Source organism: Ambystoma mexicanum, chromosome 7q, assembly GCF_040938575.1.
Source record: "Ambystoma mexicanum isolate Mex_15411 chromosome 7q, UKY_AmexF1_1, whole genome shotgun sequence".
NCBI lineage: Eukaryota > Metazoa > Chordata > Amphibia > Caudata > Ambystomatidae > Ambystoma > Ambystoma mexicanum.
The window spans coordinates 639,615,002-639,687,090 of NC_090941.1; positions in this window are offsets into that span (position 1 = coordinate 639,615,002).

Genomic DNA, 72,089 nt, shown 5'->3' on the forward strand with positions numbered 1-72,089 from the left:
CCAGTGAACAATACGGACAGCATCCTCAGGACACCCCCATTTTGTGTATTTTCGAACATTTCACGACACCGCGAGTGTTCTTAGAACACTTTCAACTTGCCAGCGAACAATACGGACAGCGTCCTCAGGACACCCCCATTTTGTTTATTGACGAACATCCCAGAACACATGATATATTCTTAGAACAGTTTCAACTTACCTGCGAACAAAACGGACAGGCATACCATTCTCAGGACACCCCCATTTTATTTATTTATGAACATTTCAGGTCACCGCGTTCTCCGGACACCCCCATTTTATTTATTTAACAACATTTCAGGACATGGCGTGTGTTCTTAGAACACTTTCAACTTACCAGCGAAAAATACAGACAGCGTCCTCAGGATACCCCCATCTAGTTTATTTAAGGACATTTCAGGACACCGCAAGTGTTTTTAGAACATTTTCAGCTTGCTTGTGAACAATACGGACACATATTGCGTCCTCAGAACACCCCCATTTAGTTTATTTAGAATATTTCAGAACAGCCGTGTTGTCCGCAGACAAATCGAACACAAGAGGGTCTACCACATAAATAAATACAACATTTAACCCATCTCATACTCTCCCACCCTCCCCAAACACTCTTACACACCAACACACTCTACTAAATACAATTTTTCAACCAAGTTTCACCGCGCTGTCCGCAGACGTCCGCGAATCCAAGATGGCGTGCGCTACCGAAAATCTGACGCGCTCCATGCTCTGCGCTGTCCAATCAGCGAACACGTTGCATGTCCGCGGATATGACGCAGGCCGGTTGGCCAATCAGGACACTGTCCGCGGAGCGAACAGGGAAGTGTGTCCGCAGACCGGACACAGATATCACTATTTTTTTGTGACCTACTTTTTGGTCATTTTTAATAAAACTACTGGACCGATTTTCACCAAATTTGCAAAAGCACGCTTTCGGGACCAAGCCGCTATTTCTGGTCCAAATTTGGTGAAAATCCGTCCAGCGGTTTGGGCTGTAGGCGTGAGCAAAGTTTTTTCCCCATTCAGTCTATGGGGAAAAAAAAGTTTTGGGACCCCCCCTTATAACTATATATATATATATATATATATATATATATATAAACACAAAAAGACTGAAAACAGTCAAAGAACGACGGCACTCATCCATTACTGCTGAAATCAAAATCCACTCCTAGATTCTCGTACATAGTCCTTTATTTACATTTCGGTGGACAAGGAGGAACAGAGAAAATCACAACAATGCGTTTTTCCCTGGCGGGTTTCATCAGATTGTGTAGACCTGCATATGTCCGGTGTATTTCCATCTAAAAGGTGCTGAGTGCATTTTCCATTTCCATCTACTAGTGCAGCCCACTGATGTTACCATTGTGCTGTTAGTTTCCGCCATGTTGCAGCGTGTCTAGGATAGCAATACTCATTAAGCTCTCATACAAATTTGGCAGCTGTTTATCAGCATCGCCTTTTATGCCGTATCTGCCGCAGGCATACACCTAAATAGAGACCTGTATATATATTTTTGCCCTTTGGTGTGATCCCGCTTTTAGATGGATATTGATATTGTGTTGGTCCATATAATTTCAAATCTGGTCACTTTGTATATTGTACCATCTGAAAGACTTAACAAGATTACATATGATCGTACTAGGTATTAACATGTATATTCAATTACATGCATGTGCAAATGCATCCCTCTTAGGCATAAAGGAGAAATGAAATACATAAGCTATTGTCCTCGTCTTACAACTGCCGCCACTGGTAAATTTCATCCCATAGTCCGCCGCCATATTATTCACCCCAAAGTGCCTGACAACCTTGATTGAGCTGTCACGGCATATATGGTCATTATCTGTGATGTATGCATGCAGAGATAAAGTGCAAGGTCCAGGTAATGAGCCTCTGATTTTAAACTGTCATGATGACCATGTGTAGTCTTTATAAAATACACATTCTAAAATTAAGTGCACAGTGCAGCTAATGACCCTCATTTCTTGGGGTATCATAATAAGATGAACAGTGCTTCACTCAAAGTACAAACTATCAGAAGTCATCTATGCTAACAATTCCTGATAAAGTGCTTAACATTTGATACCATGCATTGAGACACATAATGCTATATCTCCGATATTGAAGTCATTATTTATAGCTTGCAAGTTAGTGAGTGCAAAGTGCATTTTCTTGATGCTCAGATTTAAGAGTATCATGGTACAATGCTTCGATGAGCAGAGGAATTCCTAATAACGTGCTTAATGCTTACCTCATATGCCAAATGTCGCAGGCAATTAGAGCTAGAAGCTGACAATAAAGTACTCAACATGCCGTACTTTACCATGAGGGGCATATTGCTCTATGTAATGACGTCATCATAAAGTGCATAGTGCTCTTAATGTGCTCCATGTCAAAATACATGGTGCTCTTGATTAGCTCTATATTGTGACTAATTCCTACTCTAGCACTTTATGAGTACACATGGTGGTGATATACTGTTCTGGTAAGTACCCAGTTATATATATACATATTTTACAGGGTTGAGGTTAACAAGGTCAACAACCTGGTAATTATGGATAAGTTGCTTTACCGATAGGAAAAGCAGCTTTTGGGCAGCTTATAACTTTGGTACCATTTGGCAAATCAACAGAAACCATTCCCAAAAAGTAAAGACATGACTACATTTTTTGGAAGGTTTCATGTTCAGGGGGGCACAGTTAGGGGAGGTCCCAACCTTTTTGAATCATGATTGACTTGCACTGAAAAGAAATTCTGTTGCTTCTACAGCCCAAACCTGTGGGAGGAGTGGTGTTCACTACACGAAGCATGCCATTGCAAATTTGGTGTTAATCCACACAGCAGGTTTGCACAAATGGTCTAAAAGTAAGTAAAAATTATGAGTAATGTCTAGGTACAGTCTGTGGACCCACTTCCCGATTCAGTGTCCAGGGAGACTTTTCATGCAATCGAAGGTGCCTGTTGTGTTCCTGGACATCTTGGAAAGTTACTAATTGGTCAAATGAGAAACGTGAGGAGCGTCAAAAATGTTGAAATCAACGCCATGCTTGTTTCACGGAAACGTTGTAGGCATTTCAGTTCTACTTTACATACAACCTCGGGGTAGGTTGAAAGGTGGTCCTTATTGGATTTAATAGGTCTATAAAAGGGCTAAATGAAGATGCAGTTTTCAAAGTGATGACTACACACACACCTGTCAGATTGCATACATTGTGCTGGTCAAATTAGGGGAAGGAGAGCATTACAAGAGTCCACAGGCATTTGGGGGAAAAGGGACATTTTTGTAGGAGAGCCCATGCTTTGTACCTACTTTTATTTGGCACTGTTGATGCATTGGATGTAGCGTTGTGAACATTGTGTGTGCAGTCTATGGGCATTGTTATCGCCAGCCCCACTGTAAAATGGGACATGGTCACAGGATAGGCCCCATGCCCACTTTTTCCTGGCACCGGTGGTATACTGCTTGCAGCCTTGTAAAAGTGTATGCGCAATGTTTTGTAGATAATAGGTTGATCGTTTTGGAAAGAGAGCTGTGGGTCTTATCATTGTTAGTATCAGGGAAAGGTGGGCACAGTTACTGGCTGCAGGATTAGCATGTCTTAGTGTTAGATAGTGAATACCATTTTAATTGCACAGATTGTTTACAACAATGTGCATTAGATGTATGTTGGCAATAGTAGATATGTGCACTGCTGATCTAATTTACAGTTTGCAAGGTAAATACTGTATTCTGATAAAAAGCAGAGTTAATTTATTTAAAAGGTTTATAGTTGCAAATGCCTTTCACAAATACTTCTTAGATGTTGATGACTGTAACTGCTCGGACATTAACTCTGTGAAGGTGTTGAGAGAAAGCGTTTTTATAGAGAGGATCTGACTCGTGGCATCATTGCTTTTCCCGAGGTGAAAGATGCATCTGAAGTGTGAAAATGAGCTAAGAAGGCTTGACCAAGTGTTTGTTCATTTGATTGATGAATGCTCATGTGTATATTTTAATTCAGCCAATTGTGGTGACATGGATCTAGCTTGCTTGAAAGAGCAGCCTATTTATACCTCATGTGATGTCCATGAACAACATGGGTTCTTGCAGACATTGAGCTTTAGAGACCCTGCAATGGGAGAGGCTGAGAACAACATGGTTGTTCACGGATATTTAAAACGTGTGTGGTCTAGTGGTTTTGGTAGGAATGTGGTGAAACCTCTGCAGTATGAGCCAAATAAGTGTTCTGTTTGTGGAGGGAGGGCTGAACTAGAAAAGAAAATAACTGCCACATTTCATTCTCTGCATTGGTGAAGACTTCTACAAGAAGTCTGTATGGTTAATTGGAGACTAGCTGGATCATTGGTTGGATGTATATGTGAAGGGGCTTTGTGTTTCTCATGACCTTGGTTTCTGAGATTTTAAGGTATTGTTTTACTAATGCATATTTGTTAAGTGGGCTTTTTGGTTAAGTTGTCCTAATACTAATCTGTGAGATTCCATTATGTAGCAGCGGAAAATCTAAATGAACCATAGAAATTGGACAGTCATGGTAATCTATGCAAGCATAAATCACTCCCCAACATGCACTGCTTATAGCCAAAAACATGACATCAGATATGGCATCATCAATGTGTGTGGCGCAGTGTGTTGGGTGTCACTGAGAGCTGCAGAGTTCTCCAAGGAATCCTTCACCAGTCTTTTCTTCATTTCCACTACTACTGCAGGTGTGTTGGCTTGACAACTACAAAAACCCAGACACACGCGGTGAGCATGCGGTGTGTGATGCAGTGTGTTGGATGTTACTGAGAGCTGCGGAGTTCTCCAAGGAATCCTTCCTGAGTGTTTTCTTCATTTCGACTATTACTGGAGGCAGATCGATTTGGCTGCTACAAAAACCCAGACACACGCAGTGATCTTGCGGTGTGCGGTGCAGTGGGTTTGGTGCATTTGGTGTGTGGGGGCACCATTCTACTACCCCTCCTCATCAGCAGTGGCCTCCCGGGGGCTCCCTCTACTAAGGACAAGGGTGAAGCCTGCTTCGCATTTGGTGAGTGGAAACTGCTGCAAAGTGAGAGAGTTACTTTTTGATTGGATGCAGAGGTTTTCGTATATCTCAGATACCAAAGGAGATGTCAGCTCTGACTGGAGGTCTGTGCAGAGGAGGCCAGACAAGCGCGTTGATATCACGCTGAAAACTGGGGGAGGAATCAGAGGTCCCTGTGGCGATTTGCCACTTTAAGGGAGCAGTTGAACCACGTGAGGTTCATAATACTAAAACCACTTATTTGTCACAGAACCCCAGGACTTCCAGTAAGGGTAGTCTTAATCTTCTTTCTCTACGCTTACCATTCCCTCCCTCCAAAACATTGCTCAATTTCAGGAGGGAAAGGATGACTGGAGGTTGTATTAGTTCTGCACCTCCCATCCTGTCATTGTGGAAAGTTGTCCACTTCCATGCCTCCACCCCCACCTTTTTCCCTCCATGCCCTTTGAGTCCCTGTGGGCTGGCTTGGGCACTCCGGCTGCCCAGGGCACAGTTAACTCTGGGGTTTTGATGCAACAAGGGGTAGCAGCAAATGCAGTGAAACCTGCTGTTTTCATTTTTGGAAAAGAAAACAAAACTCTTGAATGTCTACCAACGACTTCCAGATTGGAAGGTGAACGTATCCCACAACCCAACGCAGTTCCCACGCCTGTTTCCTCTACTCTCTCAGCTCCTACAACTTTGGACAGTGTTACTATGGATGATTCTTTCCAGGCCCTGCTCTCATCTTGCAAGAGCCTCTTAAGAGACCTAACAGATATGGAAATACTGACTGTCCAGGATATCAAAGACCTAGTCGGCAGAAGGTAGAGATGAAATGTCAGATGCTAGTGTTTTAAACGTGGTTGTTAATTCTGCTCATGTGGTAACGCCAGGAGTATGACACAGTTGTTGCCATGACGGTTCCAAAAATCCAGAGCAGGTGGGTAGGGGGATACCAGCCTCTGGGGTGCCTTTGAGTCCTCCCGTGCTAAGGCATAAGTCTTTAGGGAACCACAAAAGGACAGGTCATGATATGGGTTCCCGATTTCCCCACAAGCAGGCCACTGCCTCTGGGCCGGCCAAGCCATGGGGCTACAGTTGAGGTAACTGGAAACCCACTGTGCTGATAGTCAGTATCAAGTTGAACTAATTTGAAGACTTGAGCTCATTTCTACCATCTGCTTTAAGCTTTGGTGAGGCGTTGCCTGTCAGACCTATCTGGATGCCTAGTTACCCAAACGATTCTGTGTCTAACTTCCAGGCTGTATTCAATGATAACCTCTTTTACACCTTGCAGGAAAACATGAATTTTGCTCTGAAAGCCCTGATTGATGGCAATGGTGGGCTGTGTTTTGGGGCAGCAGCTGGCGGCCCTAAATCGCCTAAATGAAAGATTCACCTACATTGAGGGTTATATTAACTGGGTTGGAAATGGGCATTGTAACCGTCATTGCTCAGGAGTTGTTGAGGGTGCGGGTTCCGCTTTAGCAAGGATAGTCCAGTCGGGGATTTTTCCTGTGAATGTGTCTAATAACAGCAATCATTTTGATAACCGCACTGAAGTCTCTGGGGCCATAATTGTTGAGGACTCAACTGCCGCTTGCAATTTGCCTTTGTTTTTGGAGGAACATAGCAGGTCCCTTGCCGAACATGGTCCCGCCTCCCTATCAAATCTCCCATAAATTCTAGTGTGTTGCAGATGGCAGAGGATTGTTGAAGGGGTGAAAGAGGCAGAAGTCGATATGGATGTGATTGTAATGGAGGGAGCTGCTGGGGATAATGTAAAAGATGAGTTCCCCATCTTTCAGCAGAAGATACGGAAGAAAAGCTAAAAGCTAAGAAGGGGAGGCGGCGGTTGAAAGTAAAAAACCTAAAAGCAAAATGATGGTAAAAAACGAAAGAATACCGTATCGGGAGGTCTTGGTGCTTAATCGTGCAAACGTTTTTAATATGGTCAGATATTACCCAGGTGGAGTTTTGGAATGATCAACGCCTGGATAAAGTCATCCTATATTTGCACTCACGCATGGTTTTAAATCAGGTTTTGTCTCTGTCTGATCATATCATAGTGTGGGGCTAGGATATAAGCACATTCAATTCAAAACATTTCCTTCTCGTTCACCCGGCAGAGTTATCGAAAGATAAAGGTACCTCTTTTCTGGCTACTCACCCTGGATTCCAAATTAAACGCTTTCTGAATAACCAGGGGAGGAGGGAGGTATCTTATCTCGGAAAAGCAACAAACAAGACTGGAGCTGGTTGGTGGAATATTTGGACTTTGGGATAACATCTTGGGGTTAGCAGCCTCCAACCCCCTTTGGCAGAGAGTTTACAGTTATATATTGGAACACTAGGGGTTTTGCACACCAAGAATGTAGTGGGGACCCTACTGGGGCAGACGTGTTCTCCTTACAGGGAACGTGGCTCCAGGAGCTGCCGGTATTACATAGTTACACGCTCCTACTGAACCCTGCCTATAAGGGGAGAAAAGGCCACCCAGCATCTGGCTTGCTTTGTGGAGATAGGACGGATATTTCTGTGACTTTGACGTTATTCTCACAACCTAACACTTTCAATCAGGCGGTCGACCTGGAGTGGGAACTTTTGGTCTTCTCAGACCTCACTCATACCCTCCTAATGAACATCTATTGGAACCCAGCCAAAAAATACACAAGAAGAACTTTTTGAGGCCATTGATGAGGTGTTGTTTGGTTGGCAGTCACTCCGGAAAAGCAGTACAATTATTGTATATGGTGAGCTGAATGCCTCGTGCATCCATCTATAGAATTCCGGTCAGGTGTGTGGGATGAATTCTGCTATAGAGAAGAGAGGGGTGGCGTTTTTGTCTCTGATGGAGGCATGGAAGCTTTGTATTATAAATAGGAATGTTGCTGGAGACGAGATACCACAACATACCTGGGAAAGAGATTCCCTGCGAAATATCTTAGATTATTTTTTGTCTCACAGGAAATATTTTCATCTATGTCTTCTTTTAACATAAAACCCACATCTCTCAGTGATCACTTGCCTCTTTACTTGAACTGGAGGGTCTCGGAAAGAAGTACGGAGAAAACCTGTTTTGTGCTGGATTTGAAAGTAAACTCCAGTGGAAACCGCTTAGTAAGGTTTGCCATAATATAAGGTCTTTCAATGAAACTTTGATGTGCCTTGTGGTCAATAGGGATTTATATGTCTTGTTAAAGGAGGTTTCTTAGGTGAGTTTGCTGAACATGATTTTTAATCAAATGCAACCTCATGGGAAGCCCCTGGCTGTGCCTAGACATGTTTATGATCCGGAGATACATGGAAGGAAAAAAGAACTATGCAGGGCACTGTGTTACATCCCCATGAGTGACTTAGCTGAGCGAAAACGACTTAGAAGTACATATGGTAATTGGCTTTGAAACCATAGATACATTCAGTTGCTAAGGGATTTGCAAAGGATGCTTAGCATTATCTCTGTTAAGGATACCCGCTCTTGTCGGAGAATTGTTAACCCTGTTTCACAAACTAAATCTCAGATTAATCCCATCACAGAATCTTAATGGGCTGCACATTATTGCAAGATATACGGGGGCTCGAATTAAGACTTCTCTTTTAAAGAATCTATTGGCGAAGAGCATTGGGGTTTGAACATTGATGAAGATGACCTGATAAGCCTCATCAATCATAAATCATAAATCGTGTGATGGTTTTGAAGGGGAACCCAGGTTTTTGGCCCAAGTTGCTATTAAACATTTTTGAGAAGATCCTAGAGACTAAAACGGCCCACGAAATGATCCAACTAATTACTGCCTGGTAGCCCTGTTGGACGTGCCGTCAAAGGTCTTTGCATGACTTTTGCCAAGGGACCTGCTGGCATGGGCTAATGGGGTGGGGATGCTCGACCTGCATCCAACGGGCCTCCCAAAGGGCACTGGAACCAGCGCAAATGGATTTGTTTTGAACTTGTTAAAACAGGATGCCAAGATAAAGTCAAAGCCTGTTTATTATAATTTTTATTGATTTTTCAGTGGCATTTGATAGCGTGGACAGGGATCTATTGTGGCGGAAGCTTTTAAGCTGGGGTTGACCCATACCTTGTTTAAGTATGATTATTATCTTTTATTCTAACACATCAGTTCGAGTTAGATTAAACACTTTGGGTTGTCTTTCAAGTACAATCCTGAGTTAGCGCAGCCTTAAAAAAGGCTGCGTGTCAGCACCACTTCTTTTCAATGTTTTTATTTCTGACCTCTCTGATGCTTTTAAAGATACTCGCTGCTTCCCCCCTAATTTTGCAGGGAACGAAGTTAATTATCTTTTGTACACAGATGATCTTGTTTTGCTAGATGTCATGCAGATTGGCCTGCAGCGTCAACTTGTTGACCTGTCGAAATACACGAATCGCAATAACTCACGATTAATACTGGAAAAACTAAGACATTTCTATTTCGATCAAGAAAAAAGTGCCTTTATGTTCATTTTAGGTGGTTTTTAGAGATATCCACCTTGCACCAAGTTTTCGATTTTGTTTACTTGGGCTTTTATTTAACTGAGGTACATAATTGTAAAAAATTATTTCTCCTGCAGAGTGTCAAGATTACCAATCTGGCTGCCAAAACCCCTGTAACAAAAAATGTGGTTATTTTTCCATGGTCCCCGTCGTGGAGTTTTACAACAAAAAGGTTTTACTGGTAATAGCATACAGGGCTGACATTTTGTTCTCGCACTCTCTTAAGAACTGGGCAAAACTCGTAGGGTGGTTTTGGCGCAGGGTATTGAGATTGCTACCAGGAGTGCCGGCAGCCGTCTTGCAGTATAAGCTGGGACCTTTGTCCATCGCAGTGCATGTGGTGTTGAAACAAATCTGATTGTTTGGAAAACGACCAAAGTAGAAACCCACCTTGTGGTGGGAGTTCAGGCAGCTGCTGGAGGGGAAATCTTGTCTCTCATTGAATAAATGGGCTGTTGAATGTACAAATATAATGTTGAAGTACGAGCTAACCCTCGCATTATTGTTCGCTAGACCACATCTTGTGAAAATAAAAGTGTGGGAACAGGATTAGATTTTTACTATTGAAGCGGTACATGCTTTTAAGACACACTCGGGAGTGCTTATTGATGTTAGATCGTATGAGGTTTTATCTTTGCATATGTTTATTTTATTTTGCATTTATTTATTGGGGGCTAGATTAATTTTGGGATAAAGCTATGCCATACTAAAGATGCGAATAGTGGTAGTCTAGGAATTGAAGTTATTGCCTCTCAAATGTACTGTTACAAGTAATGTCTGCTTTCTAGCCTTCCCCTCGTTCGCACAGCAGATGAAAGCAACATTTGCTGAAAGTGTTTCCCCTCTGGTCTGAAATCTAAACAGCTAGTCCGAATTCATCTTGGGCATCCTTTATGACCCTAGCGAGAAAGTAACGCCTCACCCCGTCATGTGGAGGGGATGATTTCCTAAGTAGGGTTTGAGAGGGAACTGCTAGGCAGGGGATTGGCTGACTTGAGGGGGGCAATCACAAAAAAGACTATTTGATCTACAGGAGACAAGGGTGGCGGAAGTGAAGAGGAGTTAGGAGGCAATATACCCAGAGAAAAATGATCGTGCCATCTTGAATGGTTCTTAGCCCCACTTATGTTGCATGCCACATGATGTCCTGCAAGACTTAGAACTCTGGGTATGACAGTAACTGAGAGAGAACACTATTTTACAGTGATTATGTCTGGTTAATAGCAGAAAGGCTTGATAATCCCCAAATCCCCTATGAGGATTCTGATATATACTGAGTGGCGTTCTGTCACTTTCTTGATTCTGATTGGAACTGTTGATCAGTTCAAAGGGCCGTTCCACATGACTGGATCTCAGCTTCTAAAAAGGGATTAAAAGACGCCTTCCCCAACAACGTTTAGGCTACGAGAGGTTTCCTGCTAGGAGAATCAGAAGCCTGGATGCTGCTAAGTGCTTGTACCCGAGATAGTGATCTTTTGTGGCAATCATTCTGCACTTTGTTTTGTATCCTTTCTTAGCATCTGAAGAGCAAAGGGGTGGTGGAATTTATACTGGAGTCTATAGCATTTTTAAAGTCCATCTGCATTACCTTTGGCATTTGATGTTGCTCAGCACTGCAACATTGAGTCCAAGAAGAATGTGAGCCTGTATTGAACTTGGGCCTGCAGGCAGCATTCAGACCCCTTACTGCACGGGTTCTCACTTGAAGCACCTGAATACCTTCTTAGCTGAAATGGCCTACTGCATCAAGATGGATGGACTGAATCCTCCACTTCTGATAGAAAGGAGAAGCACCAAGAAGCCTATTTGACACCATTGATCCTGCTTAATTGACTAATGTAGTGAACTCGTAGAATAGGGGCCCCTTTGCAAGGCGTTGCTAGATACCCTCACCAGTGGACTTCACCTTGGGCCCTAAAACATGGCTAGGTCCCCTTTTCGTACCTTATCCAAAGACATTTGAAAAGTAACTTTTTTCTATTTAATTAGTTCTTTTAGTGTATTTCCACTGCTTTATTCATATGTGCCTGTTATGTTTCCATCGTTAAAACCCACAGTGCAGAGTCCAAATCTCTCTAGGCAGCATTATATTTACACTTATCTTATAAGGGTGCATTTTTAGTTTTTTTATTAGTTATCTGTGTTTTTATTAAGTGCATATTTTAGCAGAACCTTGCATGAACCTTTATTTTATTTTGATACTTACCATACTGTTGTTGTTCAGATACTTCCGCTGCTGACTGACATCTTTTAAGAGTACTGCCTGCCCTCACCCCATGTTACAGATTGCAGCTTTGGCTTCCCCCCACCCCTTTGTGTGCCCTATGGCCAGTATTGCATTTCATCATCAAAGTCAGCATCTCTGGAGGGTCCCCATTGACAGGTCATGGAAAATCCCTATCCAGTTGCTGCTGAAAATATACTTCCCTTGTCCTCTTCAGTTTCTAGGGCGTTGACTCCCTGTCATGGAAGTAATGGACCCTCACCATAACTGATCTCAGATTGTCCTACCTCTCACCTCTGTGTGTGCTACATCAAGGACCACCTCCCCTCATCACACAAGAAAATATGGTTCAACCACTTCTGCACCATGCTGTTGACCTCCATAAAGTGTTTCTTCTTCTCTTTCCGGGAAGTCGAAAAGGTTGAATTTACACCTTCTATCTCTGTTCTCAAAGTTATCAAGTTTATCTATAAGTTCTTCCTCCCTTTGCTAAAATCCCATCATCGAGTTGCCCCTCTAGGATTTTAAAGATGCATCTTCTTTGCAGGCTGCTTCCAGGTACACAACCCGTTATTTTCTTCCATCCAAAAGGTTTGTAATTTCAGCCATCTTACAAAAAATGTCGGATAGCAGTACCTCTATTTTGGCCAGAACCCCTTGGTAGTCACCTTTCATAGGTATTTTATCCTTTTCCTTTAGTTTTGTTTAACCTGCAGCTCATGACATTTTTCTAGGGCTTTAACTTCCAGAGGGACTTCTATAGTAATCGTCCAGATTTTCTTTCTCGCTCATGAACCAGGTCTTCAGCACCACAGCCATTCTCTAGTCCCTCAAGGAACCAGCCCGGTGAGTGGAAGGAGGGGGTCTTCGAACACCCTCCCCCCAATTCCTACACTTTCTGGGTAGGCCCAGTGCAGCTGCTCTGGGTTCAGGGCCCCAGCCCCGGAGCACTCGTACAGGAACACCCTTAGGAACTGTGATCCCCCTTAAGACAGCATGAAACCAGAGTTGAACGAGGCTCCATTTGTAAGTTACAGAGTCCATTTCGTAATGGCAAGACAGTTGTGAAATTAAAACACAGGCCCACAGTTCTCCCAGTCAGATGCACACAGTGAGCAAGCTACTCCCCCCACCTCCTCCCCTCTGCCGTCTCTGCAGTTGTTCGGTTCTCATGAGAGACTAGCCACGAGAATGCAACAAACTTTACACTGTATCTTCTGCCTTCCGTCTTACTTCATCGACCCTGACACGGCCCAGCACAGGGGCCAGCCCAGAAGTCATCCGTCTCTATAAACCTGCCCCACACCTAACAGACCCTGGCCATAAAGAATACCGTCCCTATATTCCTTAAAACAGGATCAAACAGTTTGAAGCAACCCCCAAGTATGTTTGATTGTTCGCGCCGTAGGAAGGTGAGAGCCAAAGTGCCTTTTTTCATGCAATCAGAAAATGCTGCTCATGGGCAGTTTCTATCTCATGCAAAATAATGTAAGGATTCTAGTAGAACAATAAGCATGGTAGCGCACTGTATAATATATGTGTAGCTGGAAGTCTTAACATTAGAATTCAACTATAAAAGTGTAATGTATATTAACGTATGGTATGATATTATTAATAGAAATGGATTGCAATAATGAAATGCACAACTAACATAACACTGTACACGCCAGCACAAAGCTACCTCATTTCTAGTTTAAATGCAGACATATGAATGATGTTGTGTAAAATGTATACAGCAACCAATCACTCTGACCAGAATGCTCATATTACAACCATATGTGTTAAGGCCACATATGTGTTAATTTGAACCATTAACTGTTTAACATAGCATGGACAATAACCTCAGCATATGCCTATTTTTCATAATGTGTCATGTGCCGATGAGAATATTTAGCTAGATAGAAAACATAAGCATACTTTAAACAAATGTAACCAGAATGTAATGTAATAGGCCACGTGTAAAAAGCCTGTATGTAAAACCTGTTTCTGAAGGCCCTGTCTCTTTGTGCAATGCAGAACTACACTTCGAAGGTGTTTCGATTCTCCTCCACCCTTCACAGTATCAAAGTAGATTAGCAGAGATTTAATGATGTTTAAACAACCGGCCACGAACCCCCCACAAGAAGAGTTACGCCCATACTGGTATGTGCCTTTTGTGACCTATTCTTTAATGTGTAATTCCAACCTTAGATTTAGAGCCCTCTTTGTTGTTTATCAGATGGATATTCCAGACCACGCAGTGACCTCAAAGGTCTCACCTCGTTAGCCAATACATCTTGCATTGTACAACATACGGATAAGCCTGCCTACCAATAAATCAAGTGCTGCATTTAATAGTTGTATTCTGACCTATGCCCAATAATAAATTAACCTGTACTTGAAACACGCTTTCCCAAGTCTCTAAGCCCACAGGCCTTTGGGCTCGCTGGACAAGCAGATTATGGTAGTGAATGAATGGGAATGTGTGGCCACAAGGGCAAATGTCAAATGGTTATTTAATATGTAACAGCGCAACAAGTTGCCGATTCCGCATGCCAATTCGATGAGCCCAACTAATCGATTGACCTGAGAAGCACCATCACAGCACCACGTGTTCCTGAGCCAACCACAGCCTCTGACCCTATGGCACCTATAGGTGCTCACCCCTAGTGACCAATCCCAATTGATCATGTGCACCTTAGGCCTTCCCTCTGTTCGATGACGATATTTTTGTATAAAAGCAATTTTAACATGTTTTCTGCAGAGCGCTCTCGGCGTGAGCAGTGTAGATTCTGCTCGTTCTACTTAGATAAAGCCTTTTCTTAACACCAGCACTTGGTCTTGGTCTCATTCCCTCCAGGGATGTGTCTTGATTGAATCTATTGAGTGAATGAACTTTATTTTTGGGGGCCTCTCACTTTCATTGGTGACCCCGACGCGATAGCGTTCTTCCCGTCCTTCTGGCACGAGACGTCCCCCTGTTTATGACGCAGAGCGTTTTCCCTCAAGACCTACCCGCCAAAGGCAACCGGTACACCTAGACGTGCACGCGCAATAGGGCGAAAGGGTACAGGATCCCCCTTTAGAAAACCCACCGTACCACTCGCCGAAGCTGAGCATTGTCTTTGAGCGAGGAGCGGCGTACTGACCGGTTGGGTCCAGAGGGTCTCGGATCAAGACGGACATGTGAGTATCAAGCGAAGGAGATATTAAAAGGAGGGTGGGAGTCAGATTAGAAGGGTTTGAGACATATGGCATAATTTGGGTTGAACAGATGCAGAGACTTGTAGCATAGGGGGCAACCTGGGGGGTCTGGGTCTTTTCTAGATTCCATTCTACTCTCATCTATCACATTAGGACGATAACAGAGAACAAGGTGAAAAGAGGTTAAAGGGATCCTATCTCCGTTGGGGGGTGGAAGGCGGCGCCACATAATGCTATCTCGACTAGTACAGGATAAGTGGATATGGGAAAACTGAAGTAAAAGACAATAACGTAGGGGTCTCAGAGGAAGACACGGAGTAGTATTTAGAAACGCTTTTTCCAACTTTATCTTATCTATCTCTTTCTCTCTCCCTCTTGGGTGGATTGAAGTAAAGTGTAGGGGGATAATTGTTCAAGGGAAGTGCAATTAAGCAGGGGTAGAAGGCGCACTAGGGAAGGTGAAGTACAGTTTATGTTGTCTATGTTTTCCGTTGTATGTGAAATTCGTTAAGTGTTGGTCTCTTTATGTAAGCATTGTCTGTTGTTAATGAACATTAATGAAATTGGTCTGACGTTGTGGAAAAGGAAGTGGTGTTCAAATTGATGTGATTTAGAATTGATGCAAAACGAGTAAACAGTCCGTATCTTTGAAAAAGGTTGCATAACATACTGAGTCAGTCATATAAGAATTGTAAGAGTTTAGGGAAGGAGTGTCAGTTGAGTAACACGTGCAGTCGGGTACAATGGGCGCAGAGATGCCCCTAGCCCATATTTGTAAGACGCTGCCAGGATACGCAGAGAACATCAGTAAGTACCATGACCAGTGGGTCATGTAACTGAAGGGAGAAGGATTGCCCCAAGTTTGGCCACAAGGGGGGTCTTTCGATAAAGTGGTGTTAGATATGGTTGCCACCTGTCTGTTCATTAAATACAAAGATAAACAGTTACAAAACAGGAAGGAAATATTGGACCTGTGGCGGCTGTTCGAGGAAGTGCCCCCAGAGAAAAGTGGCGAGTGTAGCACATCTCCCCTGACAACAACTGGCAGTGAAGGGCCAATTACACAGAATGAGAATAAGGTAGAGGTCACACGTGTATACCCTTTATTGGCAAAACCAGTGCCCGCAGAAGGATATAGTGACCCTGTATACATAGCACAGCCCACATTGCCCTTCATACCTAAGCCTTCTGCCACAGCACCACCCCCGTATGAGAGTCAAGGAATAGCAGGACAGGTGAGTACCCCTACAATCGATATTGAGAAACTTACAGAAGATCTAGATTCACGATTAACAATGGCTCAAACTGAGCTGTCCCGCCTTAGGGCCATGGGGGAACAGGGAGGGTCACGTACCCCCCAAGTAGAATGAGACGCAACGTCACGGCCGAGTGAAGAGGCAGCGGAGGATGGATGGAAAAAGGGAGAGATACTATTCTGTATAAATGATACCCCTATGCGAATCATAGAAATAAATACAGCTGACAGTGAACCCGAGTTAGAAGAGGGAGGGGTGGCATATGACAGAGAGGAACAATATTGGTGTGACATAGGGGAGCAGTATGAAGAAGAAAGGAGGTTGGGAACTGCTGCAGGTGGGGCTGCATTTGGGGAGGGACTGTCCCCCATGGAAGAATGTAGAGGGAGGTTAAGGAACAGAACAGGTCGCATGGCGGTAATAGGGAAGAAAGGGAAGAAAGTGAGTACTAACAAAGGGGGGAAAAATCTACAGCTGCCACTAATACACAGGGGGGCAGGAAGACCCAACTACATACCATGGGACCAAATGGACAAGGCAAACTTGCTCAAACAGTTACCCCCACTGTCCGGAGGTGCCAGTAAGTGGATATATGCGTTTGAGAAACACACAGCAGGAGTGCCTTTGGGAGTGAGGGATGTTAAAACCCTGCTGGTATCTGCAGTGGGAGACCAGGCAAATAGGGTCTGGGCGAAGGCACGGTTTCCCGGAATAACACTAGATTGTGACCGCCATGATGGGGCCTCCTTCAACACCGTACGAGCACGAGTGTGGGATGCCCTAAGAGAAACATTTCCAGACACCCCAGATTTACAGTCAGTTATGATGTGTACCATGGGAGATGAGGAAGATGTGATGTCTTTCATTCTCTGGGTGCAGGACATGTGGAGAGCGGAAACGGGCATGGGCTGGGCCCAATCAACTTCGCTGTTTTACTTATTATAAAAAGAGGGCTCCCAAAGGAAGTACAGAACGCCCTTGATAAAATAGCTGGGATAGAAGCCCAGGGATGGCCTGAAATTCAAAGCATAATAGTGCACCACTGTAAGAGGATCAAAGAGAAAGAAAAGGATATAGCTCTGTGGCGGTTGGCAAATGAGGCTAAATTAGTACAAAGTAAACTATTGAAGGTTAGTACAGCAACAGCAACCAACACGGCAGGAAGGGAGCGGGAGGAAGACGACAGGCAAATGGAAATACCGGCGCAAATGGCGGCAAACTGGACAGGTAACACCCAGGACTCATGGCTCAGGAAAAACCAGTATGAGGGACCACAATGGCCACTGAGAGGTGGGCGGGGCAACAGAGGAGGATTCAGGGGGCCGAGAGGTGGGGGTGCTGGGTATGGAGGGCCCCGAGGAGGAGGGCAAGGACAGTGTTGGAATTGCGGGAGGTGGGGGCATTTCATGAGAGAATGTCGGAACAGGCCCACAAATGTGTACCCAACAGAACAACAGAATGGACACCCCCACCCCGGGAGCCCTTATGGGTTGCCAATGGGCGGGAATAGGAGAGAGAGCCAGCCCGACCCTAGGTACATGAAAGAGTGCCAGATGCCCCCACAAAACACATCTCCACACCCCCAGTTTCATGAACGTACTGCCCCCACTCGCAGTAACCCTTGCGCTACCACTGCAAATAGAGCACCTACACCGTGTAGAGAGAGAGCAATGGTAACAGGACATGTTTTTGATGCTGATGAACTCCCATGGCATTCAGCATAGGACAGCCCACAGGGAACACCTGCGTGTCCAGTACTGTCGACGACTCTTAACGCAGCAGAGGAACCACTGGTAGGGGTGGCGATAGGAAACAAACAATTCATTTTGATGGTGGATTCGGGAGCAGAAAAATCATGCCTCAAAGAAGGCAGGTTACCGCTTTCTAATCAGACTTTGTAAACACAAGGATTCTCAGGGGCGGTGGTCAAGGTTCCATACACTGAGGAGTTAGACGTAACGGTGGGGGGAAAAACTATGTGGGACCCCTGCTGTATTACGAAGAGTCGCCCATTAATTTGCTGGGAAGGGATCTTCTCAGCAAATGCAACATGACCATATCCTTCGCTGACAGAGGAATAGTGTGCTCTACACCAGCAGTGGTCGAAGTGGGCGGGAGCGGTTGGGAGCGGTGCTCCTATAGTTCTTTTAATTAGGTTTTACCGTTCCTACACTTTTATGTTAAAAAGAAACCGTTTCGGAACCATTTTGTTTTAAAATAAAAGTGTAGGAAGTTGAAACTTGTACTGTAAGTGCACTGCAGTGGACGTTCCCTTAAACAGTAGGCACATGTGTTTTGGGATTTGTATTGTGCATAGGAGGGGCTGTGGCGATGGGGTTTGTGGGGAGCAGTGCAGACCAGTTGGGAATATTGTTCCACTACCTTTCCGTAAACTTCGACCACTGTACACCAGGCATATGTGCAATCCGCGCCATGTTAGCCATACACACTCAAACAAACTTCTCGCAAACACGTGGCCTACCTGTAAATCCCGACATGTTCATACAAGGGCTGGGAATACTGGCGAGAGTGGTGCCAGAATTGAAAAACGAAAATGGAGGGTGCCTTCAGAATTAATTTTCCGCCCCATCGCAGACCCAGAAATAGTGCCAGGCTCAATAGTGTCCTTAGATATACATGCAGTACAGATGTCGTCACAAAGAATAGCAATAATTGCAATGGAAATGTAGGGATGCCAGTGGAGAACAGTGCTGTGCATTGACGCCAATACGGCCCTGCGGGATTTAACAGACGAGGAACTTTTTAGTGACACAGAAGATGATGGGGAAATAGTGATGGAAATTGCAATCCCCTATGACATAATGATTCAAAGAAGAGAGGTGACATTACCTCTCATAGCAGTCATTAAAGCGCTACCAGCATACCTTGAGGAAGACCTGTCCCAAGTACTGCAGCAGTTGTGGACCACAGGCCCACATGATGTAGGGTTGCTGCATGAAGTGACACCTGTAAAGATAAAGCTCAATCCCGGAGGTATTCTACCCCGGGTGAAATAATACCCCATATCCAGGGAAGCTGAAGAAGGTATAAAAGACACAATATGTGCATTGATGAGATGAAACAGGGAATAATAGTGCCATCCAACTCGCCCTGTAACACGTGCATTTACCCGATCAAGAAAGCGAGGTGAGGGGCGTGGAGGATGATCCAGGACCTCCGCCCCCTCAATGACGTAGTACAGAAATAGTTCCCTCTTGTTCTAAATCCTGCCTCAATATTATGCAGCATCCCAACAGAAGCTACCCATTTTACAGTAGTGGATCTGAAAAATGCCTTCTTTTCAATACCTCTCGACCCAGGTTCTTGGTACCTAACAGCGTTCATGCTAGGGGGGAAAAGATATGAGCACTGCAGATTGCCCCAAGGGTACTGTGAAAGTCCCAGTATTTTTACAGGATATTGCATGAAGACCTTGGAAACATACACACAACGAGTCCAATAATTCAGCATGTGGACGATTTTTTGGTCTGCGGAAAAGATGAAAAAGAGTGCAGAGAGGATTCCATTACCCTGTTAACACATCTAGCACAGAAAGGGTACAAGGTAGACAGACAAAAACTGCAATACTGCTTGACAGAAGTGCTGTACTTAGCCGACAGAGCAGCAGCAATAAAAGCAGTAAGAGAGCCTAACACAGTAAAAGAGATGCAGAAGTTCCTTGGCATGTGTAATTATTGCCGAGCTTGGATACTAGATTATGCAGCATACACAAAACCCCTGCTACAAGCACTCAAGGAAGCACAGTGAGAAAACACCAAATTACAATGGACACAAGAAATGCACACAGCTTTTGACACACTCAAAGAACTGATAACCACTGCTCCAGTTCTCGCAACTCCTAATTATGAGCAGGAATTTTATTTGTTCTCACATTGCAATGGCACACTCATGACAGCTGTAATGACACAAAAGACATCCCTGGGTCACAAGCCCCTTGCATTTTACAGTGGAATACTAGATGCCGTAATGCAAGGACATTTCGCTTGCGAACAGGCTCTTGCAGCCGCCGCGTTCGCAATCAAAAAGAGTTCTACAATCGTGATGGGATGTTCTGTTCTGTTATATGTGGAACACTCTCTTTTTGCCATCCTAGAAAGAGGGAAAAGCACATTAACTACCCAAAGGGCCACAGCATATGAGTTGATCATATCTAGCGCAAACATTCAAATCATGCGGTGCAAAAGCGTAAACCTAGCCACATTTATCACAGAAGCATGCACAGTAGAAGACATGCAACAGCATGACTGTGTAACATACACACGCGATGATGGTGACACACCCATAGCACACGAAAATGCACTGCCAATTGGAGAAATTTATTTCGTAGATGGGTCTGCCTCCAGAGAATATGAAACAGGAGAAAAACACATAGGAGCAGCAGTAGTTCGGGAGGAGGATGGGGAATTTAAAGTGATTGTACATAAAAGATTACCATCCCACTTCTCTGCCCAAGCAGCAGAACGAGTGGCGCTCATAGAAGCGTTGCACACAGCAAAAGGGTGTGCAGTCACCATCTACACCGACTCTGCCTACATGGCAACAACAGTACATGGAGGATTAGCAAGATGGGGGAGGAGAGGATTCCGGAGGGCAGACGGGTCCCCAGTCCAACATGCAACGTTACTAGGGGAATTAATTGATGCGTTAAAAGAACCTACACTTGTAGCAGTCGTGAAATGTCAGGCCCACACACGAGGTGATGATGTCATCTAATTGGGAAATGCAGCAGCGGACGCTTCCGCCAAGGAAGCCTCCTATTTATCAAAACCCTCAACAGGTGAGTACATATTACAAAAAGTAGTAGACGAGGTACAGCCAGAAGGATTCAACTCATTGCCAGTCTCTCAAATCATTGAGCTTCAGCAAGATGCACCCAGTGAGGAAAAGGAGACATGGGTAAAAAGAGGGTGTAGTCAGTCATCCACTGATCTATTATGGAGACAAAATAGCACTGGTAAGGTAGTGATGCTAGCAAAATTACTAGAGGTAGCATTCCAGCAACTGCATTTCTCAGCCCACAATGCAAAGCAGCATATTATCGCAGACATAGCTTTGGAACACCCTTCCATCATCGCTAAAATCTTCTGCTAATCCTCTGGCTTTCAGGAAAGCTTTGAAAACCACTCTGTTCTAGCTTTCTGCTTATATTTTTTTCCTTAGGTCGCAGCTTCCACACCAGCGTCATGATGCCTCTGGGCGACCGTGCGCTTTACAAATGTATATAACAAAACATAACATAACATACAGGAAGATTGGTTTGCTCCGGGACTACAGGAAAATGTCACAGAGCTAATAATAGAATGTATCACATGCCAAACATATAACTCTGGCATGACGTTATGAACACTCAGAGGAACATTGCCAAAGCCTGAAGGCCTATTTAGAGAACTGCATATAGATTATGCAGACATGGGAGAGAGGTGTAATGGGGCCAGATATTTGATTGTTGTGGTATGCCCCTTTTCCTGGAGGGTGGAAGCAGGCCCCTGCGCCCATCCAGATGCACGGTGTGTCGCCAAGTTCTTGGTCAGGGAAGTGTTTCCCCGCTGGGGCATTTGTGATGTCATACATTCCGACAATGGGACGCACTTTGTAAATGACATGTTCAAGAACATTACTGCGATGCTAGGTATAACTCATAAACTCTGTGGCCCTCATTACGACCCTGGCGGAGATCGTGGTGCAAAATGCACCATGGAGCACAGCGGAAAGCTGCCGATACCGCCATGGGGGTTGGCGGATTTACCGCCCCATGCCGACCCTGGCGGGGCGGTAAATCCCCATTCCCCATTTTACCCTTCCCCATTCCCATTTTTGCCCCATAGGGTATAATGGGAGTGGGGAAGGCGTTAATTACGCCACCGTAAAATACGGTGGCGTAATTAACAACAAGGTCCCGTAGCACCATGGATTTCTCCGCCTGGAAAAACCAGGCGGAAAACGGCTCTATGGCGCTACGGGAACTCGTAGTAGGGCGGACGGGTCCGCCGCGAATACCGCTGGCGTAAATCCACTCCGCCAGGGTCCTAATGAGGGCCTGTATGATTTATCATCTGCAATCGAACGGTGTTGTTGAAAAAATGAACGGATTGCTCAAGAGCAGATTGTCAAAATTGTGTCATACACTCAAGAATAACTGGGTACATTGTCTACCCTTGGCACTTTTGGAGATGAGGGATCAGCCCAGCAAGGACCACCACCTGTCTCCCCTTGAGATTGTGACAGGTAGGATGCACACAGCCCACTCACTCCTGCACAGACAATCAAATGCACACCAGAGTGCCACAGTCCTAGGAGAAGAATTCTATGAGTATTTTAGAAACTTGACAAGGGCAGCACGAGCCATAGCCAAACAAATAGCGCCACCATTTACACAAAAAAACGCCACTGATACAACCACTCCAGCCAGAGATAGCCCAGACTGCCAGTTGATGACAGGTGACATGGTATACATGAGGAGTTTTGTGCAAAGGTGGAACGGACAAAGGTTCCATGGTCCATACAAGGTAATATACTGCACGCCAACAGCAGTAAAAGTGCAGGGCCTAAGGTATTGGGTGCACTTGACAGATGTTCGCAAAGGCTCATGGGAGTACAGACTGCGCAGACTATGAAGATAACAGAAATTAACAAAGTGCACAAACACAGAAAGTGAAACAGCAGGAGTACAAGGATAAATTGCAGGCGCAGAACAGGGATAAAACAAAGAGTAAACAGGAGTGTTTAAAAGGATGCATAATATGTATAATGGTAATAAGTGGGACAGGATAACATGAAAACAACTATCGAAATGTAAAATAGATGGGCATAAATAAGGATAGATGTACCTCCATGCTCTCTCTCTCTCTCTCTCTCTCTCTCTTATCTTTTCTTTTTTGCTTATATATATACATATGACTCATGATTTTTCATTGCTGATTCTGAACTGACAGTAAATTGCCTCCCTTAGTTCCTCTTCCCCAGATTCGAGGTGTGGGGAGGGGGAAGGAAGGGATGCAAAAATATTTATTCATGTTGGGAAACGAAAAGCAAGTGCAAGAAAAATTGAAAAACTGAAATTACTTACAAATAAACGGTGTAAATAATGGTAGCTTAATATGCATGATTAACAAATGCTTATATCTCGTTTATTAGGAGCTACAATGGGCATGGAAGAGGCCCCAGCGGCAACAAATAGTAGTGTAGATAGGAACAGACGAAGGAAGATGATATGTTTATCCTAGTTATTCATATGAGTGTGTGCTGTTTATGTGTGCAGTGGTATTCTTTTCGACATTATTTGGCCTGTTATTATATTGGACAATTATCTATATTTCAATTGATGTGAGCCAGGGGAGCGTGGGCATAAAAACAATAAAGAAAGGAACACATTTAATTTGGAACAGTGTTAAAATAATATGGACCCACAGGGGTGATGGGGATGAACACAACGGTACTGCAAATGTTCCACTTCAGCAGGCCACTCAAAAGCCCCCATATGTAAATGTATCCGACCTCAGTGTTTATACAATGAATGACAGAACACCTTCAGAACTCACGTGGGTACAAAATCAACCATACCCAACCACAACGCCAGTCTCAGAACTACATCATTAGAGAACATGACCACCAAAGAAGAGAACAGTGACAGCAAACACATGTGTCACACTCACCTGTGTCTCTGCAGGAGCGATGGATGAGCCTCCCTTGACCCCGAGTTCTCACTTCCCCTGTTTTCACCCAGAGGGATTCCTGTCAAATACAAGATATACACTCAGACCTGAATTCACCTGATTCCCCTGGACCCTTCCCTTCACTATACAGTGTGCTGTGATGTCCCCTAAGGGCATACCTTGATATTTAGTAAGGTGTGCACTCCATCCTGCATTCGCAGGGGCGCAATTCGCTCATATGAATGATGCCAATGTCTGTTGGCTAAGTTCAGATGCCACACGCTGTTATATGCCTTCACAGCGAGGCCGAGTGTTCAAGGCGCCAGTTTCTTCACTGGCTAGAAAGTCTTTTCCACAAGTGAATGTTACACGGAGAATGTTTAGTGTCCTGAATTGTCCATATTGTCTTGTTTGCCTAGGTATTTTGTGGGTGAGTAACGCTGCATGTAGAAGTCAGCTGCTGGTAGGTAAGCACAGAGTCTTAAATTCGAGCGCGCCTGGTAATGTCTCTCCCTTTTCCCTTGCAGGAGTGGATTATGTGATATTAGCGCCTCGAGTCCGGGTTCAGCGCTACCGGAGACTTGGTGGTCTGGTAAGTTTGCATGGAGGCTTTGGTAAGTATGTACTGCATTATGAGAGGGAGCGCAGTTCAATAGTCTCCGCGTTATTGGGGCGAGCGCAATGACTAATGTCTCTTCTTTCTTTTGCAGGGGTTTGTGCGCTCGTACAACTGACCTGGATTCCAGCGTCACGGGAAGATTTGGTGAGCATCCGCAGCGTTATTGAAGTGCGCGTGCTAACGCTGTTCTTCTTTGCTCTTACAGGTGCCGGTGTTGAAGTCCCCTCGTGACCGGAGATAGCTGCGGCGTGGAAAAGCACGGAGTACCTGTAAGCAGAAGCAGAATGATCCGGAGCAGGTAAGCAGAAGCGGGAGGATCCGGAGCAGGTAAGCTGAAGAAGGATGATCCGGAGCGGGTAAGCTGAAGCAGGATGATCTGGAGCAGGTAAGATGAAGCAGGATGATCCGGAGCAGGTAAGCAGAAGCTGGCTGATCCAGAGCACGGCAAGTGTGTTGCTGATGCAGCTCACAGTAAGCAACACGAAGCACTGAAAGGATCTTGGGTGTGGCTTATATAGCCAGCCACACCAACACACTAGAGAGCTCATGAAATGTCATGCACTTCCTGTTTAGTAACAGGAAGTGGTAACCAGTAAGTTACTACAAACACTAGGAAGGAATTAAAGGAGGGATCTGCTATGGGTTCTTTGTGTGCCTATGCCAGGCCTGCCAAGCCTCCACCCAGCTTGCCCCAACTACATGCCTGATACCCATGACAACATGGCTATCAGTTACCATAGCTTATATACAAAGTGGGAGGGAAAAGAGGTTGGCAAAAAGGCCAAGGGGAATGAGGGAGGTGGACTCAGGAGGAAAAAGAGGGAAACACAACAAGAAAAATGGGAAGAGCATTATAAATTCGGTCTAGACACAGTCAATGATCCTCAGCACCCACACCAAACAAACAAATGGTATGCTGACATGAGCAACACGGCAAAGCAAACAACTAATGAAAGTTGCTTTGTGTGCTCACTTATACCCCATGCCTCAGGCACCCCAAGGTATTGCTGCCAAAAGAATCAAAAACACTTTTCAAGCACACACAGTTTCATTCGAACTATTGCAGAATGAGCGGACGTGTTACTCCCGGTCTCAAGGGGTAATGTGTGTAAAGGAGCCTTTCTTGGTGATAAGAGGGGCGTTGCACTTGGACAATAAGTGCAGAATGAAGAAATATTGTGCAAAGCAGAAGCACTGCGAGGGTTGTCTGAAGAAAAACTTTCATGGGTACAGAGAACATGCGCTCCCATATGGAATTAACACATAATGAAGCTCACTTGGGTCTCCGCCATCGAGAAACCCTTCAAACTGCAAAAAGACATTCCTTATGAACTCTGCTGCCGTGGGGAGGGTAAAAATAACATGGGAGAAAACAAAAACTGCAGCAAAACTCTCTTAATACCTGACATGAAGAAGGGCACAGCAGCAATGATGGACACATACTGGGTTTGCGGCAACATGGCATACCTGCACCTCCCGCAATCATGGAGGGGCACATGCTCACTGGCAACGCTGCATTCCGCGCTAATGGTGATTCCAGAAAGCCCTATCTAAGATGGAAGCACGCAAGCGGCGGCGCCAAACGGACTGTCCCCAACGTCGCCTGAAGACATTCCTGTGTATACGATAGACGAAGAAGGGTTGCAGAGTACCACGTGGAGGAAGAAACGATCATCAAATTATATTTCAGACAAATCATCAGAACTCCTGCCAAAAATTCCTGATCGATTCCGATTGTTCAGCTCCGTTGAGACATTTTAAGCGTCCCTCGTTCCCAGTATCCAGGCGAGAGCTAAATCACAAAGGCTCCAAATTACAAGGTGGGAGCTCATCCAACTGGCCAATGACACTGAAGAAGGGTTCAATGTCATCAAAGTGGAACTCAGAGCCCTGCGACTAATGACCATGCAGAACAGGTATGTGCTAGACCTGTTAACAGCAATCGATGGAGGTGTTTTTGCCGAAAAATCGGGAGCACATGTTGCACTTTCGTACCCTCTGCGGATTTGGAGAACGGCTCACTCTCACATCTGATAGCAGTGGTGCACAACCTCGAGGAACGTATGAAGGACGAAGGAGGAGCCGAGCCCAGCACCTGGTTTGACAATCTTTTTTCCTGGGTACCATTGTGGCTTGGAATGACAATGAAACTCCTCATACCATTCATCGTCATTTTGCTCATTTTTTGTGTGTGCCAATTAGGACTTAGATGCTGCGCCAGTGCAGTTCCTAATGGTGCACTGATGATGGTGACAATGGGTAGTGCAAATGGAATGGCGCAAATCAAACACGATGCAGAGGTGCAAACAGGAGATAGTTTGGAGCCCAAATACAGAATGACTGTTATATACAATACAGGGCATAGAGTGGATAATTTGTATCACACAACCATAAAGGAGTCCAGAGTGTTACAATGGTACAGGGAAGTATGGGTGGACCTGGAGGGTGAGGAAGGGTGTATTTATATGACCTGCACCCCAGATGAGTATGCTCGGAGGGGGGAATGAGTGGAAGGAGGGCATCTTTGAACACCCTCCCCCCAATTCCTACACTTCCTGGGTAGGCCCAGTGCAGCTGATCTTGGTTCAGGGCCCCGGCCCCGGAGCACTCGTGCAGGAACACCCTTAGGAACTGTGATCCCGCTTAAGACAGCATGAAACCAGAGTTGAACGAGACTCCATTTTGTAAGTTACCGAGTCCATTTTGTAATGGCAAGACAGTTGTGAAATTAAAACGCGGGCCCGCAGTTCTCCCAGTTAGACGCACACAGTGAGCAAGCTACTCCCCCCACCTCATCCCCTCTGCCGTCTCTGCATTTGTTCGGTTCTCATGAGAGACTAGCCTCGAGAATGCAACAAACTTTACACTGTATCTTCTGCCTTCCGTCTTACTTCATCGACCCTGACACGGCCCAGCACAGGGGCCAGCGCAAAAGTCATCCGTCTCTATAAACCTGCCCCACACCTAACAGACCCTGGCCATAAAGAATACCGTCCCTATATTCCTTAAAACAGGATCAAACAGTTTGAAGCAACCCCCAAGTATGTTTGATTGTTCGCGCCGTAGTAAGGCGGGAGCCAAAGTGCCTTTTTTCATGCAATCAGAAAATGCTGCTCATGGGCAGTTTCTATCTCATGTAAAATAATGTAAGGATTGTAGTAGAACAATAAGCATGGTAGCGCACTGTATAGTATATGTGTAGCTCGAAGTCTTAACGTTAGAATTCAATTATAAAAGTGTAATGTATATAAACGTATGGTATGATATTATTAATAGAAATGGATTGCAATAATGAAATGCACAACTAATATAACACTGTACACGCAAGCACAAGGCTACCTCGTTTTTAGTTTAAATGCAGACACATTAATGATATTGTGTAAAATGTATACAGCAACCAATCATTCTGACCAGAATGCTCATATTACATCAATATGTGTTTTGGCCGCATGCGCAGAATTTGAACGATGAACTGTTTAACATAGTATGGACAAGAACCTCAGCATATACCTATTTTTTCATAATGTGTCATGTAACCATGAGAATATTTATCTAGATAGAAAACATAAGCATACTTTAAACAAATGTAACCAGAATGTAATGTAATAGGCCACGTGTAAAAAGCCTTTTGTAAAACCTGTTTCTGAAGGCCCTGTCTCTTTGTGCAATGTGGAACTACACTTCTAAGGTGTTTCAATTCTCTTCCACCCTTAATAGTATCAAAGTAGATTAGCAGAGATTTAATGATGTTAAACAACCGGCCACGAACCCCCCACAAGGAGACTTACGCCCATAATGGTATGTGCATTTTGTGACCTATTCTTTAATGTGTAATTCCAACCTTAAATTTAGAGCCCTCTTTGTTGTTTATCAGATGGATATTCCAGACCACGCAGTTACCTCAAAGGTCTCACCTCTTTAGCCAATAAATCTTGCATTGTATCAACACACGGTTAAGCCTAACTACCAATAAATCAAGTGCTGCTTTTAATAGTTGTATTCTGACCAATGCCCAATAATACATTAACCTGTACTTGAAACACATTTTCGTAAGTGTCTAAGCCCACAGGCCTCTGGGCTCGCTGGACAAGCAGATTATGGTAGTGAATGATTGGGAATGTGTGGCCACAAGTGCAAATGTCAAATTTATTTAATCTGTAACAGTGCAACAAGTTGCTGGTTCCACATGCCAATTCGATGAGCCCAGCTGACCGATTGACCTGAGAAGCACCATCACAGCACCACGTGTTCCTGAGCCAACCACAGCCCTCCGACCCTATGGCACCTATAGGTGCTCACCCTTAGTGACCAATCCCAATCGATCATGTGCCCCTTAGGCCTTCCCTCTGTTCGATGATGATATTTTTGTTTAAAAGCAATTTGTAACATGTTTTCTGCAGAGCGCTCTCGGCGTGAGCAGAGTAGATTCTGCTCGCCCTACTTAGATAAAGCCTTGTCTTAACACCAGCACTTGGTGTTAGTCTCATTCCCTCCAGGGATGTGACTTGATTGAATCTATTGAGTGAATTAACTGTATTTTTGGGGGCCTCTCACTTTCACCGGCACACAAATGCAAGCTGCTACAACAGCTGCCACAGCCCCTGCTCACTCCCATGTCCCACTGAGATCTCTTAATAAGGAGGACCCAATCGCACAGGCAAGGGGGGAGTTTTTCCAATGACTGTTGTCTCACCAGTCACAGACTGTGGTCCAGAGCCTTAGAACAAATGATGGCACCCACACATGATTCCTGGAGATCACTGTATGCCCTTCAAATATCCAACAAGCCCCTCATATAGGAAAGAGCTCTCAAACAACAGGGCATCTTCAGCTTAGATCTCCTCTTTCTTATAGTACTCCCCTCCTGTACCACTGTAAGCCCCCCAACAGAGAGCCTCCTAGGCAATGGTAAACCTGGGTAAAGGATGAGGCAGCTGACAAACACCAGGGCCATATAGGTCTGCACCAATCATTTACAGTTTCTGCTCCTGAGAGGTCAAGGTTCATGGGGAGTTCCATCAACAGGCTGCCTCCTTTGGTGTCAAAAACCCTCCTCTTTACTGCAGCCGATGAACCACACTTCTCCGGACAGATCTCACGTGGATGTCTGAACAGACTTCCCCTTGCAGTCACCCTTCACAGCCAGACCGCACACAGCACTACATCTTCTAGATTTCACCAACCTACTGGTTGCATAGCAAGATGTGGCAGTGGGTGGGGGACAGGGCCGCAGTATACCCCAGCACTGCAGATAAAAGTATTCATCGCTCATGAGGCCACGCCAGTTCATGGCTCGGGAAGGGGGAGTGGGTTGTTGTCAGGGACTCATCTTTGGAAGTCCTCCTCCTCATGGCAATATCAGTTCATGCTCCATGTGGCCTGGAGAAGGGTGTCTCCTCTAGCCCAATGGTCATAAGGCCTCACTGGGTGCATCAGATTCCGGAAGGACTGGACTGCTGATGCACTCAGGGTCCTACCTTATGAATGGCGATTCTGGGAGTCTCCATCTGCCATGGCCTGATTTGACTGGTGATTCAGCTCTCAGGGACTCAGAATGCAGCCATCTTGCCAGAGCCCGCTGGTGACCTCTATCTATCTATCTATCTATCTATCTATCTATCTATCTATCTATCTATCTATCTAGATTTGTCTATAGTGCCACTAACCCAAAGGCCTCAGGGCGCTCACATACGACTCACATAAATAGACAGTTGAAAATAGGCTTAAGAAATGAAACCCTAAGGCCAAGCCACATACTGGGAGAGAAAAGTTATGAGGGAGGCTTGTTAGGGAGTAGATGAGAGAAATAAAATCAATCAGCAGTGTCCAGCATCAAACAAAAAGGTATTCAGGTGCTTCTTAAAGAGAGCCGTTGAATCACTGTCTACTAGGTGCTTGGGGAGGGCATTCCATGAAGAAGGAGCCCAGGAGTTAAAACTGGCACCAACAATTTTCTTAAGAGTAGTGTGTGGTTCTATCAGACAAATAGTATCATTGGAGCACAAGGTACATCCAATAGGTTTCTTTGTGATACTGGTAATCAGGTAAGATGGAGCTTCATCAATGGAGCTTCATCATGAAGACACTTGAACACTGTGACTAAGCCCTTGTGCTGTAGTCTGTGTTGAATGGGCAGCCAGTGTAGGCTCCTTCTGGCTTCCGTAATGTGTGCTTTACGTTTAAGACCACACACGGCACGTACAATCCATTCTTGATTACTTGCAATTTCTTTATGTTAGTCTGTGAAGTACCTATTAAGAGACTATTGCAGTAATCTAGTTTGCAGTTTATGATGGCAACTGCTATAATGGCAAGATTTACATCAGACAAAAAAGGGCGGATGTGCCAGAGTAACTATCTATAGTAACAGCAGGATGATTTGAGGCAAATGAGCTGATGATTAAATGATAGATGGGGGTAAAAAAAATATGCAAGGTCTTGACTGTTTTGGAAACGGGAATAGCGTGTTGAGCAATAGTAAATTTGTCATAACAAGCGTCAAGCTTTTCCAGTTTTTGTGGGGTGCCCAGAATAAGAAGCTCAGTTTTAGCATTGTTAAGAGCTAGTGAATTCAGGGACATCCATTTTTGGATCTCTGTAAAATTCTGGTTAATGTGCTCAGAGTCATTGATGTACACACCAGAAAGTCTACAGACAATCTGTGTGTCATTGGCATAATTTGCAAAGTAGACACCCATTGTAGACAGAAGCTCACAGAGAAGTCTTGAGTAGACATTAAATAGCAATGGTGAAAGGCATGACCCCTGAGGCACACCACATGTAAGAACGGAACTGTTGGAGTAAGCGTTATCCTTCATAACGTTCATACTTCTTGGTCCTAGGAATTACCTAAACCAGGCTGAGGCCGAGTGGGAACATCTGCCCACCATAGATAGTCTATGCGCCAAGAGTTGGTGATCAACAAGATCCAAAGCAGCTGACAAATTGAATAAAAGAAGTAATGCTGTGTTTCCTCTATCAATAACAACAGCAATGTGCGATTTCAAGTCGAGCAAAGTCGGCTCGGTCCCATAATTCGGACGGAAGCCGGATTGCTGAGCAGCTAAGATCTCATGATTTTCCACAAATGCCTCTACTGCATATAAGCTATTTTGTCCAAAATGTTTAGCATAAAAGGGACATTTGTTATGGGTCGGTAGTTTCTAGCTTCTGCCGGGTCCAGGGTGTCTTTTTTCAGCAGAGGCGTGACCCACACATCCTTGATATTTTCCGGTACATTAGACTTTTGGAAGGAGCTATTTATAAATCTAGTTACCCAGAGGGCTAATATGGAAATAAACTCTTTAAACAGAGATGCAGGGAATATATCACCACAAGGTGGGCTTGAGTTTAAGAACCGCATCCGTAACATCATCTATTAAAACAGTTTTGAAGGTGAAAAGTGAGAACAGAGACAGATGTCTCAGCCTCACTAGTGATAGGAATAGCAGGGGCAGATACTAGGTTTACTTGGGCGCTTATATTCTCCTGATGTTTGCATGCTTTATCAACAAAGCTGTCATGTATGTGTTGGCACCAGATGTTATCTGCAGAAGCGCAGGAAGTGTTAGTACATCCTTTAAGTTCCTTGAGAATTGAAAAGAGCTCCTTATGCCGTGATTTGGCTTATAAGATCCAGAGATTTAGATGAGTTTCTTTGGCCTCCAAAATTAGAGCTTTGGGGGCTGCTGTTGAGCAGCCTGAAAAATGGCTGCTTAGCTTCTCAGCTCTGTGCCAGAGGCAAACACTATCCGATAAAGACTACGGATTCCCTGCTGGTCCTGACTTCAGATTTCCCCATCAGGATTCTGAAACACTGGAGCACCGGCGACCTGACTTTCATACTACTGGGGGCCCTGCGTGCTGAGTGCTGACCCTGTCTTTGCTGGGCCGCGGCATAGTCTTGCACCGGGCTCCTCCCGCGCCGAATATTGAGGATCCCACCTCGCCAGCCGAGTAAACTGTGCCCTCCTGACTGACACCATCTCTGGGAGGACCCGCGTCCTCGCGCTGCTGGGACTAGCACCCTAAAACACCCTTGCCTCCCGGACCCTCCCCCCCACAGAGTGGAGCGGAACCACTGGATGACCCAGGGTGGCCGAATGCGGAGTGCTCAGTGACCCACATCCCTGCACTGTGCCCGATGTGCTAACTCCATGACTCCACCTGCCCCTCAGGCTTCCCGCTGCTGCACGCACCCTGGTGGGGAGAGAGGATGGGCGCATGCGGCCGCGGGTCCGGGTGCTGTGTGGCTGGGATCTGCCGAACATTGATCCTTTTGTGCAGTGCTCTGTACACCGACTGCTGGAAGGACATCCCTGAGCCAGTGCTGATCGTCTGGCCCCTGGCTTCTGCCCGACGGCAGTCCCCATGTCTTGTACCACTGTGACATGAGTCCTGCGGCCACTCCGGACCCCCGCCCACCACCTTGTCGCCCGCAGCACACCTCCACCAGATCATCAACCAGTCCGGCCCGCTCATCCGGACTTCTGCTGTCTCTGCTCCCAGGCCTCCAGGCCGGGGTGGACATTGTTCTGGGGCCGTGCTAAGCTGCAGCAGACACAAGCCTGCATTTGGTGGTCACCCGCATGATCAAGCTTCACACAATGTGCTGCGGGTGCTCCTGAATTACAACAACGCAGCACTCCAGCGATTGCCTTTCTGTGCTATTACATCCACAAGCCACATTCCCAGGCACGGTCGGCCCAGGCCCACGACACCACTAAGTGGCATGAGGTGAGTCAGCCCACGTGTCCCCTTCTCCCTCATGCCCTGCTCCACTTAGCCCTGTCTTCTCCACTGCATCGCTCAAACCATCTCTCCCCACCCGGATCTGAACCTTACTCCACCCGTTTGGAGCTGCGGTCATTATTACGCTTCTACTGTTGGCTGGCTGGCTGGCTGGGTACATTTGGGCCCTCGCAGTGAGGGGGCGGCCCCTACAGGTGAAGCCTGGTTGGCTCCCCTTGCAACCTGCAGTGTCCCCTCATTTGCTTTTTTTGGGTTCCCCCTCGACCGGACCTACCTGCACTGCCTCCCCCCCCATGGGGGCCACTTCCCATTTCACTGGTGGGTACCCGCGAGACACCCGTGGAAGGTCGTTCCACTTCTGCTGGCTAGCGCCATGACATATACTGTGCCTAGTCGCTTTCTAAACCTGTGCCTTGCATATTGTACTCATGTGCATCGTCGGTGGGCGTGCCAGATACGCAATTACTCTGCTACTGCTGCCACAGCAGTGTCCCCAGACCGCAGAGTCCGGACTTCTTCTTTGGTGGGCTACACCTGATACCATCTGTCTGGTCCTGCACTCCTCCACCACTCTGCGCCTCCACAGATTTCCGTTGGAAGGGGAGGGTTAAAAGGCCTGGCATCCGAGCCATGATGAAGGGAGCCAACGGGGGTAGGAAAACTGGTGCCATGGACAAATTCACCATGTCAACCCAGAGGGCTTAACACGGCACCTCGTCACTCACTCAAGGGGATCCGTCCATGCCATCGTCTGCCCCGCCTCCAGACCTTACCAACATGATGGAGGCCATGGCCAAACATTTTGCGCCCATCCATGAAAAACTAGATGACATTAATGCAAATGTGGCGTCACTCCGAACACAACTGGCTCATGAGGGGGCCCGCAACACAGAGGCCGAGACCAGGATAGGAGCTAATGCAGACGGTTTACATGCCCTTCAAGACACAGTGGTGAACCTAACCAGGGACATGAAGTTTGTTAAACACAAGTGCGACGACCTCGAGTCCCGCTCACGATGGAACAATGTCCGCGTTATTGGTGTCCCCGAGGACGTCCTCAAAGGGGCGATGGAGGTGGCCACCAAGAACCTACATAAAGATCTTTTGGGGAACCCTAACCTCTCTCCCTTTTTTGCGGTGGAGCACGCCCACCGGGCCATGGCTCCCCGCCCTAAGCCGGCGACTTCCCCAGACCCATTTTAGGGAAAATTTTGAGTTTCTGGGACAGGGATCAGCTTCTTAGACTGGCTCATGAAAAAGGGGAACTAAGGCTGGGGTCCCAGATCATCAGGATCTTTCTGCATTTTTCCACTGGTGTGCAACAAGAGCAGCACCAATTCAGCGGGGTCAAGAAGATGCTCAGGGAGAGAAATATTCCTTATGCCATGCTATTCCCAGCTTATCAAAAGTTCACTTTTCGAGACAAACCGGACAAAGCTGTGAAATGTATTGAGGCACAAATCCCCATGCCCAGCCCCGCTGCTAACCTGATGGCGGACATCTGACATAAAAGAGGATGTCTGGTTCACACGTTGAAATTTCAGCTGATTATTTCATCCCGATGAGCCGATGGAGGCATAGTAAAGTAACCGCCACCTTTTCATATTACAGCTTGGGGTGGCCACCCCATCATATTGGTTTCTGTGGTTGCGGCAATGGCGTTAACCCTTGCAGTCGCAATGTTTGAGTTCAGGGTTAAGCGGCGCCCAGCTTCCGTTTGGACCGCTACTGTTTGGAGCAGGGATGGTTGGGTGGGAGGTGGCACTGTCCATCTGAAAAAACCAAACCCCTAACCATCGTGTTGCCCCCCCCTTTTTGGGCAAGCACACTCTCTGGTCTTCAGACAATCTTTGACAATCTCCTAGGGGTTATGGATCACTATACCCCCCCTTGACTGCATTCGTATCAGGCCCTATGTGCATTGTGGTTACATACACAAATAACAAATAACATTAAGACACAAAGAAAACACAAAGAATCAATTCAATTTATAACAATGGGATACATTTGTTTATATACACACAGCTAAGCATAATGCATAACAATGCAAGCAGTTCTAATGCTATGTCTAATTTGCACCTTTTATACTTCTGGTGCAAAGCTACCATGCAGTAACTATAAGCCTGTGCTGCGAGTGTGTGGTTCTAATGCAATCTAATCCAAGCTTCAATCATCCATCATCCATCACCCTCATGGGTAAATCCACACCTTCAATCCACACCATCCACACTCTAGACAATCCCTGTCTAGTTTCCCCTTCACCCAAACCTCTGTGTGTGTGTGTGTCTGTGTGTATCTGTCTGTCTGTTCCATCAGTTTAGCCAAGGCCAAAACCATACTTCCCATTCTGTTGTCAATCCGTCAGTGGCAGGCCTCAAGACTGCCAACTGCCAAGTGCTCAATCTCATCAGAGCCTCATCACCATCTCCAGTCAACAGCCAGCAACCTCAGCAAACCCTCTGTGGCTCTCTCCATCTCTCTGGCAACTCTCCTTCAGGAATCAACAACTGGAACTCCCCACAACTCTCTGGCTCTCCCGAACTCCCTCGAACTAGCTCCAGCAAACAACTTCCGATCTCCTTAGCTCTCCTCAGCTCCTCCCCAACAACTCTCTCGTGCAGACTAACAACTCTTCAGTCTCCCCCTCCAGCCCATTCTAGCCTCCTTGGTTATAGTCTTCCATGACGCACCATATTTCTATAATTACTTGCATTCTAAGAATGTCTCTCTCTGTGTCAGCATATATGCCTGCCTGTCTGTGTGCGTGTGTGTTCCTTGCACGGCATGCCCTGTTACTGCGTGTCAAAGTGACATTGGAACATCATATCTTTCTTTCATGGCCATTCTGTGTGCGAAACACCATCTATTCCCTCTATTCACTGTTCATACCCATTCTCTCCACTGTAGGCTTCCCTCTGTATTACAAAATGCACTCTTAGGCCCCGTCCCTCTCATGCAAAAAGCACTCCTCCATCTCTCCATCGTCACTCCCTTGGCACAGCCCCCATCCTTGAGTTGTCTCTGCGAAGCACACCAGCCAAGCTGATAAGCTTCCTAGGCCGTCTCTACTAGGACAAGGGTCCATGTTATCTGTACTCTCTGCCAATGTTTACAAAACAATTCTCCGCACTGAGCCCAGTGTCTTTCTCCATCAGCAAATGGATTCAAATGCCAGCCTAATGCTTTTTAGCGTTTGCGATTTCACTCACAATACAAGCACTACATGCATACAGTATCATTCTAAAAGCATATTGCAAATGCATACAAAGGTGACAGTCTAATATTAGATATTGTCTACTTCAACAATGTACTATGGATAGCTAAACAGAATGCAATAATGGAATGATTACATAGCAAAGATTCTAATGATTCTAACAGTGAGTCTAATAATGGGTAATGGTTCTCTACAGATAGTTCCTATTCTTCTAATGGGTGTTATGATTTCTAATAATGATAACAATTCCAGGCTTCTCATTTTATCCAATTCCACAGCACTGCCAGGTTGGGGTTAGCAGTGGGGGTGGGGGAGGAGGGTTTCTGTTTTGTCACCACAAGTGAAGGGCCGAATAGCCATGTAGGTGCTCCTGACTTGCCTCCTGGAAGCTTTTGGGGGAAAACTCTAAATTTGTTGGCGATTGGGTGCTCTGAAAGAGAGGCCTCAATATTCACAGCTTAGAAGGTTGGTATGGCTTATCTGGCACATGTTGAAAGGACACACAGAATATGGCACAGCAAGTGAGATTTCAAAGTTGGAATGTCAGGGGGCTTGGGAATGTGGTCAAGACTCGTAAAATTATTTCGTATGATGTTGACACAAAGCTAACATGCAGCTCCTTCAGGAAACGCATGCCAAGGAAGCAATCTGCCGGATCATGGCCCATGGCTGGGGCCCTAACAGATACTTCAGGACTTTTTCTTCCCAATCTCGGGGAGTTGCAACCTTGGGGCACAAAAAGCTAAGGTTTGTGGCAACATTAATTTGATTCTGGACTGTACACTCGATAGAACTAGCACAGCCCCCCATCCACAGTCTAGGGCAGCCCGCAGGCTACTCTCTCTTATGCTTTCACTTGACCTTTGTGATCCATGGCATATTATGCACCCAGACACCCGGGATTATACATTCTACTCGCCTGTGCACCGTATGTCCTCCCATATCGATATGTTCTTGATTTCCAGCTCAATAGTGGGGAGAGTTACGGATTTGGATATTAGACCCCACACTCTCTCTGACCACTCCCCGATATTCCTGACACTGCCGAAGGAGGGTAGACAGGGCGCCTGTGCCTGGAGGTTTAAATCAGCTGCACTTGCCAATATTGTTTTCCATGCAGATATCAAGGCAGAGATAGATACCATTTTTGTCAACAACATTTCAGGGGACACCTCACACGGGACTAGATGGCAGCTCTTTAAAGTGTTCATTAGAGGTATGGCGATATCCAGGGAAGTCAGGGTCCTCAAGTGCATAAGCGGGGACTTGGAGAAATCTGAAAATGCCCTCAAGAAATTGGAAACAGAGTACGCCTGTTCCCCCAAACCTACTACTCTGTTACAAATCAGGTCGAAACTACAAGCATTCGAAACACATGCAGCGCGTGAGGTTCAATACTTCTCTCGTCCTGTGGCCACTAGGAAATATGGGGAAGGGGACAGACCTTGTAGGACTCTGACCAGATTAGTACAGGTGGAAAGGGGGCGACTCCAGGTTGAATCCATTCTAGATGGAAAGGGGGAGCGCGTGTGGGCAGACACTGAGGTGGTGGATGTGTTCTGGGTCTTTTACCAGGACCTATACACGGCAGGGCCTCCCCAGGAGCTGCTGGCACTACATGCGCTCGTTGAGGGCGTACCAATGTCATGACTCAACCCTCAAAACAGGGAGGCACTCAAATCTCCCATCTCCCTGCAGGAAATAATGGGAGTTCTCTCCGACCTGCCCAAAGAAAAGGCTCCTAGCCCAGATGGGCTAACTGAAGAATTTTATCATGAAATGCAGTGCTGTTGGGCCCCATCCTCCTCGATGTGTGGGAGGAATCCTTGCGGTTTGGGCTGCTTCCCACTTCACTTTGTGAAGCAGTAATTACAATACTCCTTAACAAAGACAAGCCCAGCGACCTCTGTGGCTCCTACAGACCCCTGTCCCTAATGAACTGTGACACTAACATTTTTGCCAAAATTCTTGCCAATCGCCTACTTCCCCTAATGCCACATTTGGTCCATCCCGATGAAGCAGGGTTCATTCCCGGGAGATGTACCTCTCTCAACATCAGACGACTTTTCAATGTTATGGTGTGTTTGTACCCTCCGTCACAAGCGATGGCAGCCACCATCTATGCGCAAAAGGCCTTTTACATGGGAGTACTTGTGGGTGGTCCTGGAGAAGATGGGCATTGACCCAAATATGATATGATATATTCAACTCCTATACACACAGCCAGTTGCCACAGTGATGGTTAACTCCTTTCTGTCTGGACAAATTCTCCTGAGCAGAGACACCCACCAGGGATGCCCCTTGTCTCCCATCCTGTTTGCCCTGGCCATTGAGCCCATGGCAGATTTCATCATAGCTACATGGACATGGGGGCCTCCGCATAATAGGCCGACCGGAGATAGCGTTTCTATATGCAGATGACGTACTTCTGTATGTCCGCGATCCACACCATAACCTAGACCCCATACTGCAGGGCATTGTTCACGTCGGTCAATTTTCTGGTTTTCACAATCAACCCTTCTAAATCAGAAGTATTTTCGCTCACAGATAACACCCCTTAATTTGGGGGCGTCTTCTCGCTGCGCTGGTCCGCAAAGCACATAAAATATTTGATGATCTATGATGAAAGTAAGGCCAGGATTCGTATGAACAACACAGGTGCAATGTCTGAACCTGTTATTATTGCTAAATGTGTAAGACAGTGCTGTACATTGGCACCTACTCTGTACAATCTATTCAAGGCTGATTTTGGTGAACGTTTTTCCCAGAATTGGCTTCCACAAAATTGGGTGGATCTGCTATGCAGATGACAATATAATTTTTGACAATACTTGTTGTGGAATCTGTATTAGCGCAAGCGCAGTTTGTGAATATGCCAAGAATATTGGCTTAAAAATACACCTGTCCAAAACCCAATTTATGGCGGTGGGTCATAACAGTTGTAAAATGTCAGGCATTCCGTGCTCGCTGGTTGTGATAAGGAAAGTTAACTGCTATAAGATCTGGGACATGAGGTGTGCAGGGATAGAGGGAAAATGAACCTGATGATACAAAAGAGTAAAAGATCTAAAGTTATGGTCACACTAACAGCAGTTATGTCCTTTTCCAAGAGAACGGCAGGTTTTAGCCTGTTGGGAATAACCAATATATACAAGCAGAAGCTAGTGGCCATGTTTTTATATGCCCTGGAGACATCCTTTTCCAACTGGTCAGATTGGGCAGATGTGATGGAAGGTATTATCTGGCGTAGATTGCTTGGTCTTACTAACTATACCCCTGTTCAGGCGGTTCGGCTTGAAATGGGGCTTATCTCTCTGTCCTCCCAAATTGACCATAATAGAGCTAAGCTCTATGTGAAAATTAAATTTGCCTGCTTGGGAACTCTGTTGCATATCCTTCAGGAAGGTTTGGCGGGAGGTAAAATGGCCGCCACAAATAAATTTAAGGAGAAAAATCTGCTACTTTTTGCTAAAGTTGGTTGGTCCCCCAATTGGGATCATGGTGAAGGGGCCATGCTAAAATCACTGAAGGATGTCATAGAGAAGTGGGATTGGGTTGTCAGTCATGATGAGGTTTCCGCCATGAGTTCCCTATGTACATTTGCTAAAATGCCTTTCACATTCAAAGAGCCTCAAAGATATCTTAAACTCATGCACTCCCAGACTAATCGCATAATATTCTTGGATATTAGACTTAACCGTCTAAATGTTCTGGGGGTCCAGGGATCGTGGATCGATTTACCTGCTGAGAGAAGGATCTGTAGAGCATGTGCGGATAACTCCAGGGTGGAAACAGCTAGACATGTACTTACCTGTTGTCAGAAGATGAGATCTAATTATAACAAATACTTTGCCAAATTTGACTATGACCATATGTATATTGAAAGTGAAAACTTTTGGTTGAGGTGCCTTTCTGGGAGGAGTAATTGTTTGGTCATTGCCATTACCCAGATTTGGAAGGTGGCAAATGAACGTCTACATACATTTGAAGGTGAGGTCAAATTGTTGATGGACCTAGACAGTGGACCTGAACCAGGTACAGATCAGGCAATGTGTGTGCAGTAATGATATTTGGATATTTGGGTTTCCAAAGGATATTTTGTACTCTTTTCTAATTTTGCTCTGTCTTGTCTACTATGTTAAGTGTGTGCTCTTCCTTTGCTTTTATTACTGAATTATTGTAACAGGATGTTGTTTGTTATGTATTTTTGTATTGATGTGTTTTGATATACATTTGTGAAAAGTCCTATGAACTACAACACAATAAAAAAAAAATTAAAAAAAATGTAAAAAAATATTTGGGGGTGACTGTATCCAGAACACGCCCGAGTTATTAAAAGACAACTATGTCTCTGCTGCGGCGGTGGTCGAGGATAAAATGCATGAGTGGCAAAACCTCCCTCTGTCTGCCCCGGCCAAGCTCTCACTCATAAACATGCCACTGCTACCTAAACTGCTTTATGTGTTCTCCAACGGCCTGGTCTGGCCTGGTAAATCTTAGTTCACCAAACTACATTCTCTCTTTGCTCAGTTCCTCTGGCACTCCAGTGTGGTCCAAAAGAAATGGACCGAACTAACAGGCCCATATGATAAGAGGGGGTTCTCTGCACCACCACCGAATTGTACTGGATGTCCTCTCAGGCACAATATGCCTCATACTGGTATTTAGTGGAGCCTCCCCCCCACATGTCAAATTGGAATCGTTGGCTGCTGGACGCACCGACCTCAAGACCCTTGTGCTTGACTCTCGGTACAGGGATGACTCCCCTCTGGACCCAGTGGCCTTCACGCTGAAGGCCTGGTAATACATTCTTCACCCATGTGGGGGGTAAACACCCATTCTACAAATGGCTCCCTATCTGGAATTCTCTGGGGCTACTATCAAATTTGATGGGAGGCACTGCGGTATAGAGCACTGGCTGACCTATTCCCAAACAGGGAGTTCATCACAATGGAGACCTGGAAACCGGGCCACAGTGACACTGGGGGTGACCTATTTCAATACTACCGGGTCCGCTCTGCAGTTGCACCCCATTGGCCCGACTATCCCCATGAACCCTCTGAAACTCTGATTCTTGCTTACATAGCCAACTCGGGAGATAGTGGCCACGTATTGTCTTCCCTATATAAAATGCTGATGGACAAGATGGCCCTTCCCTCCCAGAAAGCACGCTTACGCTGGTCGGAGGAACTGGCAACTGTATTTACAGACACCCAATGGACACACGTGCGCCCACATGAAGAGTCTCCCCAAACGTTTGCCTTAAATTCATGCAATTTAAGATTCTACATCGCCTGTACTACACTCCCGCAAGACTATCCAAAATCCCTGCACCCCCGCGCAGCACGGCTGCCCCAGATGCGACAAAGTAGCAGCAGACCATCTCCATATGTTTTGGGGATGTCCGCAACTGGAAACTTTTTGGTCAATCAGACATAACAGGCACCTCATTAGAGAAACACACTCTGGGCACGTTGTTTGGTGCGTAGTCTGGGCCCCGGGTAGGAACGACTGGACGTTCGCCAATGTTGGTTGCATGATAGCTAAAAGGGCAATACTCCTTCACTGGAAGAATAAAAGTTCCACCACTGTGTGCGAATGGTTGAGAGCATTGACTTGGGATCAAGAAAACGAGACTCGCTATGCCCACTCCTTTCCCTCTGCGGCCAGACCTCTGGATATCTGGAGCAATTTCCGCTCCTACATGGCCCGAGAAGATACTTGCGAGTGATTGTGCTAATGTTCTCTGTTTATTTTATCTGATGTACTTTTTCTATGTGTAATGAAGACTGTACTGATGTAAATGACACTGCTGTACCTGACCACTGTTTATGGGGCTCCCCCCCTTTCTTTGTTGTACCTGCAAATCGCCAACTTCATAAATAAACATTAAAAAAAAGAGAGCTTTGAAGGTTTTGGCAGCATGTTATAGGCGCTATGATTTGATTCTGTCGGATGCTTTCGCCGTGCACATTCTAATTTGCGCTTCTGCGCTCTAGACTCAATAACCTCAGGCGTGAAGGGAGTGTTGAGGGTGTTAAACTTTTTTGTGTGTGAAAGATTTCGAGGAGCAAGTGTCTCGAGGAGCAAGTGTCTCGAAAGCCTGATCCACGGCTAATCTAATACCAGATGTAACATTTTCGAGAGGAATGTTTGCATCTCCCCAATGTATGTTTTAATGCATGAATTGGAACAATGTATTTATTGTATTTTAGTTAAATATGTGACTGAGGTTACTATGCGAGTGAGTCTTCTCTGCATCAGCACTTATTTTAAGTCAAAGGGGTGCTATATTTGTTTGTCTTCTGAACTAAAATACAGCTGGAGTTCCACAAAGACAAGACTAAGGATTTAATTAAAAACTCTACTTCTATGTTCCTGTAAACAACTATTAAAAACAGCTGTCTGCTGTGGTGCAGATCTGGCCAGTGTCGTATTTTTTGTTTAACTTTTTTTATAGACTTGGCAATTTAGAGGTACCAAACCAATAAAACAAATAAATATGTTTATTGGTTGTTTTAAGGCAGACATCATTTACATGTTGTATGAGGATTGATGTTTTCTGCGAAATGGACCTCGGGCATAAAAACATTAGCAGATGGGTCAAACCAGTAAATACACCAGGACTATGCTAACATTTGATTTACAAATAAACAAAAAAAGCTCTGGTCCAAATTTGCGATTTATCTTAACTATGACGAAATACTCTCCAAGAACGGACTAAAACTAAAAGCAAGATTATGGGAATGTTACTGTGCAACAACTCGCAATCAGAAGGGAATGAGTTTTAACCTGATGCGTGAATCTAACATACCATTTTAAACTTAGCTTACAGTGGTTTGCGATCCTGCAAAATGCAGTGAAAAAAATGACACAAGGGGCCAAGTTCTAAAAACATTTTTTGGGCATAATTAATTAAATGAGCTAGCACATCTGATCACTTCCACCAAATAAAAAAAGAGCAGCTCAATCCACAGAGGACATCTGAATGGGTGCATCGTATATGTGCCCATTTAAATGGCCCTTTTCACCTTTTTGTGCATTTGCGCAAATCGAGAGGCATTTCTGCACATTTATTTAAAAGCACATCGTGAATTCACAAACAGGGTGCGCTTTTAATTGTGAAGAAAACTAAGGCAACCCCATGTGTCTTCTTCGAATAGGCGCAGGGGGTGCGCACTGCATGACAGGGTCTTTCCTGACACTGTCATGAAACTTACGTTTTTTAAGTGTGACAGCAGAGGTATGAACCATTGATGCCTCACTTGCATTTCTGCTCCTCAAACAGGATAGAAATGTTTTTTCTGGCATTGCATTTTACAGTGATAGGCCCCTCAAAGACCCATCACTGTGAAATGCGCTGGGAGCCTTTAGAACATTGATGGTAGAGCACTTCCGACACTAATGCATTCAAGGTGGCTGCATTTGCACTACAGCTCTGCCCAGTGGAAATGTTGAGGTCACTGTTGAGAATAAGGTGACCTGTTAATTTCCAAAAATGGGTTATCTAAAAGCAGCATATCCTCTGCTCTATTTTTAGATGCCCTAATTTTTGAGGATCTGGGTCAAAATTTACTTTTGTAAAAAACTAAAAAATAGTCACAATATGTGGGGGGGAAATGAGAGGAGGGAGGAGTGATGGGCCAGATGGGGAGTGATAGGCAAGAAAGCAAAGGGATAGTAGTGGGCCAGAGGGGTAAGGGTGGGGCCAGAGGTTGAGCGGTGGTCCAGAAAGCAGAGTGGTAGCACGGGCTATAGGGGGAGCGGTTGGCCAGAAAGCAGATAGAGCGGTTGACCAGAAAGAGGAAGCGAGCTGCAGAGTGGAAGAAAGGGAAGTGTGTGATAGAATGGGAGATAGGATGCATGATGCAGAAGTAGCAAGAAAGAATGAAGGACTGTGGACTGCAGGAGGAATTGGGGAGCATAAGGTGTGAGTTGAGAGTATGGTTTGGAGTGTGGCAGAGACTGGGGTAGTGCGAGTTGTGACTTGGAAATCTGATAGAGCATGCGAGTATGCACATGAGGGAGTGATTTGAGAGTGTACATTGTGATGAGGAATTGTGAGTGTGAGGGGTGGTGTGGGGTATCTGTGTGGGTGTTTGGGGATTAGAGAACATAAAGGGAAATAGTTTCACCATTATCACTGATAATTATCAATAAAGTTAATAATATTAAATAGTCATGCACATTAAGCCAAAAACGTAGAGCAAAACAAATACTTTTCTCTCAAGTCATTCAAAAATGAGCTGTAAAAATGCCACAATAAGTATAATTTAGTGCCGCAAAATGTGCTTTTTTGTGCCACAAAATGTTCCATTTCATGCCGCAATATCCACGAGGGTCTTTCTAAGAATTGTCTGCTGAATGGGAATCTTTCAGAAGTAATTTAGGGCCTAATTCACAGAAGCATTTTATAATGGCAAACCCCATTGGAAAACACTCTGTGAATAAGGGCTTTTGTGTCATTTTTAACTGCAGACCCGAGGTCAACACCACACAAACTAGAAACGCTACCTGCGCATCTGTGAACAGTGTCCGTATAGCGTGATGCTCAGAAACAAGTGGGAATTCTGCAATCTCTTAGGTGTTAACCAGAGCCGGTCTTTGCATCAGGCGGTGCAGGCGGCTGCCTGAGATGCAAGCCTCTAGGGGGCGCCAGTCAGACTCCAACAATTACCACTGTCATGCAGCATGATGCAGCATTTAATTATTGGAATAAAATATGCACAAACAAATCAAAAAGCTACCTATGAAATCATATTCAGACTCTCATTCAGTCAGAGCAGCATGCCTTCTGTCAGCACACAGCAGTGCAGGCAAATCCAGGCTAGCACCTCCTGGGGTCTCTGCAAGACCGGATGCCGGGACTTAAAAGCACCATTTGTTGCCTATCAGTTCCCGGGTCCTGCGTGGCCTGGCTGCATGTGCCTCATGCTCAGCTAGAGTTGGGAGCCATTGTGTTGATTGGGCTGGGCTGCTTAGTCATCTCAGTTTGGATGGTCGTTGGACAGGAACTAAGATTAGAATCTCAACAGAAGCACGCAGCCTGAGCCTGCCATCAGGCTCGACGGGAAGATCAGCAAGGTCCAGGCAGCAGGCTAGGCCAGCCACTGCCAAGCCCATGGTCACCCGCTACCACAAACTGAACTGGCCTGCGGCCTGCTACTGGAAGATGGATCGCTGGGTGACCCAACCTGTTGCTGGCTGCAGAAAGTGTATTGCACAAATCAAAGGTACGTGGGCATGGCTCTCTGCCCCTTGTCCCAGTGAATCTATGAGTGTGTGCGGCGCATGATGCTCCAACACTTTAAATACATGAATAAATAGAGCACCGAAAAAGAGAACTGTGCATAGCAAGAGGAAGCACAGGAGGCAGAGGCAGTAACAGCATACATATATTCCTTGCTAAACAGAATGCCACATCAAGAAATGGGCAATAACAATAGCAAGGAGGGCATCGGATATAGGGCAAGATGAGAAGGTCAAACCAAAATGATGATGGAGCATTAAGGAAATTGTGGGGAGAATTGATGTCACATCACTGGCACTTGTATCACAACCATCTTTCATTCGAACATTTCTAGCAAATGCACACATTCACTGATGTCAAGTTCCTGAACAAGGGTTGCTGCCTTTGCCATTTAACGTAGATTGGCTGCTTTAAAAGGCACTTGATCCTTGTTTTGCTGTACACATTAGCATTGTCTCTAGCATCTGCAGATAGCAAGTCCGCCCCCACAACCACCTTTTATTGTTTGTTTACTGGGGATGGGACAGCATTTGGCTTCTTGAAATTCATCCGCTTAAACCATCAACTCATTTGTCATACTAGCTACATGTACACAGCGGAGTGGAGTGTAATGAAACTACTACTTTAAGTAAATATTATAAAGGGGATATGATTGTTGTCAGTGCTGAATCTCTGTCTTCTCCAACTGTCCTTTCTTGTTCTTCCTCTCTGTTCTCGAATCAAACCCTATGCTTAGTTCTACACAATACTACACATCCCCAGCCTACAATGCCCCTTTACCTTGTGGTTTCCATTAAAAACTCAAAAGCAAAAGCAAGTTCATATTAGTAATTGCATATCCAATGTTAATACTCATCAATGGTGATCTGAAAGCAGGCTTGGAACTCAGAATGCAAATGGCTAATTCCCGGCACTTAACCCCTATGCCACCATTACTCGCTCTATTTCAGGGGTGCACAACTGATTTTGACAGAGGGCCGAAAGTACCTTACATGAGGGCCATAGTGGGCCGAAAAGTAAATGTGGGCGGGGCGGTAGGCGGGGCGTGGCAGGAGGCTTTTTCAACCCCCAATTTGTATTAAATACATGGAAAAAGAATGTTTTTGAGGGGTAACAATTTTTATTTGCATTTCAAACTTACATTTTGTACTGCACATTTTCCATTGTTATAATTTATTTCTATTTAGTTCTTGTATATTGTCTGTTTAATTAAATTATATATATTTTATTGACCCTTGATTGGACATTCCATTATTTTGGACTGCTATAGTTTGCTGTTTGGGTTGCCCAAGAGGAGTATGGCCTTAGTTGAGTCAGGTTTCTTCAAAAATCAAGGATGTACATCTCCTAACTGTGCCTGTTTTAGCTTTATTATTGGGTTCACTCTTGGAGTGCAACACTATGGCCCATGACTCCCACCCCCAACCAAACGCTATGCCCCATGGCCCCCTCATCACCCCCAACCAAACACTATGCCCCATGGCTCCCTCAACCCCCAACCAAACACTATGCCCCATGGCCCCATCACCCCCAACCAAACACTACGCCCCATGGCCCCCTCACCCCCAACCAAACACTATGCCCCATGGCTCCCTCAAGCCCCAACCAAACACTATGCCCCATGGTCCCCTCACCCCAACCAAACACTATGCCCCATGGCCCCTACCCCTCAAGCAAACACTATGCCCCATGTCCCTCACCCCAACCAAACACTATGGCCCATGGCTCCCACCCCCAACCAAACACTATGCCCCATGGCCCCCTCACCCCCAACCAAACACCATGCCCCATGGCTCCCTCAAATCCCAACCAAACACTATGCCCCATAGCTCCCTCACCCCCAACCAAACACTATGCCCCATGGCCCCCCTAACCCTCAAGCAAACATTATGCCCCATGTCCCTCACCCCAACCAAACACTATGTCCCATGGCCCCCTCACCCCCAACCAAACACTATGCCCCAAGGCCCCCTCACCCCCAACCAAACACTATGCCCCATGGCCCCCTCAACCGCCAACCAAACACAATGACCCATCAGGGGCGCCCATCCCCAATCAGGCACGAACTCGAACCGCCCACCGCCCCAACTCAGCACACACACTCAAACATGCACCCATACAGACTCGAACCCCCACCCCCCAAATCAGCACACTCTCAAACATGCACCCATATAGACCCGAACTCCCTACCCCCCAACTCAGCACACAAACTCTCAAGCATGCACCCATACAGACCCGAACCCCCTACCCTCCAAATCCGCACACTCTCAAACATGCACCCATACAGACCCGAACCCCCCACCCCCCAACTCAGCACACATGCTCAAACATGCACCCATACAGACCCGAACCACCCACCCCCCAACTCAGCACACAAACTCTCAAGCATGCACCCATATAGACCCGAACCCCCCACCGCCCAAATCAGAACACTAACATGCACCCATACAGACCCGGACCCCCACCCCCAAATCAGCACACTCTCAAACATGCACCCATACAGACCTGAACCCCCCACCCCCTAACTCCGAACCCCCCACCCCCCAACTCAGCACACACACTCAAACATGCACCCATACAGACCCGAACCCCCCACCCCCCAACTCAGCACACAAACTCTCAAGCATGCACCCATACAGACCCGAACCCCCACCCCCCAAATCAGCACTCTCAAACAAGCCCCAATACAGACGGAAACCCCCAGCCCCCCAAATCTGCACACTCCCAAACATGCACCCAGTCAGACCCGAGCCCCCCATACCCCCAAATCTGCACACTCTCAAACATGCACCCATACAGACCGAACCCCCACTCCCCAAATCTACACACTCTCAAACATGCACCCATACCGACCCGAACCCCCCTCCCCCCAAACTCAGCACACTCTCAAACATGCACCCATACAGACCCAAACCCCCCACCCCCCAACTCAGCACACACACTCTCAAGCATGCACCCATACAGACCAGAACCCCCCACCCCCCAAATCAGCATACAAACTAGCAAGCATGCACACATACAGACCCTGCATCTCAACATTCACTGCACTTACACCCCAAAACAAACATTCATGCACACCCAACACCCCCCACCCCCGCATCTCAACATACACAACACAAACATTCAAAAACAAACATTCATGCACACCCGACACCCTCCCAACCCCGCATCTCAACATACACAACACAAACATTCAAAAACAAACATTCATGCACACCTGACACCCCCCCACCCCTACATCTCAACATACACAACAGAAACATACAAAAACAAACATTCATGCACATCCGACACTCACCCATCCCCGCATCTCAACATACACAAAACAAACATTCAAAAACAAACATTCATGCACATCTGACACCCCCCCGCCCCCGCATCTCAACATACACAACACAAACATTCAAAAACAAACATTCATGCACACCCGACACCCCCCACCCCCGCATCTCTACATACACAACACAAACATACAAAAACAAACATTCATGCACACCCGACACCCCCTCACCCCCAATCTCAACATACACAACACAAACATACAGCAAAACAGACCCGACACACAAACACAAACAGACCACTTACCGGAGACGTGCTGGAAGGCAGGTAAGCTGGAACGCTGGCGAGGTAAATGAAATCGTACTACAGCTGGCATGGTCCAAGGCTGAAATGCCTTCCGGCATCAAGCCTTATGCACCACGCCAGCCGTAGTGCTGGCCCTCCATGCAGCACACACGCACTACATGGCTCGTAGGAGCGACGTGGTGCGTGTGTGCTGAGCCAATGAGGGCCAGTGTTTTGTCCGGCCCGGAAGACAACAAAGACTTTCCTAATGGAGGGCGGCCGATGCTGCTTGCAGGCTGCCCTCCATTAGGAAAGTCTTTGTGCCTCGCAGGCCAGACAAAATGGCATGGCGGGCCGCAACTGGCCCCCGGTGCGTATGTTGTGCACCCATGCTCTAGATATTGGCATTTTCTCATTTACATCATACAATTGGAAATGCCTGTGCAGTTTGTATCAGCAGCTGCAGATGCTGCCTTTCTTATCAGAGAAAATGTTGAATAGCCCACATGGCCAGCCTCTAAGCCTACCTGAACATTCCTGGCCATGTTGGGGTTACCTACTACTGCATGGTGGTCATGGTTTGATTTCTCAAGCTAGATGTATGCGCCTTGTCCCTTATCCTGCCTTGCTTGCTGTAAACATATCCAGAATTTAACATTAGAAATCCCTTTACCATTCCGGTAACATCACTAAACAAACAAAACAGTTTTGTGGTGTAAATGATGCCCACACCAGAGATTACAACAATACACTTTTGGTACTGCTACCGACACAGTGCTATGTAATGTAACCAGGGTGCTATAGTTCTGCAAGCTCTGCTTCACGCCCGGCTACAATGATCTTTTTATAAACATATTAACCGTCATCCATAGATATCAGTGTTGTGCCAAGACCACTCGTGTGGCTCACCAATAGTTTGGGTCAATTTAGATGCCAAATGTTGTCGTTCAAAATACGCTCTTCAGAACTTTATTTGTTTTGTCATTTCTCTGTTAATATGCCATGTTCTCCTGGTGCCTCCAACAAAGAGGAGGCGACCAAGGCGCTGTGGCAATAAACTAGTCACCTAATTGTTTCGTACCTGCGTTTGCCCAAACTACCCCTCAGACCCCCTCCTCTTTTATACCCATTCGGGACACACCACCCTCCCCGCTACATGTGGCAGGGAAAGAAAACATGAGGAGATGCATCAATGGGCTGCCATAGCGGCTAGGGGAGGGTGCCAATTGTGGGGTGGGGGCGCTTGCTCTGTTGTGAGAAACATTACAGCACAAACAGAACCATTGCTACTGGACACAATCTTTGCCATACCACTCATTTGTTGAAAGCACATTGCACCAAAAATACACTCAATTTTTGTTCTCTGTCACGACATAACACCATGAACCACGCAACGCATTTGCGTACAGAAACCATGGCACTTTATTGGTTTTTTGCCGTCAGATTTCACATTTGTGCGATTACCCCCACATGTGACCCGCACATTTCAAACCTAACTCTGCTTGGCCTCATTGCATGGCCAACAGTACAGGTATTGTTCGGCAATGGCTTAAAATGAATGTGCACTGCCTTTATACAAAACAAACTAGTCACAGCTTAAACTTCAGTTTTCATGTCACAACCCGATCGGCAGCATTGCAGGCACAACACCTAGCTCCTGTGCCACTGCGCACACTCAGTTTTCTCTTACTGCTTTCCTCGCCACATGGGGCGGGTACCAAACACGTCTCTCTGGGTATTACTAACCCTCCACATCATTGCGAAATAACATTCCCTTCAACACTTAGAAGGGACCATGATAACTGATGCAGCGTATTTGGCACCAACAAGGAAGGCAAAACAAAAACGGGGAAAGATGCCCCGAGGCTTCCCTGGATAACAAAGTGTAAAAGCCATTGGACAAGAAAATATGGGGGAAGTAGGTCGAGGCACACAAGTCCTGCCCACAAAACAGAACCTATGCACTGTAGGCAGGGGCCCTGCTGGCTCTCTGACCCTCACACCTCACTCACCTCGTTAATGAAGTTACAGCACATGCAACACTATGTTTAAAGGTCTGCACTGCAAAAGCGCAGTTCTTTATGGGGAAGGAGGTCCCCACACACTGCATGCACGCTCGTGAAATGTGATACTGACAGGACATGCGGCACGTGGCTGTTCAACGGAGCCTGCGATTTATATCACAATTTGAACAGCAGGAATTCACAGCCATTGCCACGCAAGGACTTGTGGGTGATGCAAAATGCCTTGAAACAACTGATGTGGTTTTGGCACAAGGCTATAGAAAGGCAGTGACCGGCAGATGTGATATCTAGTGCCTGTATCTAGGGATATATTTTGGGGAGCAGGGGCGGCAACAATGTTTCCTGCCTGGGGTGCAATCTGGTCTAAGACCGGCCCTGGTGTTAACCTTCAAAACAAGACAGAAATGGAACAAAAACAGACGCAGAAATCAAAACGTTAAACCTGCCAAGTTCATGAACCCTAATCTTGCTTGAAGCCCGGTGTAAAAGTAATACATGTTTTCAGAATTTTTATTTCTCAAGTGCCCATGGGCACACAACAAGCGTCAATAAATACACACACTAGGTCCTATTGACCAAGTACTTGTGCCAATGCAAGTACAGTTTGTACTTGCATAAAGGTGAATATGTACAAAATGTGCAAATCCTGAATAAACCTTTGGAAAACACAGTGAAAACACAGCAGAACAGTTCATGTCAGATGTTTGCTACGTACCACTGTTCACTCTGGAGCAGGGAGTGGTCTACCCCTGTGAAAACTCATTTTACCATTAAAAAACTGACCTAGCAGTCAAATAATTCCAATCACAGACAAGGACTTGACGAGCTGGGGAGACAGAAAAGGGACAATTGTGCCCTTTGTGCAATGAAAGCTCTTTTTCTTGCAGAGCCAGTAGCATGTTCCCATTGTAAAATGAAACCTGAGACTTTCCTCCAATGGGATTTAGCATTCTCAGAAAGAGTCCATTAGCATCCGGGGCAGGGGAGTCAACAAATCAGTTTACATGGTTTGTGGGCTGCATCCCACGATCCAAGCCTGCATCTCCGAGCAGTCTGATGGCTGCTTCCGCGCCATCTTCCTCCCAAGCTCCCCTACCCTACCCTCGGGTCACCATTTCCTATCATCCCGTCCCCTAGCCCACTCACCTTATTCTTTTGGTGGTGTGCAACTGCCGCGCCAGCTTCTGCCCTGGGCCCCTGCCTAAATGGAGCCCGGCCTTCCGCCTCCACGGCACCCATCTTAAGTCAGGTGTCCCATTCAATCAAACAAAATACATAGCTATCAGCACCCTGGTTTCCAGAATGGAAACCCAGGGGTGCTAATGCACAATAACACCAGACACAGCCTGTCAGAAAGTGTGTTATTGTCGTATTATTATGTAGAACCTGACCATTAGGGGGCGAAACGTTTTCTTTTCTAATGGGATCTAGCATTCTCAGTGAGACCAATCGAAATCCCATTATAATACAGAACCTGACCACTAGGTGGCAAACAGGGTCTTTTCTCTAATAGGAACTAGATTCTTCATGTGATAAACGCTAATTCCCATCTGTGAAAGGGCCTTCCCAACCATATGTTTCTCAGAGGGGAACTAGTAACAACCAAAAGCATTGCACACACAAACGGGCAAAAGAAAGGGCAATGCCAATTGTTATTCGTTATATTTTTCACACCAATCAGCAGTGCCCATGCACTGTAAACCGCATCTGTGCTCTCGATTTCTATTGAACGCAGAGCCCAAATTATGGTTTGCTTTCGTGGCTTACAATGCGTAGGTTGCAAACCTACCATAATGCACCCCTGGCAATTAATGGTGCTGTGTGGCTGGACTCAGAGAAACATCGGACCAGTTTATGCACGTCCTAGTATGCCCCGGGTGCAGCACACACATTCCAGGCACAGCCTGGACCTTTGCACCCTAAGGACGCCTAGGCCACAAGTGCGATGGAAGAGCATACTTTATTAGGATAAAATGAAGATGCAAACTACTAGGTCGGCAGCCGGGTGAAGCACACCCAACGGTCAACCGTCCTCCACAGGACATCCCCCACCCCCAAACGATCCCCAATTTATCAGAGCATGGCTAACGCAATGAATATAGGGCGCTAGAACCAACCTCGAACTGACAAGGTCATTCTTAAGCATTGCCTAAGCTAGCAAACTATAGAATATATTTCAGAATGTACTTAGCCCTACACAAACATATATATATATATATATTCAATGAAAAAATTTTGTTAAAGGGACGTTATGGTTAAGTTGCACTAATAAAAACCTATAAAATTCACTGAAAAAACTTTGTTAAAGGGACGTTATGGTTACGTTGCACTAATAAAAACCTATGAAATTCACTGAAAAAACGTTGTTAAAAGGACGTTATGGTTACAAGTAAAATCGGAAAAACCCTGAAATTCACCAGTTATGATAAGCTAAGCAACCATAACTCGCGCCACCTGTCATGATGCCTACCTCCAAGGAGCCAGGTCCGACCCAGCAACCCCAGAGGCAGGCATCATTTCCCCCAGGGGAGTGCCAGCGGGCCCAAGCTGGGGCCCTTTGGACGCAGTCCTGGCGCCTTAGGCGCCAGGCTCATGTTGGACCTCTGTCCTGGCGCCTTAGGTGCCAGGCTCATAAAGCTAGACATGTGTTCAAGTGTTTTAATGTGCACTTACCTGATGCAGACCATGCTGCCACATCCAGGCCCTCTTGAGGCCTGAATAGGAACTACTTTACCTGTGGGACTACTTTCCACCCAGGTGTGGTCGGGGAAGGATACATACCTGATCGGAGGAAGTATACACACTTGGAACTTCTTCCAAAGCTATTTAAACCACACCCGATCAGCAACTCACGCTTCGCGTTGTTCTGCTCCTCGCAGCTGGACGCTCACCGTGTCAGCTCCTGCATCTGGACTTCAGCCACGCCTGTCAGCATCCTGGGTCACCTGCAAAGGGAGACAAGAGACCTACCAGCTAATCTGAACGACGGAGACATCACCGACGATCCTGAAAGGGAAGACATCATTTTTAAAAGCATTTCGTTATGATCGCTGCAGCGCTGCATTTCACTCACCTTTCCTGGGTTCCTCCATCTTCAGCAGCGATCATCCGGATACACAGCCACTTCCCAGAGCCTGGAGAAAAAGACAAGAATAAGAGGTGAGAGAAGGAAGGGAATAGGAAAAGCTCAGTTTCCTTCTAAGACTTACCTGTTGGGTCATTCCCATTTCATTTCGGGTCTTGCTGCTTCCAAGCATTTTCTGGACCCCGGCCCCTATGGGGAAAAAAGACAAAGACATTAGATGAGCGAATGCAAAAACATTACCTGCGCGCTCATCTAGGATTTACCAGATCTTTACTGGAACTGCACGTTTCACTTCGGGTCGGCGCCATATCTCCGGCATTCCGAACCCGGCCCCTATGGGGAAAAGACATCAACATTAGCGCTTTGTTGCAAGAAGTCTCCAAAGGAATCTTCATTCATCACCTGAAAAAAGACAATGAACATTATTATTTAAAGCTTGAACTTTTGAACTTGCAACAGAACTTTTACAGCGCCTTACCAGTATAATCAAGCTTACCTGAACTCCCATCCAACCTCAATCCAGTGAAGTAACTGGGTTCAACGCGCCCCTGCGTCAGAAGCAGGATGGAGAGCTCGTCCTTTCAGACCCTAAGGTGAGACTTCACGGGGAATCGTGGAAGGGTATCGTGGAGGATTGGAAGAGAGTGGGAGGCTTGAGCATAACTCAGTCAGTAGGTAATACTCCCTTTTCACGCACAGGGGTATATTCCTACGAGCCGGAGAAGCCAGAGTAGAGGGCCCTTCCTGTCCATCTTCTGAGTCCTGCGCTTCACCATTGAAGAAGCATCAGCACTCGAAGCCAGACCTGCGCCTCCGTCGGAACCAGTTGAGCGTTACACCACCACCGTGCACTGCTAAGACTAAGACCCAGGACATCAAAAATGACATCACATTTTCCCCTGTCCACCTACCCCTCCATATTAGTGTTTGGTGCCTCTTCCTTCATTTCCTCTCCACCTTTCGTTCTCAGCTCTCCTGCCAAAAAAAATACATCCAAAAACAACAAAAGACATATTCCTTCAGGAACCACCTTTCACAGTTAAAAAATAGAACTAAAAAACATGTATAGACTCCATCTACTTTATATTTCTCAGTAAAGTAAATAGACTCAGTAAGATTTTCCAACATTTCCATTTTTTTATTTTGTGTTATGCTAATGGAAATATTGTGGCGTTGATCCTCCGTTCCAGGGACTGGAACGGTGAACACTGGCCCAGCAGCCCAAGTTATCAGCCCAAGTGAAGCAAGTGTGGATAACGAGGTCTCTGGACCATTATCCCCCCATTTCAGCCCCTGAAATGGGGGATCAAGGCCATTAACACCCTAGGTTCCCAAAGCGGGAACCCGGGGTGCTAAAAAAGAGGATTTTTCTTCCTACACCGGGACGCCTACAGCATCCCGGTGTAGGAAGTAAAAACCTTTTCCAAGATGGCCAGGGAAGGCGAGGGTTCCATACAGGGTCCTTCTTCGCTTTCCATGGCAGCCTGCAGAAGGCAAAAAGAGAATCCTATGGCCATATTACCACAAGCATATATTTCTTCCCTTTCAGATCTATCCTAATTTTGAATAACTTTACCACAAAGCCAGTCCTATGTGGACATGGCCACTTTAATCCTATGTTTTGTCTCTTGTGGTCATGACCAGTAGCCAGATTGCCCGGATCATGACCTTATTCTATGACCCAAACAATCTGGCCACTGCCCATGGCCACAGGCCACCCCTCAGTCACTAAAGGTATACTGATATTTTTTGTAGCTACATTTTGATACTTGTCAAATAATAAAACACTGGCACATTTGCAAAACCATGCTTGTAGGTCCTTGCCAATGCTCCTTACGCAAGTTTGCTGGAAATCCACCCATGTTTTATTTTTTCAAAAGTGTCAAATGTATGCACATACAATCGTCATATAACCTAGCCCCCACTTGACAAAATCCATTCAGACTTTATGAAAACATCTATATCTAGATCTTTAATCTTTTTGCAAACCTTTGTGTGGAATTGTCAAATGGCACCACATTTATAAGCCTTTACAATATTTTGGGCCCTCCCCTCTAATTTTTCTACCTCTTGACAGAATCCCAGCAAACTTTGCAAAAACATGTATATCTGGATCTATTATCAGCTTGCCAAATGAAGTGTAGATTCATCAAATGGAATCTCATTTATAAGCCTTTACATTATTTTGGGACCCTCCCCTCTAATTTTGCCCCTCTTCACAAAATCCCACCAAACTCCGCAAAAACATTAATATCTAAATGTATTATCAGTTTTCCAAATTAAGTGTAGATTCGTCAAATGGCACCTCATTTATAAGCCTTTACATTATTTTGGGACCCCCCCTCTAATTTTGCCCTCTTATGACAGAATCCCACCAAACTTTGCATACTCACTCAAAACCAGGTCAGAAATATACATGCATAATTTCATGCAGTTCCATTAAGTGGTGCCAAATGTATAAGCATTCCAAAAACTGCATTTCACCAACCCTGTAATGCTGAGGTGTCGGTGAACTTTCACAGGACAGTTTGCGAACATCCGAACTGTTCGCAAACTTTTGCGGTGAAAAACACCAATTTTTTTGCTTCTTGCAGCCATATTCCATCCCACCCTCATCACCCCTCACTTCCCCAGAGATTATTTGATAAGTTTGACAAGTGCAATGTTGTGTTTTTTTATATGTTTTTACCGCAATGTCCGCGGACACGGGCCGATGTCCGCGAATCCAAGATGGCGAGCATTTCCAAAAATCTGACGCACCTCACGCTTCACGCCAACCAATCAGCGAACACGTTGGGTGTCCGCGGACATGATGCAAGTCAGTTATCCAATCAGTGTCCTGTCCGCAGAGCGAACAGGGAAGTGTGTCCGCGGAGCGGACATAGATATCACTAATTTTTTTGATTTACGTTTGGTCATTTTAAAAAAAAACTACTGGACGGATTTACACCAAATTAACAAAATCACGCTTTTGGGACCAAGCTCCCGCTCCTGCCGCAAATTTGAAACCGTCCAGCGGTTTGGGCTGCAGGAGTGAGCAAAGTTTTTTCCCATTATGTCTATGGGGAAAAAAAGAAATTTTGGGACCCCCCCCTATAACTTTGCCCCCCACTGGACCAAACCTCACCAAACTTAAGTTTGGGGAGGATTCATCCAGGGGGAGCAAAGTTATAAGCCGCCCAAAAAGTGCTCTTCTTATGGGATTAGCAACTTAAACATAACTACACGGCCACTACCGAAATATGTAAATTCGATAATGCTGGTATGCTTATATGAACATTTTAGGCAAATGCTTAAAGCTGCTAAGCAACTGCTTTTTTCGTAAGTGCTATGCAAGTAAACACTTATTAAGAAAATATGCATTTTTGATTTGTAAATATTTTAGTAACTGTTCATCTGCTTGATCAGTGCTCGATAAAGGTTAAGCAATAACTTTTTCTATGGTTGGCAGAATTATCATTATTTTTATTATTGTTTTTATTGAGCGTGCATCCAGCATTGGGAAGCAACACAGCACTCTACAAGTCATAGAGGTGCACACAGGGAGGAAAACAGAAATACAAGAAATCGGGGAGCTAACAACAGGGGGGCAGTCAAATTGGCTGCAAGGGATCTACAAGGAACTAGGGGAGAAAACAAGGGGAGCAGCAAGTCCAGATCACCCAGTTTCCGGTCATGACCTCCTTCCTGAAATGTACGAGTGAAGGGGCAATTCTCGTGTTGATGGGGAAGAGGGTCTAAATTCTGGGGCGTAGACAGAGATGATCTGTCTTCTTGTTCTTTCCTTCCTGCACCTGCAGAGTTCAAGTCGTAATTCATGGCATGGCAATCAACAGAGATTCACTTAGTACTAGAACATCACAAACACACTTCATTGAAAATGGGTTAAAAGAAAACATGAGTAAACCCTTTAACTGAAATAAACAGTCTTGGAATTTTCCCGACAAATGTGGTGTTCTACATTTATGAACATCACTCGTTGTAGGTACTTGGTTATTGTTTAAAAAGGTAGCTGGGTTTGTGTTGAAACTCTGTCCATAGGTTTTCCTCCTGGATAGTTACTGGTTTACACACCTCTGCAAGTTCCAATACAGATTGTTCTCCAAAACATGGTGGTTGGACATTCCTTACTGTTCATCCAGAGCAACAGTTTTCTCTATTCTTGGAACATTGCACCCACATCCCTCCACCCAACACACACTATTTGGAAATGCTTGCAATCCTCAAAGGTTGATAAAATTACGACCTCATGTGAAAGTCAAGCTACCTAATAATCCCCCACTTCATACCCACTCCATTCTGCTCCACTTCTCCTATCAGCATACACCTTCACTGAGTGCTTCGTCTCAAGCGCCCAATTCCCCATGTCTCATTCATTCCTGACACTTATCTGATATTTGAGCCACTGGTATCTCAAACAGCCTTGAATGACTACATCATCCGGTCAGCAAGTTAAAAGTGGTTCATATTGATGTGTGGGGTCGTTCGTTAGGACACTGACATACTCTGTAACATCTTGTACCACTTCCATCTATTAGAGACAGCAATGTTAACACTGTCCTTTACTACCCATTTAAATTGTTCACACTGGTCATTCTCTTGGGAATATTCCAGAGGGATTTAATTCTTCTTCCGACCGAGCACTTGCGAACTGAATACCTCTATGCATCATAATAATCAAAGGTAAACCACCAAGGGTTAAAAACTTAATGACAACATGGATAGCCCTTGTCATATGAATGTGTGCACATATTTAAAACATTTGACCATCATATCCTAAAACATTTGACCATCATATCGTATTATATAATAAAAGGCCAATGCATGTTTGTCTGAAGCTGTCTTGCCCGCTTTGCCTGTTATCACTGCTAGAGAGAGCAGTTGCCCTACGTATACAACAAAAAGACTTCAAGTTCATCTTCCAGGCATACAAAATGTGTATTTCAACAACGATAACATACATTAGCTGCAGAAAAGGCCCAAGACAGGGATACCACTGTAACAGCATACTTCAAGTTGCATACACTAAGAAAAAATATACATTTAAAAAAAAATTTAAAGAGATATTTATTTGACTGCGCACTATTTCTCTAACAAAATAATTACTTTTTTAATGTACTTGTGTATTATGTAATTATTCATTGTAATATTTATTGGTATGTATTATTATATCAATAATTTTCTTCATGTACTGCGCTAGGGGACCACTCCGGTGGTGATAGTGCGCAGTACAAATGTCCTTTAACATTAACATAACATTAACATGTACTATGAGTTTTTAGAATTTTGGAAACTGTGATTTTTTTATTGTATTACTAATGCGGCAATAGGCATTGCAGGAAGGGGCTTTGTGGGGAATTAATCAAGGGGCTTAGCAGGCTCTTGTCCTCTACCTTGCACTTAATTGCAGGCTGAGCGACGTGAAAGGGAACTATTGTTCCCATTGCCCACGGTGGGAGACGCTGCTTGAACGCATCATCTGAAGCCGACACAGGCCATAGCTGACTCACGTCAGCGCAAGTCAGTTGTTATTTTCTGTCACTCGTGATATTTGTAGAGACAGGTTAGGAGTGTATGTTTTAAAATTGTATTCTGCATTTTACTAAGAGTTTTTAGAATTTTGGAAACTGTGAAATTTTATTGTATTACTAACATGACAATAGGCATTGCAGGAAGGGGCTTTGTGGGGAATTAATCAAGGAGCTTACCCGGCTCTTGTCTTCCACCTTGCACATAATTGCAGGCTGAGCGATGTGAAAGGGAACTACATTTTCCATTGCCCACGGCTTGAGACGCTGCTTGAATGCGTCATCTGAAGCCGACATAGGCCATAACTGATTTGCGTCAGAGTGAGTGAGTTGTTTGTTTCTGTCACTCGTGATATTTGTAGAGACAAATTAGGAGTGTATGTTTTAAAATTGTACTCTGCATTCTACTACAAGTTTTTAGAATTTTGGAAACTGTGATTTTTAATTGTACTACTAACGCAGCAATAGGCATTGCAGGAAGTGGCTTTGTGGGGAATTAATCAAGGGTCTTACCTTGCACATAATTGCAGTCTGAGCGATGTGAAAGGGAACTGCATTTCCTAATGCCCACGGCGTGAGACGCTGCCTGAACGCATCATCTGAAGCTGACACAGGCAATAACTGAAGCCTGTTTAGGCCTGTTTGTGGCCTGGTGTCGGCGGTCGGTGTGACACACTGCTATTTCTTCTAGTGTAACAACACTAATAAATTCCCAGGTAAGAACTTGAGGGAAGTGTGATGGGTGTGCATAATTATACTGTACCACACTTGAAGGAGTTGAATAATCGAAGGAAGTTTAAATTTAAGATCCCTTGACAAAACACGTTGGTTAGGAATTGATAGAAAGACTGCAGAGGGGGATAGAGAAAAAGGAAAGGTAGAGGAATCTATAGCCATCAAAGCTGGATTGATAAATGCTCGTTTTGCGGTAGCCCATGCAGTGGAGGTGGGGGAGCTAATATTAGAATATGACCTGGAACTACTGCTGGTGATGGAAACCTGGTTTTCGGAGGGGGCCCACACTGTATTCCATAAATTGGTTCCTGAGAACTACCTTATCCAACACATTGATCGTATGTATAGAAGAGGGCAAGCATTGCCATAATCTATAAATCGACAGTCACCCTCTACCATATGGAGGAGCTGGACTGTGGGGGAGGGGTTGCACAGATAGGAGAATTCACCATTTCACTATCTCACTCAAGTAGAATAAAGGTGATTTTATGGCACAGACCACCAGGACCAACAGGTAATTTCTTAGAATCCCTAGATCTGTACTTAACGCTGGCCGGAAGTAAATATAAGGAAATGTTGTGTTTAGCTGACTGGAATATTTGGCTAGAGAGTGCCACTAATCCTGACTAAGGGCCTTAGCAGAAATACTGGATAACCGCGAGATAAAAATGTTGACAACTTTAACGTCTCATCATAGAGGTCATTGCCTGGATCTGATAGCCGCTAGGGGAAAGGTTACCTGTTTTTTAGAAACATTGCCAATATTATGGTCAGACCATCATGTTCAGCTATTTGTTCTACTGGGGAACGAGAGGCAAAAGGGAGATAGCAAGTACAAAACACAAATACGTTTTCGCTGGGGTGCTGATATGGTGAATATTCCAGGAGCAGAAGTGCAGGTGAAGCTAGAAGATATTGATACCTCACTCCCCTGTGAAGAGTTTTTTCACTAAAGGGATGGATATTTTGGAGGATATTTGTTCAAAATATGCTCCAGTAACACTTAAGAGTGTAATGAAGTCTAAATCCTGGTTTGGACTAGCATTGGCTTTATTACGTAAACAATTGCGTCAGGCCAATAAAGTTTGGAGGCTAACCATTAGTGATGCAGTGAGAGCAAAGGTGGTATTAAAGTCAAATAAGGCAGCTTTGTTTGAGGCAAAAAGGAAGTTCTTACATAAGGAGATTAAGCAGGCAGGGAGCCAAGCAAAAGCAGTGTTTGCGGTGGTTTCCAGATTTGGCAGCCCAGCCTGCACTGATACCACAATGATGCCTTCACAGGAACAAGCAAATCAATTTAATGATTTCTTTAAGGAAAAGATAGTGTTGATTCAAAAGAGTATTGCCATGAGGAGGGTTCAAGTGTTGGGGGGAAGATTGAGAATGAAGAAGATGAAGTTGAGAAAAAAATAGAAGAAGAGAGTTTCCATTTCCAATCTGTAGATGAGGAAATTATGTATTCCCTCCTCTCACAATTGAAACCCACAAACAATTTGTCATGTGCAATGCCAGCATGCACAGCTAAATGGTTGGCAGTGAATTTGACACAATTGAACACATTATTTGTGAATAAGTCACTGCAGGAGGGTCAGGTTCCTAAGGTCCTAAAAAAGGTGCTAGTAAGACCCTTGCTAAAAAAATCCAATTTAGACCCGGAAAGCTTGAAGAACTATCGGCTGGTTGCCAATTTGATCTGGCCAACAAAGATATTAGAAAAGGTGGTATGTGCACATTTCCAGGCGTTTGTGGACAAAGAGAACCTGTTAGATAAGCTTCAATCCGGATACCGTCCCAACCATGGGACGGAGTCAGAACTCTTGGCAGTACACGAGGGTCTGATGGAGACTGCGGACAATGGAGGGTCCGCGGCTTTACTAATGTTGGACCTGTCCGCGGCCTTTGATACGGTGGATCACTGTATCATGATACAACGCATTAGGAATGTAGGGAAGGCATCGGAACTAGTAATAAAATGGTTCAGATCCTTCCTAAAGGATATGATGTAAAGAGTGGTGCTTGAAGGTTTTACTTCAGAGTGGCTATGCTTGGACTGTGGGGTACCTCAAGGTTCATCTCTGTCCCTGTTGATTTTTAATCTATATTTGCATCCAGTGTTTGACATATTTCGGAAGTGAAAACTAGGGTTTCATTCATATGCTGATGATACACAGATCTACTTTAAGATAAAGAATATGGAGGAAGAGTTTGAGAAAATTAACCTGTGTATGAATGAGCACAATGGTTGGATGGCAGATAATCAACTACTGCCGAATGCTGCAAAGACCGAGGTGATACTGTTCAGCCCAAAAGGGAAAATGCTACTGGAGAAACAGAGACTACCTCTGTTGATTCTGGGAGAACAACTTCAATATGTTAATAAAGGAATTTGGGCTGTATATGGCACGCAAACCTTGGCAGTGAAGCCCATGTGGGGGGCTAAAGTCAAAGCAGTATGCACTCCAAGTGTTGAGGAATGTGCTTCCTTTTATCCCGGTGGAAGATCATGCAGTAGTGGTGGGAGCCATGACTAACCCCCAGCTAGACTACTGTAACAGTTTGATGGCAGGAGTCCCAGCCACACAGATAGCCAGATTGCAGAAAGCTCAAAATGCTGCAATCAGGCTAATTTGACACCTTGGGAAAAGGGACCATGTATCAGCCTTACGAAGGTCCCTACATTGGCTCAAGGTAGAGGACAGAATAAAATGTAAAGTGGCGTGTCTGATCTATGAGTGTTCGAACAGACTCGCCCCTGAATATCTGGTGGATAAGATCACCCGATACTGTCCACGCAGAGATCTCCCCTCAAGAGACCAACTCCTGATTTGTGTGCCTAGGTCCAATTTGGTCTCCTGTGGAGACAGAAGATTTGGAGTGTTTGGCCTGAAATTATGGAACCAACTACTGCTAGAGACTAGGGGCCTCATTACGAGGTTGGAGGTAGCCATGGCGCTATTAGCGCCATGGCTGCCTCCAAACCCCTTCCGACTCCGCCCTGGTGAATAGAGCAATTACCGGTCCATTCCAAGGTTGGCGGGACCGGTAATTCCCCATTCACCAGGGCCATTCCCTATTCGCATTTGAGCCCCGATAGGGCTCAATGGGAATGGGGAAGGCGCTAATAACGGTACCGCAAATTGCGGTACCGTTATTAGCTTCAGAGTCCCTTTGCGGGTCCCGTCCTTAACGCCTGAAAAAACCAGGCGTTAAGGAAGGACCCGCAAAGGGAACTCGTAGTAGGGCGGTAAGGGATTACCGGCACCGGTGCCCTGACCGGTGCCGGTAATCCCTTACCGCCCACCTCGTAATGAGGCCCTAGGTCTTGTAAATCCCTAACACTGTTCAGAAAGAGCCTGAAAACGGTTCTATTTAAATAGTCTGCCCCTTTTATAGAATAAATAATGAATCCATACTCTGAAATCCTATCTAATAGTTCACATCTGCGCCCGTATATAGTATATTCTCTTTGGTGCGCAATAGAAAAATTCAAAATCAAAATCAATGTACATTTTAAACTTTATTTGACTTCAATTTACTTCATTTAATGATTTCATGTCTACTTCGAATCATACTGCACATGAATTGTATTACTCTGATATCCCTCAACATTATATATTTAAATCCAAAACCCGTGAGTGGAATCCAAAACAATGAGGAGCAGATACAACAAGCCCAGGGCGATTGCCAGAGGTTTAAGATTCATCCTAAACCTTCAAGCCATCACTTCTTTTGCTTTGTTGTACCTCGTCCCCTCTACATATGTTCTTCTTGGCAACAATGGCGGTCCCTAACCTTGTCCAAACAGACACTGGCCTGACTCATATTGGTAGCAATACTCTTAAACGAATCTACACTACCTCCACACTTGTCTATTAACCCTTCTGCACCTCTTTTCTAGTCTTATCTTGGTTAAATTCCCTTCACTTTGGCCTGCCCTGCTCTTTCCTTTTCTGCCCCAGGATATTTCCAATATTCTTGCAGCACCTGAAAAAGGCGCTCTTTCCCAGTTTTATTCAGTTCTTACCTCCAACACTCCAGCCCTCATACCTATCGACTCCACTGCAGAAGCTTGTGTCTTAAGTCACAGATCACTCAGTCTCTTGAGTCCCACATTCTTCTTAAACGTTTTATTTTCACTTCCAAAGCCTCCAGTCTAAGAGTTTTTCCCTGGCACTTCCAGCTCACAAAACCATGCCAAAATCCCTAAACTGGATGTGGCGATATAACTCTTGTCCACTCGACAAAGCATGCTATCACAAACAACCAAATAAATAGAAAAAAGCAGCCAGATCCACCAAGAAAGAGGTTTCTTCTTCAAGTATCTGCTTTGATAAGAATCAATAGAAGGAGTTTTTGATCATTATAAATAACTCTGCATCTCCCAAGCTGCTGTATCCTATATTCCAACTTCCTCTGAATTGTGCAAGGACTTTTATCTATGTTTAATCAATAACTAACATTTGCCATAGGAAAAAGGCCATTGGCGGTATTGCCCACCCGCCCTCACATGGGTTCTGCCTACCTGCATCGCGAGCCCATTTAATCGATTCTCTATTCTATTTCCCTTCCATCTCATGTTTTTTACTGAAGCTTAAATCAGGTTCCCCCTTGCAATCCTGCCCTGTCAAACTCCTCAAGCAATGGAACTCTATATATGCCCTATTCTGTTCACCCTCCTCCCTTGCCACTAGTCTTGTCTCTGTCTCCTGCAAAGCTCTTCTTAGGTCTCCCCTGTTTAAAAAGCCCTCCTTAGATCGCACAGACTCTTCCGATGTTTACTTTCTTCATACCCCTTTTTAACTCCCGGGAGCATTTCTCACCTCTGAGCTGGAACTTTGTTGAAGAGTACAATCATTGCTAGCCATCCCAAGCTTGCTTCTGGCCTGGACATAGCACTGAAACAATGCTAGTGACTGCTGTTGATGACATCCAAAGGACGTCCAGTGTGGTTGCTGTCACTGCTCTGGTTATGCTTGACCTGCTCACAGCTTTCACTCTGTCAAAGGTTCTAGATATTATTTTAGTACCTGGGAAGGGGGTGCTGGCAAATCAGAGTGTTCGGAACGTGGGCTGCATTGAATGGTACAATCCTGCATTCCGAGCAGCATGGCTGTTGCTACACAGCACCCGCTTCTGTTCCCCACTCTCCCCACCCATGTTGTTTTCTACACGGGTGCTTAGACTGTAATTAAACCGTTTTTAAAACTCCTTTCCCAAGTCCATTATATTGTTGATGACGTCATGGTCATCTACACTGAAAACGGACTTGGGGAAACAATGGTGCAGCACCAGGTGACTCAGAGAGGTACTTTTTTTGAGTTTAATTAAATTACTCAAACCTTTAGTAGAAAACTATACGGGTGCAAATGAGGCAATATGCCCCAAGGCGCCACGTGACATATTAGCTCCCACCTGATATGTAGTTTGTTTTCCACCTGATCTATTTTTTCAAGATGAATGCATTTTGTTTCAAATAGGTTTGGAAAATAATATAAATGTACATTTAAAAAAGCTAAAGACATACTTTCACTCTTGTCAGACTGTATATTGAATTGAACCTCAACTTGTCATCCCTTCAGAATTATCTTTAACACAGATGGGTTCTTTCCATTTTCAATAATAGGTTTCTCTCTGCTACCATTGATCTATTTAGATGTTGTTTATTTAATATTCTTCCTTAGTTGCATCTCTCTGCAAACCTCGATCACATGATCTTTGGTTTTGAAGAAAATATTTTTCTCCACCGATGCCATTAGGAGACGCTCCCCCGCCTTTATCATTTATCACATTTGAAACTATATGTAGCCACAACACCAAAAAAAAGATGAAGGAGTACAATTTCAAACGCTGTTTATAAATGTTTAGTCCTCTTTCTCTCACTTGTACACCAGAAGAAGCCCGTGTAGGGTGAAACGCGTTGTTCTTGTATTTTGCTGCTGCCTTCCTTGTCCAAATTGTTTGCTAATAAAGGACTATTCTTGCACAGCAACTATGCCTGGGATATGTATACATTTTTAACATTTCTATACTGTTTTGCCAGAGTGCCGCTACGCCTAGGACTGTGCTACAGTCCACCCCCTTTTTTTCTCATGATGTATTATTATTTTTTTTTAAAAATGCCTTCCATGTCGAGGAAGTTCTTGTGGGAACGTCACGTGACGCGGGAGCATGGTCTTGCGAGATCTGGACTTAATGAAATCTCGTGAGCCCGTGCTCCGCGACACAACGTTCCCGCCAGTGTTGGCGAAGCGCCAGACCAGGAGGTCTACTGAGAGCGCTGCTCCTGATGAGGAGCAATCGGAACTGAGGCCCTGAAGAGCCTAATGACACCAGCTTCCAGGGCATAACTCCAAAGCCATAGGAGGCCACATGGGAGCCCTGGAAGCTTGCAACGTGCCATCTTTGTGCACACCTTGCCCCCAGTGATGCAATTGATAGGGCCCTGAACTGAACTGTGAGTAGTTCCCCCGTTGCAGCCTACCAAGTTTATGCCCACCTGTTTGTCTTGTAATAAAGACAGTTAAAGCCCACTGCAGCATCCTGTCGTCCTTTAAGGCCACAACATAATTGGCGACGAGGATGGGATCCCGCAAACAGGAAGGGAGCGAACCCGTGGATGACTACGTCACCAGGATGAGGGAGCTGGCTTCTCTTTGCGCCTTTGCCGAAAATGCAGAACAAGTTATCTGCGACATGCTCGTCGTTCACACTAACTCTAGGAAAGTCCAGGACAAGTTCATCCAAGAAAAGGAGGTCACCCTTGACAAGGCCATCCAAATTGCCAGGGCAGAGGAAGAAACCTCCAGCAGACTCAAAGAGGCGGGAAGTCACCTGCCCGTGCCCGAACTTGCGGCGCTACAATGGAGAGGGCGCAGAGACAAGCAGTCCCGCGACAGCCCCAGAGACAAAGGTCCCAGGCAAAAAGGAGGTGCCGAAATGTTATAGATGCGCCAGCACCAAGCACATGGCGAATGATCACGACTGCCCCGCCAGGAATAAGGAGTGCTCCAAGTGCAGACGCATTGGTCATGTGGCCCCGGCATGTACATGGCGGGAGAAAACCGTTTCCCGCGACGATGGCGTCTGCGCTTCGAGCGATGATGACGAACTACAGGACAGACCCATGGTCGTCATGGTCAACGACCCCCATGCCAGGAGGGAAAAGCCCCACTGCACCATTAAAGTGGACGGAATGGAAACACGTGTCATGGCAGATTTGGGATCTGACCTCACTATCCTGCCCATCAACACATATAAGGAGATGATGGGACAAGCACAAGTAGAGATCAGAACGTCCAGGCAAAAACCGACGGTGTTTGGAGGTGCAACTGTCGACCTACTAGGCTACATCAGAGCCCGGATCGACTTCAAAGGGAGGTCTACCACTACCAAAGTGTACTTCTCACCCAAAGGCCCAGCCGTGCTGGGATGGGACGATCAACACAAACTCAGCATAAAACTAGATCCCAGCACTATGGAACAGGTACTCATGGTCTCCTCAGGAGCAGTGCAAAATTATAAGGAGATTTTCCCGAGCCTGTTTTCCGGGAACCCAGGGAAAGTGAGAAACTTTGTCCACAAGATTCGCCTGAAACCCAACGCGGTCCTGGTGAAACACAAAGTCAGGGCAGTACCTGCCACGGCGAGACCCGCATTGGATGCCCACCTCCGGAAGATGGTCGAAGAAGGCACCATCGAGACCGTGGAGTCTTCAGAGTTACTGAGTCCAGTGGTGTTGGTCAAAAAGAAATCCAGCAAGGACCTCAGAATATACATCGACCTGAGAAGCTTGAATCTAGAGGTAGTCACGGATAGCTTTCCTCTCCCCAGCATCAACGAGATTGTCCTCATGATGAAAGAGGCGGCAATGTTCTCGAAGCTGGACATGCGTGACGCCTATCACCAGATTCCCCTACACAAATCCTCCCGCCCTCTGACAGCGTTCATCACCCCTTTCGGCACCTTTCAATATACCCGCATGCCATTTGGGTTGTCGTCGGCAGCGTTCGCATTCCAGAGGATGATGAACTCTCTACTTAAAGGACTCACAAATGTTTCTTTCTTTCAAGACAATATTCTCATGTATGCAAAAGACAACAAGACCCATGACAAAGCTCTCAGGGCAGTCCTGAGCAAACTTCAAGCGGCGGGCGTTCATCTACGCCAGAAAAAATGCATCTTTGAAGTGAGCAAGGTAGAATACCTTAGGTACTGCATCTCAAGTGAAGGCGTCAGCCCCAAGAAGAACCTCATGGAAGCCATAACAGAATCCCCGGCTCCGATGTCCAGAGAGGAACTACGCTCATTCCTGGGCCTAGCCGAGTACTATGCTAAATTCATCCCGAGGTTCTCCGAGACCACGTCCCCCATGAGGGAGCTTCTGAAGAAGGGGGCAGCCTAGTCCTGGGGGACAGAGCAAAACGAAGCGTTCAGTGAAATCAAAAGGAGAATTCTACACGCGCCATGCCTGAAACCGTTCAACCCTGAATGGGACACCTGTATTACCACAGACGCCAGCGCATACGGCCTGGGGGCCACCTTGACCCAGAAAAAGGGAGACACTGAAAACATTGTGGCGTTTGCATCAAAAGCGCTATCATCATCAGAGAAGAATTACTCCACCGTTGAGAAAGAAATGTTGGCATGTGCCTGGGCCGTCGACTACTTCAGATCTTATGTTTGGGGCACGAGATTCAGGTTGGTCACCGACCACAAACCCCTCATTCACATGCTGAGCCCGGGCGGCACCAAGACCTCCCACCCCGAGGCTGGCCAGGATAGCCGCAAAGCTTCAAGAATATACATACGAGATAGTGCACATTGCGGGTTGGAAAAATGCACAAGCGGACTGCATGTCCAGGCTCCTGGACCAAAATGCCCCTGGTACCACATTCTTGGAAGATGGGTGTGTCGTAGCCTCCATCGGTGACTTGAGGAACGGCGAGTACATGGACCTGAGTGAGCGCCACTGGCAGGAGGAATTCGAGCAGGACGACGGCCTACGGCGCGTAGGTGTCTGGGTTCACGAAGGGTGGCCCGACGAGAGAGCGATCCCCGAAGGCCTTCCTCCTTACTGGAAGGTGAACAAGGAAATCACCACCATGAACGGTCTCAATCTCAGAGGCGATCAAGTCATCCCGCCCAGCGGAATCTGCAAAGTGATACTGTGCAGAGCACACTCAGGCCATCTGGGGTGCAACATGACCAGACGCAGGATACGCAACGCCTACTGGTGGCCGGGCATGGACCAGGACATACGAGAAATGGTCAAAAGGTGCCATGAGTGCACCAACAGTGACAAGCGCCTAGACGTGAGGCAAGCTCCCATGCTGCCCACCGAAGACCCCAAGGGGGTGTGGCGCAAACTAGGTTTGGATTTCATTGGGCCTTTGGACAACATGCCCCCAGAACACAAATACGGGATAGTCATGGTCGACTATTTCTCCAAATGGGTCGAGGTTGACTTCACCGCAGACATCACCACAAGCACAGTCATCGAAGCACTCACCGCCGTATTCCAGCGGGAAGGCCTATCAGAAGAACTCGTCATGGACAACGGAGTCCAGCTGGTCTCTCGAGAAATGGAGAAATTCCTCAAACTCAACAACATTCGACAGCGGAGTGCAAGTCTTTACCACCCACAGGCCAATGGCCTGGTTGAGCGGGCAAACCGCTTCATCAAAGGGCCGCTGCAACTGGCGCATGCCTCGGGCCTAGACCCATAGAAGACAGTCAAGGAAGCTGTAGCAGCCCACCGCATCACCCCCAACGCCGTCACGGGTGTTTCGCCATTCCATCTGCTAAGGGGGAGAAGGGCAGCATCCACACTGGTACCACCGTGGCCCCACCAAGTGAGGGCCGACGAAGAAGTGGACATGGAAGACGTAGTTTTCCGCATGCAGCGTAACTGTAACGCTCACCTGATTCCCGTAGAGGCGCCGGTCTTGACTGGGCGTATACCGTATCTTCAAAGGTGATGTGTAACACACGGCTGGCTCTTTGGGCTGGACCTCTGTGCACTGTATGTCTGACTCGAGGGGTAAGATGTCTGCAGATAGAAAATATGGGATTAAGGAACTGGGTTATTGAATGTCTCTCTCTTCTTCCCCTTCTCTTCTCCTGTAGAACCCCAAAGGTTAACGCTCTCACCTTAGGTAAGTGAACGCCGTGCTCTCCATCTGCCTCGGGGCAGGGTGCTGTAGCCAGTTTCTTCACTGGATAAGGGGAGCAGGCCTCTTGACTTCAGAGGACTGCTGTCCGTCGTTTACTGCACGAACGGTAAGTTTCGAGTAATTCTAATGTCTTTAAAGTCTTTAGTAATGATGTTTCTTGTTTTGCAGGGTTCCGGCGATGGCGGATGACGGGCTGAAGTGAGTTGAAGATGGAGCCCGTGTGATGAATAGAAGCGCCTGGAAGCACGTAAGTAAGCGCTTGTTGCCTGCTTCACGATGCGCTCTAACTGTCTTTTTATTTTGCAGGTACAAGTTCGGAGCGGCTGCAGGGTGCCGGAATACCCACTGAGTTAGATGTGGAAAGGAGTAATGGCACGTGAGTATTAAAGTTCCCCAATGTCTTTAAACGCACCTTGTTTTGTCTTTCAGATGCGGGATGCAGCGCCGAAGGCCTCCGGAGCGTGCGAAGAGTTGGTAAGCTTTTGTCTTTCAGATGCCGGAATGCAGTGTGAAGACCTCCGGAGCGCACGAAGAGTAGGTAAGCCTTTGTCTTTCAGATGCCGGAATGCAGCGCGAGGCGTTGGTGACAGCCGATGGACCAGGTAAGTGAAGAGCTGTCACTGAAGACCGTAATGCTAACCTGTTCTTTCTTGTCTTTATAGGTGTTGCTGAAGACTGGATTCAGGATGGTAAGCCTTTTTCCTTAGGCCCAGGATCAGATGCAGAAGACACGATGAGCGTTCTGCTGCAGAGGATGCAGAATAACGCAAAGCAAGATTCATCCATCGGGTGTGGTTTAAATAGCCTCCTATAGTGCTTAGGTGTCTCCTTCCACAGCCACGCCTAGGTAAGAAAAGAGTTCCTGCTTTGCAGAAGAGTTCCAGTGTTCTGAATCTAGGGAGTGGCTCCTGCCCCACCCAACAGGAAAAGTAGTTCCCAACAGAAGAGGATCAGAGGCTCAACTGGCAGGCAAGTAAGCAGCATGGTCTGCTGCAGGTAAGTCCACCCAAGCATTATGAGCCCGGCGCTTCCAGCGCTGGGACTGGGCATATTTATGAGCCTGGTGCCACTGGCGCCAGGACTGGGTCCAAAAGGTCCCAATTGGGACTGGTTGGCACTCGGAACCTGGGTTATGGATCTGCTTCCAAGGGAGTTGGGAAAACCCTGACCTTTTGGAAGCAGAGATCATGACAGTAACAAAGAAGCCATGAAGACCCAAGGGGACTTGCATCGAGCCGCTCGCCATACAGTAGTTAACAAAGGCGACCTAGTAAAGATACGCCTTCCCC